This window comes from Adiantum capillus-veneris, chromosome 18 (assembly GCF_014529385.1).
Source record: "Adiantum capillus-veneris isolate H3 chromosome 18, ASM1452938v2, whole genome shotgun sequence".
Taxonomy (NCBI): domain Eukaryota; kingdom Viridiplantae; phylum Streptophyta; class Polypodiopsida; order Polypodiales; family Pteridaceae; genus Adiantum; species Adiantum capillus-veneris.
Genome location: NC_140948.1, coordinates 111,478,068 through 111,550,156, shown reverse-complemented (window position 1 = coordinate 111,550,156; position 72,089 = coordinate 111,478,068). Strand labels below are relative to the sequence as shown.

At 43.1% G+C, this 72,089-nt stretch overlaps 1 protein-coding gene across 1 annotated transcript; it reads right to left on the bottom strand.

Annotated features, from left to right (window-relative positions):
- Nucleotides 1-39,874: 39,874 nt before the first annotated feature.
- LOC147436211 (uncharacterized) lies at nucleotides 39,875-70,445 on the bottom strand. Its single transcript, XM_086489106.1, has 2 exons — nucleotides 69,938-70,445; nucleotides 39,875-40,415 (listed from the first exon to the last, which is right to left on the bottom strand). The coding sequence occupies exons 1-2, from the start codon at nucleotides 70,377-70,379 to the stop codon at nucleotides 40,273-40,275; spliced, it is 585 nt and encodes a 194-aa protein (XP_086345232.1). The 5' UTR covers nucleotides 70,380-70,445; the 3' UTR covers nucleotides 39,875-40,272.
- Nucleotides 70,446-72,089: the final 1,644 nt, after the last annotated feature.

Genomic DNA, 72,089 nt, shown 5'->3' with positions numbered 1-72,089 from the left:
AGATACGCTTTTTTTGTGGATGATACAACCTATAGCCTTTGCTTTGAGCACTATAACCAACAAAAATGCATTTGATAACCTTATCATCCAATGTTCTGCACTGTGTTTGTGGCACTAAAGCATAAGCCAAACAACAAAAAATGTGCATGTGCTCAATAGAAGGCTTTCTACCATGCCATCCTTCATAAGGAGTCATGGACTACAAAGCTTTTGTAGGACACCTGTTAAGTACATAAGTGGCACACATGATGGCCTCAAGCCAAAACAAATGCGGTAAAGCTTGACTTTTGACCATACATAGTGCCATTTTCGTAAGTGACCTATTTTTCTTCTCAAAAAACAGCATTTTGATAAGGCGTATAAGGCATTGTATGTTGGTGTTTTACCCCACGACTAGCCAGAAATGCATTAAATTCATGAGACATATACTCCCCCTCTCGATATGAGCGAAGAGTGCCCATACTGCATATTGAGACATTTTCAACCATAGCCGAAAATTCTTTGAAGCACATAAACACTTCGGACCTTTCTTTAAGCAAACACACCCATGCATGCTTGGAATAATCATCAATTAAAGTCACGAAGTAAAGGTAATTGTCCAAGGATGGGCCCACAAACATCACTATGCACAAGCTACAACCTGTATGTGGTCCTAACGGAACCATCCTTTGGAAAATTTGAACTCTGCATCTTACCCAAAATACAGCCTTCCTAAACATGTTTGATAGGTGCTTCAAAAGGGGGCAAATAAGCAGCATATCGAATTAACACAACAAACTGGAAAAATTCAGATGCCCAAAGCGTGCGTGCCAAAGTTTTTCATCTGAAACAACATTTGAATCTACAAGAGCATTTGCAAAATTCTTCCCACACTTGTCATACAAAGTGAGCTTATACATCCCATGATATAAAATGCTAGATGCAATAATTTCATCACCAAAACTAAGATCACGTACTATACATCTTTCATCCACAAATTCAACTACAAGGGCAAGTCTAGCAAGTGCAGATATAGACAAAAGATTCTTCTTGATCCCAGGTACATACAATGCATCAACAAGTGTGAAAGAACTACCATTTACAGCAGTAAGCACAATCTTTTCAACTCCTTGAACTGGATAAGAGGTGTTGTTGGCACAAGTGACTAAATTCCCATGAGGTACAGACTCCAAAGAGGGAAACAAATCATGATGCGAGGTAATGTGCTTTGTAGGACCATTATCAAAATACCACACATGTGAATCTACAGCAATTGACATGCATGCATCATGGTTAACAGGATCATAAGTACACTCTGCACTAAAAGCCCACTCTGCATCTACATCAGCATTAGAATCTCCTTTTATAGAAGACTCCACAATAGTTGCACTTGTATTGGACCCTATAGTTGATCTAGCCTCTTTTACCTTCAATTTTGGACATTGCGAGTGATCATTAGCTTTACAATAATGGCAACGAATTTTCTTTTTGCCCTTTTCACCAGATTTCCCAGATGAATTGCTACCAACAGAAGCATTAGGAACATGTGATTTTCCACTCGTAGAAGAACCATGTGTTGTCCCCGGAGAGAGCTACGCGCCAATACCCACACTGCGTGTGTATGGCCCGGCTTCGCGAGATTGACCCGCGAGCTATTTCTAGGGATTCAGTAAGCAAACGGTGTCTGTTTTCGCATTTCAGCATATCCACGTGTTCATATTGAGTAGAGCTACACATTAGGCACCTTAGTTTTCACAAATGTCGACCTACAAAAACCTATCAGACATCCTACGTGATTCTGCACTGGGTGTTTATGGGTAGGGTTTTCGGTCACGGAACTTAGGGAGAGTGGCCTATTGGTGTTAATAGGATATCCCTCAAGTTCGTAGAATTTCGAGAATGTCTAATGGGTATTTGTCTCATGGAAGTGTTGTTGGAAATCTCCTCCTATGCACAATAGTAGGCTGTAACGTAGACATTGGGTAGAGACCTCAGTGGGAAGTAGTCAATGGTCAGTCGAGTGTACGTTGACACCCTATGCTTGCTTCCACGCGCCTGCGGGTCGAGATTCATCCTTAGCTGACAATTCTTGTTAGGCGAGTTCTCGCTGTGCTGACGTCCGTCGCGGTGTATCCGCCAACATTGGCGCCACTGTCGGGGACGAAAACCCTAGGTAGGTGACCGAGTCCTTGAGGATAGGGATTCTCTGGCTTGCCAGAGTCTTATTTTACATTTAGATAGGATAAGAGGGTGGTGAACTCTCTAGGTCTTGGGAGGAGTCTAGGGAGCGTGTGTCTGGCCTAGATCCTTCAACTTAGGTAGTATTAGGTAGGAGATAGGTGTGGATTGATGGGGAGTTGGTGAGGCAGAAGAGGTGAAAAGTCAGCTAGAGAGTCCGTGTGAGGCTAGAAAGTGACTTGAGCATCAAAAATTTCACCATCCCATGTGATGAGTAGGAGTAGAGTAAGTAGGACGTACTGATTTTGATTTGAGCATATCATGCATGTCATAATTGCTACTAGGCTCACCAAAGTTGTGGAAGCGTAAAATCAAGAAAAAAAAAACGTAAAATTGCATTTGGATGCTTGCTTGATGTTTGTTTCTTGCTGAGAGTAGTCCAAAGGTGTTTGCAAAGCTTAAGAGAAAGTCCAGAATTGAAAAATCACATTTCTGTCATTAGGTACATCCTACGCGTAGAATGTCTCTAGGAGTGAAACTGTGAAGATTTTGCAACTTCTGAAATCACCAATGTGTTCAGTGGGTATGTTTTACCCCAAGAGCATGTTGAGTTGAGTGTTTTTACATGTTTTTGGTGTCCAAAAGTCAAAAGGCGAAGCTAGAAAGCGAGAAAAATTCATAAAGTGCTTGTTTTGAGTGATTGTTGTGCTTTTGAGTGTCGTTGGTGAATGATATCAAGTGTAGAGACCATAAAGATGCATCAGAAATACTCCAGTCAAGAAAATTATACAGGAGACATCCTACGCATAGGATGTCTCTAGGGCCATTTTGGGGCAACATTTTGCAAAACTAATATCACCAGAGTGTTTTAACGATCTAGGGAATTAAGTGGGACAAAAAATGGATCATTTGGAGCAGATAGACATCTTATGCGTAGGATGTATCAAGGCTAGATTTGGGGCCCCATACCAATTTTTGACCAAACCAAGGTGTTCCTTAGCATAAAAGAATCCTTCACACCAAGTTTGGACAAAATTGAAAATCGTTTGAATGGGCAAACAGCCTGAGGAAACCCTAGAATCTGAAGCAAAATCTTGAGCATTTGACTAGCTCAAAGTTGTGAAAATCACCAAATTTGGACATATTGGGAATCAACACACCAAGGAGAACCTCTGGATTAGATCTTACTTCATTCTGAGCAGAAAAAAATTTGGGCAATAGAATGTCTCTAGGGCCATTTGGGGCAGGAATTTTGAAATTCTAAGGTTACCAGAGTGTTCATTGGATGGGTTTTACCCTATGTACACCTTGAAACTAGGAGTTTTGACCTTATTTAGGCTTCAAAAAGGCAAAAGACGGTGAATATGAGACATCCTACCCATTGGATGTTTGATGAGTGATTGTATACTGAAACCACAAGTTGACGTTGACCTAATATACATGTTTTGCAAGTGCTTTTAAGTGTGTCTACCAAGTTTCATCTCATTTGGACACTTAAATTGGGGTAAAGTGGACTTAAGCGTTTTTGGAAAGGTTTGTGTCAAAAGAGTTGTTTTGTGTGATTTTGACATTCAAATCAACTTTTGATTTTACCAATGTGTTTCCAGACTCAAGGGGAATCTATGTACCAAATTTTAGGTCATTTTGAGCAACTTATACATCCTACCATAGGATCTCTATTAGCCATTTTTAGGGTCCAAAACCATCAAGTACGGGTATATTTGGGTAGAGCACATCAAGGAAAGTCTAATCACCAAGTTTGGGCCGGATCTGAGCAAGTTAGACATCCTACCATAGGATGTCTACTGGCCATTTTTAGAGTCCAATATGGGAATCTAACCTCACAAGAGTATCCATAGTGTCTCTAGGATCTCAAAACTTCTTTCTGAAGTGAAATTGGACTTTGTTTGACCTATTTACGAAGCAAAAACGAGAATTAAGACGTTACCTCTAGACTGACAAACACGTAGGTGGTGTACAGTTCAAGATTAGTAGACCTAATCAAGAACATCAGAAGTATATAGAGTACAGTAGTGGTTGGGATTAACACTCCAGTTATACCAATCATTACTAAGACCACCTCTAGCGGTTAAATTCTTTGATTCGATTGCCGAAATTAAACGCTTGTGTACATGTATATTCAGCAGCAAAGCAAGAAGTTGTGCAGAAACTAATCCCTTGCCAGGTGAGTGGTTGGATTTGTGATAGATTGCATTGCTAAGTTTGATGAATTTAAGATCAGGAAGACACATTTCGAGAGACCAAAAAGTGACATATGATCAGGGTAGCTTAGTATCCACTGAGGAGAGTGTAACTCAGGCAAGGCTAGATCCATTAGCCCCAATCATTGAGGAAGGTAGTGATACTGACACTTCATCAGACAAGTCCTTCTTCATGATGGGTAGTCAACACCCAGGAGGCTTCTCCGGTGAAGTACCAATGCTAGGAGGAAGTACCTCCCAAAACCCTTTGAACAAGGCCAAGTTCACTATAATCTCCTTAGAAGGAACAAACTCTCGAGGAGCCCTAGTTTATTCTGACTATCGGGGACACAAGTGTATTTGTATAGAGGAACGGCCTTCTTAGAGACTGGAGATAATTCAAGTCTATGATGATGGAGATAGATTCCGAGATGAAAAGGGGAACCACTATCTGATAGTTAGGAAACCTGAGGATTACAACAAGTATGGAGATAATGTGGCAAAAGGAAAAATGGTCTCAGAAACTCAAGAGCCGCCTCCTAAAATTGATCGACCTGGAGCTCATTTTATGTATGATAAAAAACAACCAGAGTCTCTACCTATAATGAGAATGTGGGAATTTACAAGCATGAGAGCGAGGGAGTAGTCTCTTATTTTTTATGCAAGGAACCCTACCCAAATGAATTGAGCGATGACAAGGTTCTTTACTTGTTCTCCTATGAAATTGCTATGGGAAAGGATATCATTTTTATTGACAGGTACGGGCGAGAATACAAACGAATTCTGCCAAAGGAGGTAGATAAGGAAACAGTTCCAGAAACATCAACATATGCCCCCGAAGAAGTACCAAGGTCCACCTATACCCCTAGCAAGTCTACAAATCCATTTTCAAAAGAGTACGATGCAACATTACATTCTAACCGGCATCATACTTTCAACTATCAGAACCAGCAGGCAACCCAACCATCATTGCAGGCATGGCTCCAACAAAATGCAACATCCGAATGAGACCTAAACATAGGTGGTTATCCAACCACACGAGGGCTAAGAGATTTACAAGAACCACCACTCCATTCACATTACCAAGGCGAGAATAAGCCAAAAACTCAAGAGTCGGCAGATCCTAGAAGACAACCCATAGAATGAGAACAAAGAGAACGAGTTAGGAGAGATGAACCACCTCTTGCAAGAACCGTCAAAAATTATGGCTTAGGAGCACCGCTGGGAAAGGAATCCTCCCACTACCAAAGGCCAGAAGAAGCATATCAAGGAGGACGGAGAACCAATGATGAGATTTGTAGACCATCGTAGAATTAGACCTTCTCAGGTGCAAAAATGGGTAAACAAGAAATACTCGGGAAATAGAGACCCTAGGGATAAGTAGCAACCTTCGTGCATGTAATTAGAGCTGAAAAAGTTTTGGATTTTTCTACTCAATTTGCAGGGTTTGGACTTACCCTAGAATAGGATGCAGCCACTTGATTTGATTCTGTGGAGCGTAGAGATTTTGAGTCTATGGACGAGGTTTTTGACGAGTTTATTGAGGAATTCTCACGAAGGGGGATAGCTCATAATACAGTCTCACAAATCCATAAATTCAAATAGAAGGAAGGAGAATCTGTGTGAAAGGCATCCCTACGACTAAAGAGATATGTGAAGTTTTGCCCTGTGGAAGAGCTACCAACCCAGTCCAGACTTATGCTTATATTTATTCAAGGACTGAGAAACGCAGATCTCTAGAAGGACTTACATATGAAGAGGAGCACAATGTTAAATGAGTTAACTAAGAAAGCTCTTTACCTTGTAGACAATTGTGCGGTCTACAAGGAGGGTGAATTCAAGGATCTTGATGACAATTCATCCTCACAACAAAGTGGAAGCAAGTCCACTAAGTCAGCACAGAAAGGAGAAGTAGCTGTAAGCCAGGAGCACCTGGTGGAAGAAGTGCTAAAAAAATTTAATATGTATGCCAAGCCTCAGGCTAAGCAGCCGAAGTGGTGTGCAATTGAATAAAAATGGACAAATCATGTGACGGAGGAATTTTATTATAACAAGGCATATGTGAGAGAGTGACCTTATGCTCCCCAAGCTCAAGTAGCATCTCCTCAAATTCCACCGATGCCTAGGTATCCAGCGGGTAACCAACCAGGACCTGTACGAGTTGAAAGACCACAACCACTATTGGGGCAACAACCACCCCTACCAGGAGTAAGACCAGTCGGCATAAGGTATGCACTGACGGTAAACGAACCATAAGAGAAGGCTTTGGTACCCATGCATGCATATTACGAAGATCCCAATGGATATGCAGCAAATCTTGTCTATTATCCACGTGAAGAACCTAAGACGAAGAACCTTGGAGCATGATTGGAAGTACGGGACCACCAACAGCTGCCCAGGCTGCAGGAGCAGGAAGATACATCTTGGATGAACGAACCCTGTTGTTCATAGCCAACGGAGGCATAGGTGGGCAGAGGCATGCTTACCAACAGAGAGGAGCTCAAGGAGCACCTCAATAGCCTAAGGGACCCTGCTACAAGTGTGGCGGAGATCATTGGCTAAGGGGCTGTCCTCATGATGAAATCATTAGAGTCAATGCGTATTGCACCGAGTGTGGAATTACTCACTTGATTCCTGATTGACCTAAGGACCCGAGCAAAGGAGAAAAAAATAATTTAAATATGCTGGAAGCAGTGCTATCCAGTGAGGGGTCAGAAAATGAAACAGTAATACCTATTCAGGTAGTCACACGGGCACAAGCTCAAAGGAGGACAAACGAACCCATAATTGAAGAGCCAAAGACCGACGCCCCTAGTGCAGAAATGAAAAATCAACGAAGCACTTGGAAAGCTAGAAAGGCCCGTATGAAATCCAGGAAGGAACGAGAGCAAACGGCTCTATCCGAGGAGCTAAAACACACAAAGGATAGATTGGAGCGATTAGAGGATCTAACTAGTTTAAGTTCACACACTGCTGCAAGCATAGGGCCCAAGGAAATAGTGGAACCCAAAAGTGCAGGATCGGGAGGATCAGTACTGGTAGAAAAAGTAAATGAGCAGCCACGCACTTTTAAAAGCATACAAAGCCAGACTAAAAAACAATAAAAACCAAGAGCAACAATGGATGACTTATCCATATGCAGAACTAGAAAAACAGAGGATGGAGATGTGTCAGAAGGTGATTGAAACGGCCCAATCCTTGATAGAAAACCCACCTAGTAAACCTGCAAGTTGGCACGAGGTGCTAGCTCCAACCCCTATCACACCAACTCTAGAGAAACAAGCGGACACAATGGAGGGACTCACGACTGCCTCAGAGTCTAAGCGGGAACCTATCATAGTGTCAAATACAACTGATGAGACATTTGATGGTTTCCAACCTAAAACATCGGCGGGGATGGGTAAAGAGTGACAGTCTAGATGACCTGTGGAAGCAAATCCGGGAAGCAAATGAAGCTAACAGGGTGAACCACCAACTAAATCGTGTTGAGAAGGAGAAAAATGATATCTTACCTCCCATTCAATAATTTGAGGCAAGATCACAAATGAACTTTGATATGCATTCACAAGAGGGGGACCAGGGGTCAATTAGCTCGGGGCATAGCCAACCTTACTCGCTAAAAACCCTACCCTCTTACCTAGGGGAGTATGAAGCTAAGTTTGAAGTGAGAGCAATCCCATCTCAAAAACTTTCTCCCAACAGAGTAATGGATTCACAAGGGTTGATTGAATTACTGTCCACCCTTGTGGCATGCACAATCACGTTAGCCGAACTCCTAAGGTTACGACCAAACATTTGGACCACCATAGGCAAATGCTTAGAAAAATTTGGAGTAAAAGACCCTACCTCGAGGATTCAAGAAGGGATCAGAGAACTGGACAAGCCTAACTGAACACTAGGCCTGTACCTTTAAACAAGGTTGGAGAATATTATGAGGGAGAAGATGGAAATACCACACTACCAGTAGAATTCTAGGGAGTAATATCCAAGGCTATTCTTGACAGTGAAGCGGAAGTCGCTATCGCCACAAAAGAAATCTGGAAAAAAATGGGGAAAACCGGCTTTGAGAGCAACCACAATGAAATTACAATTGGCAAATGGGTTCATGGAAAAGCCTCTAGGACTTTTAGAAAAAGTAATTGTCACCTCTTGAGGAATCGAGTATGAGCATACATTTGCAATAGTTGATTTTGGCAAAAAAAACAATTACGAGATCATCTTGGGAAGATCGTTCATGAGACAATTAAAGATGGTACGGGATTGGGGTTATGACCACATATACCTCAGGCGTGGGGAGACTACAACCAAAATATACCTAAAAGACCATAGTTACAAAGATGTGAATAAAACACCAGTGAAAAAGTGTTTGATTCGACTACGTTGGTGGCAGGGTCCGAACTCCCAGCATGGTTAGGGTAGAAAAAAGAGCTATGGATGTGTGGAGCTTCACATTGTGGGAGCTTGAAAAGAATGCATCTTAGAAAGAGCTATTGAAGACAAGGCTTATATTCCGGAACCTTTTCCCGAAGATGCATTAGAACCTATGGAATGGGAACACATACTAGCAACGTTGGACATCTGTGCCATTACAGATAGCTCAACAACAAAATTTTGCGATAAGGATGGCTATGATGTGCTACCCTATTACATGGTAAACCTTGTACTAGTAGGTGATGAGAATGTAGACTCACCAGAACAAGAAGAGTTTTATGACTCCTCTGAGCATCTGGAATTAAGTAACGATGCAGATAACGAGTGTTCAGACAGCTCAAGCGAGAGTAGGAAACAACCACAGATATCAAGTTTTATGATTTTGCAAATCAACACCCTAGACACCAAGAACGCTATAGAAAAAAAAGAGCAGAAAACAAGGTTAGAGAAAACCCGATGCCCAGGATAAAAGACAAAACGCACTATCTAATGCTAGTCAAGACAGAGAATTGTGTAAAAGACAAAATATTAGGGAAATTCTCAAGAGTTCGACGAAAAAGGACACATGAGGACATAAACAAGCACGCAAAACTAAAACGGAAACAAATTCAAGAAGATCTCAACAATCAAAATGTGAAAAGACAAAAGATCCCGAGTGGACCAAAATGGAGCGTTAGAAGAAATACCAAGAACTTAAACGGACGTTACGAGAGGTATGGACTTCTGAGGCAGAAAGTGAAGGTAAGGAGGATTCAGAAAAAGAAAACATGGATGTACCATCCTACTATCAAAAATTCACCATCTAAGACATAAAAATCATAATGACACCACCAATAAGGGAAAGAATAAACCAGGAATCTTACGATGGATCAAAAAATGCAAAACGAATTGCCCTCGCTGCACCAAGCAAAGATTTAGGGCCTGAAGAAGAAGAAATGCTAACACAGCTTCTCAAGAAGTACAAAGATGTGTTTTCATGGTCTTACAAAGACCTCAAGGGAGTTGATCCATCGATATGCCAACATACAATTCCGTTAAAGTCAGATGCCAAACCAAGCAAACAGCGTTCTTACACATATAATGACACATTTGCTAAACAAATCAAAGAAGAGATTGATAAGCTGAAGGATGCCGGATTCATCTATGAAATCGAGCATACACATTGGGTGTCACCCATTGTGGTTGTTCCCAAAAAGAACAAAAAGTTGTGTGTGTGTGTGTGTGTGTGTGTGTGTGAACCTCAAAAAGGTAAACACAGCAACAACAGGGGATAATTATCCCTTGCCAATCACAGAACATGTGCTTGAGAGGGTAGCAGAAAAACAGGCCTATTCATTTTTGGATGGGTTTTCGGGGTACAACCAATTGGCAGTTGCAATAGAGGATCAACACAAAACTGCATTTGCCACACAATGGGGCATATATGCGTATAGAGTTATGCCTTTTGGCCTAACCAATGCCCCAGCCACCTTCCAAAGGTTAATGACTCGTGCATTCAAAGAATACCTAAGAATATTCTTAGAATATATATGGATGATTTTTGTGTCCACTCTCTTATTCGAGAAGAACACATTGACCATTTACAAAAGGTATATGAGAAGTGCAGAACATATCGAATCTGTCTCAACCCAGAAAAGTGCATTTTTATGGTAAGGCAAGGCCGCATCTTATGACATATTGTCTCAAGAAATGGCATAACTACTGACCTAGACAAAGTTACAGTCATAGTAGACTTGCCCAGGCCTACTAATGCCAAACAAGTACAATCTTTCATGGGACATTGCGGATATTATCGAAGATTCATATATATGTATACGGTCATTGCACAACCACTATATCGCTTATTAGTCAGTTTGGACTGGACTGAGGAGTGTGAAACTTCATTCAAAAAGCTTAAGGAAAACCTTGTATCAGCACCTGTACTTAAAGCACCAGATTGGGAAAGATATTCCATGTTCACATTGATGCCTCTGCATACATAATTGGGAGTATTCTGGCTCAATCGGGAGACGAAACAATGGATTTTCCAGTTTGTTATGCGAGCCGACAGCTAAATAGTGCAGAAAAGAACTACACCACCACTGAAAGAGAGGGATTAGGAATGATATATACTGTAAAGAAATTTCGGCATTATCTGCTTGCAAACAAATTTGTGTACTTCATAGATCATCAAGCTCTTCTCTATCTAGTAAATAAACCATGCAATACTGGGAGAATTGTGCGCTGGTTTATTATATTGCTAGAGTTTCACTTCACAGTGGTAGTAAAAAAGGGTAAAACGCATCTATGAGCGGATCATCTTTCAAGGCTACACAACGGAGAAGCTCCTGAAAGAATCGATGATGACATACTTGATGCTTATCTTTTCAATATTGAAATGATACCCAAATGGTCTCAGAAAATTGTTAGCATTCTTTCCTTTGGAGGTAAATTTGATAAAAAGGAGGAAGGATCCACACAACAAGCATTTCGACAAACAAAAAACTTTCAATTGATTGCGGGACGACTATACCATCTAGGCTCGGACAAAGTTCTATGCTTATGTATAAATCCAGAGGAATTTGAGTGTTATCTTGAGGAAGCACACATCCAAGACTGTGCATTTCATTGTTCAACAATGAAAACACACCAAATATTGAAACACTTAGGAGTATATTGGCCAACTATGTATGCTGATACACATGCTTATGTTAACAACTATATTATATGTAGCGCCAAACGATCAGCGGATCATGCGACATTGTTTCAGGTGACCATTGCACCTGCATGGAGTCAATATATCATTGATTTCTTAACAACAAGGACATTTCTTGAAAACACGACAAAAGCACGACAAAGGGCTATAGAGTTGGAGGCTTGAGACTTTAATTTAATTGAAAATCAACTATACAAGCGAAGAAAGGACAATCAACTTAGAACTCGTGCAAGTGAAAGTGAATACCTGCTGATTCTAGAACACGCACATGGAGGAATAAGGGGAGGCCATTTTTTAGGTGATAAGACGGCAAAAATTGTCTTAACCACGGGGATATGGTGGCCTACATTGCACATGGATGCTGAGGAATTTGTAAAGCGTTGTGACGCATGTCAGCGCACTAAAGTTCCGATAAAAAGAGATGACATGCCACTACGGCCAATGATGGGAGCACTGGCATTTGCGAAATGGGGAATTGATTTTGTGGGGCCTATTTCACCCCCTGCGTATCGCACCATACCCAATATATCATCGTGGCCATGGACTATCTCACAAAATGGGTTGAAGCCAAAGCGACACAAAAAGCAGATGCAAGGACCACTGCACAATTTTTGTATGAGAATGTCTTTGTAAGATACGGATTACCAATAGCAATTATCAGTGATCGAGGAACACATTTTCTTAATGAAGTCATTGAATACCTGCAAGAGGAATTCATGGTCATACATAAAAAATCTGCTCCATATCATCCACAAGCAAATGGACAGGCTGAGGCCACAAATAAAACCCTATGCACTGTTTTAACTAAAATTGTATTAGAATCAAGGGCAGACTGGGATCAACAATTACACTCAAACTATGGGTATACAAGGTAACTTATAAAACATCAATTGGAACAATACCGTACAACATGGTGTTTGGTCTAAACTCTATATTGCCCATAGAGTTTTTGATTCCAACTCTACGAGTGGCGAAACGCTTAGAATGGACAGGACATGAACTCTCTTCAAGAATAGATGATCTTGAAAAGCTAGATGAACTTCGATTGAGAGCTGTAGCTTCGATCTATGCTCATAAGAGAAGACAAAAGGAGTTTTTCGACAAGCATGTGCGCACGAAAGAGTTTAAAACAGGTGATTATGTACTTGTTTACACTTTGAAGCAACATGCCAAAAAACTTAAGAAGCGAGGGATGGGACTCTTTGTGATTAGTAACTTACTGCAAAGCGGTGCTGTCAAACTTGCGACATTGGAAGGTGAAGAAATGCCAAATTGGATTAGTGGGTGTCAGTTAAAAAAGTATCATTTACCACTAACACAGGAGATGCTTCAACAAATCCATCACAAAAAACAACGAATAAAGGAGAAATAGAGGGTAAGAGAAGAAGCACAAGCAGAAGCAAAAGACGCATTGCAAAACGAAGGCTTCTACGACAACAACAAAAAGTTGGATCACCGTTGTGAATAAATGCTATTCGATTAACAAATTTTCATGAAGACACAGTGGATCCAATAATTGCAGTCAAAGTCAGTAGCAACCAAGTTGACTCGACGGCATCGCTTGGTTCAGGAGCTCAAGCAAATTTGATTTCGTGCAAATTATATAACAGCTCAAGCTTTAAAAACAACTCCATCCTACTCAACAAGCGCTGGAAAGTAGTACATCACATTCATTAAGTATGTTGGGATGGATAATATTGCATGTACAAATACATCAATATGTTTATCCCCACAAGTTTTATGTAGTTGAGAATGCCAGCACACTATATCCAATGATGTTGGGACAACCATGGCAGAAAGAGTATAATGTGCAGATAGATTGGAGTTCGAATACGGTCAAAATTAAACAAGCACAACAACACCATGTGGTAGCATTTTCTCAGACAACCCAGAAGAACCAGATAATGGTGCCACAATCACTTGATAAAGAGCAAAAAACATGGGTGCCACTTAACCAACAAAAGACACCTACGAAGGATAACCAGGAAACCACCCACCGTATTCAATAAAAAAATGAGACACCACAAGCGACAATAAATAGATCAAGGTCAGCAATACACAAACAACAGGTATGGGTACGGAAGGATGGAAGTGAACGAGCCTACAAACCACAATGCAATAGCAGAAGACCTCCGAAAAACAATGTTAAACAAACACCGAATAGGGTCATAAAACAGATCTGGATATCGAAAAACATGCTCAATCGCAAACTACATGAGACACGCATTTGGATCCCCAAAGCGATGCTACAGGAACTCCCTTCAGTACAAGCAACACCAGCAGCCAGGCAATCACTAAATCCGACATCGGCAAACCGATTTATGTGGGTGCCGATCAAAAGAACCGCTAACAACCAAAAAAGAGGCCATAAACCTACAAACGCCTCCAAATCAAAGCTACAATTGGCAATCAAAAGAGAAAAAGATTATGGCCACGTCGGACACGACACTCCTATCCACGAAGACCATATCGGCCATATCTACAGTAGCGGCAAACCAAGCCACTTTCGCAAAGAAGACGATCAAACAACGAGCGGCAGAATTACAACTTTTAATTGCATAGAAAATCTGCCAACCAAACTAGGAACAAATAGGAAACCTCGACGTCGAATGCCAATAAGCATCTTGCTTATTCCCTCCTCTCGCACCACATTAATTTTACCATGCATTGACTGAGTAAGCATCAGGTAGGGCCACGTTACAAGGCCGCGCATTAGCACGATTTTAACCCATGCACTGCACATACCCCGAGGTGATACCTTGTCGTCCGGGAGGACTTTGATTAGGAGGGGGGGAGGCATTCTCAATGCGAACCCGATGACCGTAAAAAGCAGCAAAAAGGGCATGTTTTGACTATTTTTGAGGGGTTTACGTTTGATTGTGAAATTTTTTGGACTAACCTAAGTACATGTGCCCTTATACAGCATTAATCTTCAAATATATGAAGCCAAACGCCAAATTGAGGCCTACAGGTGTGTGTATATATCTAAAAATAGCCATTTTTTGGGCAAAATATTGGTAAAACGGAGAAATCCGGCCATAAAAATTATATGTGAGTGTACATAGTGTGTTGGGGTGAAGTTTTTGATTTATTTTGATTTTTGGGGTTTTTTTGGGTTGACTTTGCTATTTTCCTTGTAATTTTACTAATTATTGACAGAAAATCTTCAAAAATACAAAAAGCAGGTGAAATTGCGAACGTAATGAAAAACAAAAAATATGGGGATGATCAGTGACTATAAGATGACCCACGGGCAGTGTGGGTGCAATTATGAGAATGAAGCGGGAGGCGTGTTGTGGCCAGATTTTGATTGAATCGTCAAAATTCTCAGAAACTGGGCAAACAGAGTCCAAATGAGGAACTTTTCGAGTCTAAACCGCGTTTCACGAAAAGTTAGGAGCACATGTCAAATTTCATGAAAAATGGTTCGGAGACCCCCATTATAAGATTTTTTCACTCCACTTAGAGCTCATTTCTACTATTTCACTTGTGAGAGAGAGCTCTAGCCACCTAGAGCGCATAGGACTTCCAGCAAACTGATACACCGCGCACAGGCACCCGATGGCCACCAAATATGAGAGGTAGGCTTAACACCTTATGCTCTTCGTGTATTTTTGATGTTTTGTCGCCAAGACTAACATAGAACTCCAATGGGGTTTGCAGGGTAGAGGCCTGTGAGCATAGGTAGCCACCTAACGGCTAACCCAATACCAACAAGACTTCATAGGGGGTTTACCTTAGCCCAGGAGACCAATCTTGGATGCCCAAAGGAGGCAAGAAAGCAACGGAGAAAACCCTAACATCTCAAGCCTTGCAAGAGACCACAAAGAGGAAAATCCGGCAAAAGTGACCCGAATGATACCAAAACTCATGGGTAGGAGCTTCTCGACGAGCTCTACAAGGCTACATAGGCCACATGGCCATAAGGCAACCCAAAGCAGGCCTAAGTTTCAGAAACGGCATCGGAAACGCAAAGCGTCACTTGGCTCTCACAGCCAACGTCACTTGGCTCTCGCAGCCAAGCGAGACGTCCGTTTGCCACCAAACTTTACGAGCGGCTTACCAAGTCCTATGGTGGTAGACCACTACAAATCATCGGGGGCATGCAAACACAATCATGGGTGCTTCCAGAGCGACAAATCGCCAAACGAAGCTCAGGTGAAGCCAAAGCCAACAAGAACCACAGGGCAAGGTCCCCCAAGGGTTTATGAAGCTATGTTGGTCATCATCAAGAAATTTCATCGCGGAAAAGCGCTCCAAGAGTCAGAAATTGCCTCTGAGGCTCTGAAAGCCAAGAAGGGAGTTTCTAACTAACCATTTGATTTCTTAATTGAAATAAGGCACAAAGGGGACTTAGGAAGGTCATATGCACATAGTAGTAGGACTTGCTCCAAAAAAATGCACAGGAGACATCCTACGTGTAGGATGTCTCAAGGCCACTTTTGGGCACCCAACTCATCATTCGACCATACACATAGCCTCTACATGTCATTTACATCTAATCCCTCAAGTTTCACTCCATTTGGACCAAGTTTGACCTCTTATGCATCAAAAAACACAAAGTCAGAGCATAGAGGCAAGAAACGGTCATAGACCTATCAGAAATGATCCAAATCAAGTGAAACTTGAACCACACACTCTTCATAACATGTCAAAGCTAACTGTGAGGTCACATCTTCAAAATCAGGAAAAAGGACATCCTACGCGTAGTATGTCTCCAAGCTTGAAATGACCTCCAGGTGGATTTTTTGATCTTCAAACATCTTTATCACATTCATACAAGCCCACCCACCAAGTTTCAAGCCAAACAGATCACTTTTTGGCCTCATAGCTCCATAGATGGACTTTTCATACTCAAAAGCACAAGAAATGGTCCTCCTACCCTCAAAACTTATCCAAATTCAAATCTAAGACCATGGTGATGGTCCATAGGCTATGCCCTATCACACTGACAAGTTTCATGCAATTCTGAGCAAAAAGACATCATATGCGTAGGATGTCTCCAGGGTCATTTTGACTTACTGAGCAAAGTTTGATATCATGAATGTGATCAACATGCTACAAGGAGCCTACATATTAAGGTTCAAGTCATTTGGATACCATTTGCTCATCATTACAGGACATCCTACTCATTTATATACCAAGAATACTAAAATAGTCCAAAATTGCATTTTTTGGTGTCTAAATCAAAATCCAAGCACATAGCTGTGATGTACAGGTCATAAGCTATCATCATGACAAGTTTCAAGTCATTCTAATGAAAAAGACATACTACACGTAGGATCTCTTTAGGCTTATTTTGCAGCACAAATCCTACTGTTTTCACTTGCAGGGCATCCTTAGTCCCTCTTGAGCTCATGTTTCAATTTTCAAGTCAATTGGATAGTTAAAACTCAGTTTATCAGTTAATCTGTAAAGAACGCTAAGTTTGGGCTACTGAGTACACCAGGATCCATGGCAGCCGCTAAGTCGCCAACAAAGAAGAAAAGAATGACCAACAAGGACTACCTAGATGAGGTGGAGCCATTTATAATACCAGCAGGAACCATAAGGCCCACTACCACTTGGTTCCAAAGCAACTTACTTGAAGCAAACGACCTCAGAATATACCAGGGCATGTTCAAAGACCCAGAGGGTAATGCCATAGAGCTGCCAATGATATCACAAGAACTCAATGAGTTCACGAGAAGACAAGAGATAGTGGCTATCTTGGAAAAATTAGACTTACACAATTATGTTGAGGCTTTGCCAGCAAGAATTGACATTCAGAGAGTCTGGGAATTCGTCACAACAATAAAGGAGAATGGCATAGCCAAGGTGACAGATCTGCAAGGAAAGAACAGAATGATTGTGATCACACCAGAGGTGGTTGCAAGTGCCTTGAACCTCTCTAATGCAGGAGACAGTGTCAACAAGAGGCGAGAAGAGGTGAAGGTATACAAGGAAACCAAGAAGAACTACACCTTCGAGGATATTGTGGATCCAATGGTGGCAACCATGTGCCAACTATACAACCAATATTTCCATATTTGCACCAAGAGGCCTCAAAAGTACACTGCGCCACTTGCAGCAATTGGAACAACATTCACATGGGCAATGAAGACAAGCAGCACAAGAGAGATAGATTATGCAGCATACCTACAGTACCGCATTGTGAGGATGGGAACCAAGAATCCTACATATATTGCAGCAGGGGAGATTCTCACAAAGGTGATATATGAAGCTCTACATGCTAAAGGCCAGTGGCCTCTTCCTCCATCATAGAATGAGTGGTTGAAGCTGACAGAAGACAAGGAAGAGGAGCAACCTACAGCTCCCAGGGTGACCACCAGACTGAAAAGAAGGTTAGAGACCATAGAAGAAGAGCCACCTCAGCCAAAGAAAGGAAAGAAAGCTACCATTCAGATGCCAGCAAAAGAGACAAAATCCCAGAAGGCCGCTCGGCTAGAGAGGCTGATGGAGAGTTTCAGAGCCCAAAGAATGCTTAAAGGAGATCTAAACGAATTATGGAACCCCTCACTTGAGGCCATGTCTGGATCTTCTCGAAGGACTAATAGGGATCGCTTCGAAGATTATATAAAGAATTTTGAGATCCTAGATGCGACGGCCGAGAATATTCCAATCATACCTTTTACCGAAGAAGAGGTTGCTGATGTGAGGCGGCAGCTGTTAGAAGAGCAGGAAAGTGAAGAGCGAGAGAGGAAAACAAAGGCTCATCGAGACTTTAAAAAGAAGACATCAACCCCACCATCAAGCCGTGAGTCCAGTCCTCCACCATCACCACCTCCTCCTAGTCCTCCTCAACCGTGACAAACTGAGGAGTTGAGTAAATCTGAGAAGCAACAAGACTCCAAGAAAGAAGAGGACAAAGAGAAAGAGCAGAAGGAATTATTTGAACCAAAGCCTGAGAAGCAAGATCCGAAAGAAAAAAACTATGGAATATTCCTAGATCTACTAGCTGCTGGATACACTCGAGAAGAGGCAACTTATACATCTTTTCAATTGTCAACCCCTAAACCAGAAGAATACACGTTGAGCCCTTGTTTGGTGGAGCTAAAGGAGATTGCAATAGATACCATGGATTTGCAACCACAAGGAGATTGGGAAGAAGTGATGCAGAAACTGCAAGGATTAAGAGCCAGATCAATGGCCAAAGAGATTGAGTATGAAGGGCTGAGGTTGAGTGACGAAAAGATGAAGGTTGAAGTGGAAACACTTCAGCAGCAAAGTCAAGAGAAAATGCACAGTCAGGCACAGCGACAAGCTGAACTAGAAGCAGCTGTGAAGAAATGTCAAGAGTTATAAATTCAAAACCGAGAAACCAATCAGAAGCTAATGAACTCTGAAGAAGAATACCAAAAGATCATCAATGCTCTGACTGAAGCCGAAAAGGAAAGGGATGGGCTCACCCTACAGCTGGCGGAAGAGTCAAAACAGGTTGAGAGCTTGAAAGAGGCCAAGGACAAAGCTGAAATATCACATGAGGCTAGCCAAGATGAGGTGATTGAACTAAATGACCAAATCAAAGTAAAAGATCAAACGATTCAGAGGTTGAGAGCATCTCCGGGCAAAGCAAGAGCTGCAGCTGCAACTAGCACTAGCCAAGATAGAGATGTGTTTGAAGAACAAATGATAGAACTTCAAAAAGAGCTAACGCTTGAAAAGAGGCAGAGAGTGATGCTGACAGAGGGATCAATGGTGATACAAAGCAGATTGGAAGATGATAACAAATCATTGAAAGCAGAATTGGTTAAGCTTCAGAAAAGACTAGAAGATGCTACAAAGACGCTGCAGACAAAGAATGATGAGGTAAGACAGAAGCTAGAGAAAGCTGATAGTGTCAATGCAGAACTTAATGACCTATTAGTAGATGTGACAGAACAAGCTCAGCTAGCAAAAGACGACTTACAGAAGCAACTGGACGAACTTAAGAGCCAAACAAGTGAAGAACCTCAACAAAGTCATGGGCCGGCTGCAATGGAAGGAATTGATATAGAGAATGTGTCAGATCCGATGGACACAACAATGCAAGAGAACATTCCTGTGGGACCCTTACAAGAGCCCCGTGATCAGACACAAGAAGAAGAAGACAATCTACAGAAAGCAATAGAAGCAGCCATAAAAGACACTGCCAAAGAAGCAATGCTGTGGGAGCATAGGGTATTGAAGTCCATGACCATTCAGAGATTAGATGCAAATGTCGTTCGACATGAATGGCTAAAACCCTCTCTCCCCTATCCTCTTCTAAAATACGAGGCTTTTACAATCAACAAGAGGATTAAAGAGGAGCCTATAGTGCCGTTGTACCATGAAGACATCACCAAAACAGAAGGTGTTAAGCTCATTGTGGACTCTCAACCAAAATGGAGGAAGGCATGGCTCACTAAATACCCACAGTATTTAGTACATTTGGTAGAGGCGCCTAAATGATCAGAGATGACCTTAGCTTTTGCCCTCTACCAAGGATGCGGACATGGAAGGAACATGAACTGCTGAAGAGAAGCCACCCCACGTGGCTCAACTACCCAAAGCTGTCAGGCTTGAAGGCAGGCAAGAGAATGAGTGAGCAATACATGGTGAAAACCCTAACAGGCGCCATTAAATTTTTCACTGGCTTGCCTGACCTCTCTTGCATTATGCTTAGAAAGATATGTAAAACACTTCTAGTAGTCTTTGAGGTCTTCAAACCTGGACAAGCAACATACAGCATATTCTTCTTCCAGGACACTTATAGATGTACTTATGACCTGTTTGCTCAACCTTCCCATGAGGTGATACATGCCCTCTACCAAAGAATAATGTTCTTGCCCTCATACCATCTCCAAGCCTTTGAAGAAGCCTTCTACACTGGCTTCTTCAGCATCGGCACAAATATATTCGGCCCAACATTAGTGGCTCAGCATGCACGGTATGAGTCCGTTTTGAAGATGCGCGACATCCTCCACTGAAGCAGCGGTTCTACTGTCATGTCAGGAATGACATGAGCTAAGAGGGAGGGAGTGTTAGCTGAAGACTGGCGACCACACTCAATTGAAGACTGACAAAATGATAACAGAAAGAAATCCTATGTAGTCATTCCTTGATTAAGAAAACCCGTAATTTCACTTGTAAATACTTGGGGCTTGCAAAAGTTTCCAATTTTCTATATTATTTTTGCCATGAGACTAAGTAGGATTTCACTTTGGAACATGAGTTTTTGTGTTTGGAAGGTATATATACCAAATTCTAACTTTAATAAAAGACCCTTTTGTTCATTCTATGAAGTGTCTGTGAGAAGCGTATTCTGTGTACGAGAGAGAGTGAAAGCTTATCTTGATGCTACGTGCACACTGGTGGTCGGAATTGAGAACGGAGAAGTGCAGCGTGTTGCCCTCGGAGAGAGCTACACGCCAATATCCACATTGTGCGTGTACGGCCCGGCTTTGTGAGATTGATCCGCGAGCTATTTCTAGGGATTTGGTAAGCAAACGATGTCTGTTTTCGCATTTCAACATATCCACGCATTCGTATTGAGTAGAGCTACACATTAGGCACCTTAGTTTTTAGAAACGTCGACCTACAAAAACCTGTCAGACATCCTACGTGATTCTGCACTGGGTGTTTATGGTAGGGTTTTGGGTCATGGACCTAAGGGAGAGTGGCCTATTGGTGTTAATAGGATATCCCTCAAGTTTCATAGTGTTTCGAGAACTTCTAATGGGTATTTGGCTCATGGAAGCATTGTAGGAAATCTCCTCCTATGCACAATAGTAGGCTGTAACTTAGACATTGGGTAGAGACCTCTGTAGGAAGTAGTCAATAGTCGGTCGAGTGTAGGTTGACACCCTATGCTTGCTTCCACCCGCCTGTGGGTCGAGCTTCGTCCTTAGCTGACAATTTTTGTTTAGCTGAGTTCTCGCTATGCTGACGTCCGTCACGGCGTATCAGCCAACAATAGGAGACCCATAGGATAGACAATATTAGGGCAAAGATAATGCTATCTATAGCTTGACTTGGGGAATAATTTGTCATGTTTCACGGAGATACATAGGAAACTATGCAGAAGGTTTACAGATGCCAAACATCAACAATGCTACCCAAAGTGTACCTTCACAATCCCAAAAGGTGAGACTCAACCAGAGCCAAACAATTTTGAGCTCTCACTATGAAGCAGGCTAGTGATCACCCTAGGAAGGGGGGAGCTGCAAATTCATCAGACTCAGCTCTAGTACCAGAAAATACTACACCAGTTAGAAGCCCAAGAACTTCTAGCCAGCAAACCCCTTCAAAGAAAAAACCATTGGAAGACCATATGGTTGTTGGAAGTTTTCCGTTGGCCCAGAAACCATCAAAATCTGCAGAAAAAATCTTCTATGAAGATCATCGGGGACAAAAGTTTCAGTTGATCTCCACAAGTCAAAGTCAAAAGCTGAGAAATCCCATAGTGTTCAAACAGTTGCACGAGACCAAGCTCGCATATGCATATCAAGATGCACATGGTAACCAATATCAGCAAGATCCTGACCTTGTACAAACCCATGTGGATGGTACGACTGAAGTCAAATACTATCTGAAGATGATGTAAACCCTCAAGTTGCCAGAATAGGTGACAGAAAATCAAGATCAACGAAAGCTAAAGTCCAGAAAGATACACAAAGGTCACCACCAAAATCTCCTCCGAAGAGATAGATTTTGCCAGAAAGTACAGTGGATCTTCTAAGATCAAAAGTTACTCAAATGCAAGCACACAATGCTCAACAATTGCAAGAAAAAGGTGCGGTATTACAACAAAACTAGCCAACATCAATTGAAGCAGGTGATCAAAGAAAAGAAGATGCAGATAGAGCTCAACCAAAGGACATTGCCACAACAAAAGCAGTCAATAAAGAAAGAAATCCTGAGACAATCAAGTGCAACATTGTTGGTGAGAATGAAGAAAAACTGTCAAAAGAAGTAAAGCTAGATTTTCAACTAGATAAAAACCTCATGTCCTTTCGCACTTGGAAAAGATGTGGTCAACCACAATTGGAAGATGCTCCTAAATTTGTGAGCATATCAGGAAACAAACGAGCAGAATGATGGGGAATCATCTCCACTACCATTGAAGTAGGTTCACAGATCATCATAGCTCAATTCTATGTGATCATAGCAAAAGATATGCCAGACGACATCTTAATGGGAATGCCAATGGCCCAAAAGATGTTAGAGATACAGGATGTAAATAGGATGCAGTCTTCAGAGACAACAAAGAATGAAGACCAAGATTGGTCACCCATTGACGACAGTACAAAGTCCTCAAGCACAGTTAAAATGGAGACTGATGCCAAATCAAAGCTTATTGAAGATGATCCATCTCCATAATTTAGAACTTCAAAAGAGCTTAAAGCAAATCAGGCAATAGCAAGTGTAAATCAAACAAAACAAAAATCAACCACGATAGCTATTGAGCAAAGAATGCCACCAGAGCCAGAAGTTAAGAAGAATGAGGTTACAAACAACTAGGAAGAAATAGGAAGTCCAAAGATCAATCAGACAGTGCCAGTCGAATCAGCTGATGCAAGCCAGATTGGAACACAAAGTCTCAAGCTACTCCCCATAGAGACACAATCAGATCAAGATGAGACCATGGAAAAAGCAAAACAAATACAAAGATCTTCAATAGAACCAATAATGAGAATAGCTATAGTTCTCAACAGTACAAAATGAGCAAGTGTCAGATGCAATGCTCTACTGGATAAAGAAGCAAAATACAATATGGTTGCAGAGAACATCCAAAGGATCCTCCAGATCACTCCATGTAAACATGATAGAAAAACAATGCGAGGTTTGCATACAAGTAAAAAAGAAATGGTTGCTACCCTTAGCATCCAAAATCATGAAGAGCGGGTGAAGTTTCAGGTGAAGCCTTCAAAGGAAATGCTTGTAGATGTCATCCTTGGACATCAGTGGTTAGAACAACACAAGGCCTACGAAGAAGACAAAATGCTAATACTCTCTTCTCCAAGAGGTAGCCATCAACAACTACAAGTACCAATAATGCTAGATTCAGAGTTGCAGGAGTCACTAGAATCAAAGACAAATCCTGCAAACAAAGGTAAAGCTAAAGTGGAACTTCCACCGATTAGCAAAGAAGGTGTGAAAGCATATGCCTCTACATCAAAGAACCCTCATGGATCAACTTCTTCAAGCAAGTTAGGCTTTCAAAACTTCAAGTCAATTGCTGACCCAACTGAAACCTCAATGGAGACACCCGGAAAAGCAAAGGTATATCAGCCAAAGTACTCAAGAAAGCAAAGAAAAGTTAAGCAAGTGTTTGTTCTGAGCAGTTTAGTCAAAGTCAATAATCGATTTGGGTTAAAGACAGGAAATCAACACAAAAAGACAAACACATGGGATGGATAGCATCACACTGGAGCTTAAAAAAACAGGAGTACTATGGAGATAACATACAGATATGGGTGCCAAAATCGTAGGTTAGGGCATATGAAGTAACTTCAAGTCCTCCCAAGAAAGAAGGCCCACAAGGTATCAACCTCGACAATATCCTAGAATACCTAAGAAGCAGGTATACAACAGAACAACATCGAAAGAGACTAAAGTCTACCACAACTAAGAGGATACAGATAAAAGACGCATCTCAAAGAGTCTTCCCCTTGGACAAGGATTTTACACAAGTTATACAAAGATTTGGCTACCAGTCAACCACAAGCCAACTGCAACTACACTAGACCTACATGAAGATCTCTAGAAATCAACAAGACCTAGAGCGAGGCAAATTCAACAAAGGAGATACAAAGGTCATCAAGAGATTTGGATTCTAAGTCTTCCAATGCTCCAAGTCAAAAGCCAGATGCCGACAGCCAATAGAGGCCTATAACAACATCAAATACTCCTATCAACAAGCCTACTTGGAGAATTAAACTGATAATGGAGTCTTCACAGTCAAAGAAGGGCAACCCAACCAACGTGAATGCATATTCAAAGATAATAAAACAAGTATGGCAAAAGAAACCTTCAATTCCAACTTGATCCTTCACTAATCCTCTTTTTGAGGATTCAAGCTTATTTTTACCTAAAGAAATGTTTGTAGTAAGCACAAGAATGTGAAAATTCAAGTCGTCGGGCACAACACTCTTTGGCATAGTCAGAGTCGAGTTGTTGAGCCATGAAATGAGCAAAGCATTAGTCCCAAAGCTTCAATTCATATCAAACTCTGTGCTAAGAGTCGTAGTTATTAGGCTTACGCTCAAGCTGGAAGAGTTGAGCATATCTAAAGTCATGTTGCTCATGCTGGATGAGATGAGCATAAGAATCGAAGTCTATTAACTTACAATTGGTGGAGTGTCGTAGAGTCCAACACTCATGCACAGTGCACTGTAAGATGAGAGCACATATCCTCGTCAATAAAAACCATTCTTAAAGGGGTGCCAGCTTGCAAAGCTATGTCATATGGTTTTATAGCTACACTATCTTTTTGAACACCCCTCAAAATCCTTCTGGCAGAGCATATTGTTTTCCATGCATTTCTATGTATGCATAAATAGGATGTTCCACCATTGGACATATGCATTAGACACTCTTTTTTGCTTCCACTAGGGGTAGCATGATGGAACATTTGTTGCCTGTTGTAGTCCACTCAAAGGTGCACCTTTGTTGCCTGTCCCACCATGTATGCATAAAAAGGTGCACCTTGAGTGGACTACAACAGGCAACAAATGTTCCATCATGCTACCCTTTCATATTTGCTGTCTCTTTATTTCCATATCTATCAGCAAATAGTCCTTTGAGTACTTAATTAATATTTCCTATGCTAATAAGTACTTCAATAATGCGCGTATCCCAAAGGCACTTTTTTTCCAATGGGTTTTTTCCCTTTGGTCATCAAAGTATTAGACCCTAATTTAGAACCTGATCATTCTATTTCCCTTGTACATACTTTTCGTAAATAAATAGAAGCCTCCTCATTATGCTATTACAACGGACAAATGCAACATCATCTCTCACATTATACATATTCGGACCAATGAAGATGCTGTAGCAAATTGAACCTCATCAACAAATTGAAAGACAAATGCAGACGATCAGCCCATCAACAACCAATCAAAACCTTCCACAGCCTCCACGGACACTTTTCAACAGTGCTCGAGGATGGGCACTAAAATCGGAAGGAGGGAATGTTAACTGAGCCGACGTCAGTTAACAGGAGCTGCTAAAGATCAAAGCTTTATGAATGCACATCGAAGATGAATATGAAGAAGCAGTGAAGATTGGAGTTACACACTTTTCACATTTTTCCAAAATGGCCATGTATTGTAATTTCCCGATTATTTAGCCATTGTGATAATTGTAACATGTTACGGGCCCGGGGGATTCACTCTATATACAAAATGGAACGCCACCTGCAAGCAGACAACTTTGATAAAACCCCTATATACGACTCATATTAGGGAATATGACTCCCCTTTCTACGCTTATATGACAATCAATGAAGAAAATTATCATACCCCTATCTTACAAATAAAATCTAGGTCTCACATAATCTAACTAAGTAAAACTAATCAAAGAGTATGTAGCATAGTGACTGGCAACGTACTAAGGAACCACTTTTGTTGATAACTAGATGTACCCTCAATGTGTCTCAGGTTTGACTTTCAAACTGCGTGCTCAATCAACATGCACTCTGGCTACTTGTCCAATTCAAACCCATCTAAATTACTCAAAAAACATGGTTATAAAGTTGTGTTAGGTTCTTTGTGTAAATTTGCATCTATTCAAACTCTTTATAGCTTTCATCCCTCAACAAATGAACTATAATCACAAAACAAGCAATTGATACAAAGCAATGTTAGTTCTTGCATGTATCTTTGTAGCTATTGACTCACAAGTTTGAGGGCAGACTCTTTTGGGAAGCCATGATTTTGAAACACAAAAACTTTCTCTCATTTTTTTCTTTTTTCACTTCTTCCCCCTCCCCTCCCCCCCATCCCAAATAAACATGATATCCCCTCCCTTACTTTTAAGCTTGGAAGATAAATTATTGAGGGCTTGCCCCTAACTTATACACTTATGTAACTTGTTTAAAAAACCCCTCTCCTGCACTTACGTGGTGTGGTAAGTTTTCCATGGTGAATCCCTCGGGGTTACGGGCTCAATAAGAGTTCCAAGATGTAGAGCATAGGTCACGTAGTGTACCTGGGTTGCAGATACAATAAGTGTGGAGCCTCAAAGGTCTTGGGCGTCGGACATTACACATTTTAGACCTTGGCTAAAGTATAAAAGCCAACTTTGTAAAGTTTTAATTAAGTTTTGGATAATGAAATACACAGCGTGAGCTAACGGCGTTCACTCCTCTCCTTCACGCGCTTCCTACTCCCTCTCGATTGTTACATTGCAGTCGTGTTTGTTGCATTGCAACTGTAGGTAAAAGCTCTACGCATTGACGTAAACACATCATAGTAATTCGTAGTTTTTGGCGTCGTTGACACTAATTTCATTATAACTAGAAATTTACACTTTCAAATAAAAAACTAAGCATAGGTGGGATATTGGGGCATCATTGCTAAGCATTTAGATGCATTCTGGATCGAAAACGACTAGGTCAAAAATCCACTGCTGTTAATAATCGCAATTTTGGAACTTGACCTAAAGTGGAGTTTGAAACCATAAGCATGTGTGCTTAGATCTTATAAACATGTCCTAGAAGTTTCCTTATGTTTGGATGTCATTTGATGTTGTAACGGATGTGATTTGTTTACCGATGAGCGATTGGCTTTTGGTGATTTCAGTCACTTGAGTGTAGCTTGAGTTAGATGCTAGTTGTTAGTTGTTTTTTGAAAGATTGACAACCTCTTGTAGCCTCTATGCACTAGTAAAGTCAGTTTCATCCCATGGATTGACAATTTCATGTGGTTCTCGCTAATAATGCAATAAGATAGGATGGTGAGGTTAGACATGCACCCCACAACAAAGGAACTATCAGAAATGACTTCACTTGCAAAAGTAAGTTTCTCATTGATATCCTTAATTCTAGCAAGGAAAGTGTCCATCTCATCTTCCTCATGCATAATCTATGATTCCAGCTCTTTATGCAGCAATGCAATTTTAGCCTCATTGTGACTTGCATAAAGACCAACCAAAATATCTCAAGCCTGTTTTGTAGATTTTGTTGTGAACGAATATGAGGATTAATAGTACACTTCACAAAAAAACACAATCAAAGCATGAGCATGTGCATCTACTACATCCCAACGATCTTGCTCAGTCGTAGGCAAAACAGCTCTGGCAACAACAATCCTGCCACCAAAACCTGCAACATTCTCAACATCGCCTACATCCTCAGAACCATGATGTACATCAATGCCCTGCACAATATTCCAAACTCCCTTTGACACAAGAACATGTTGCATCATATAAGCCCACAAAGGGTAATTGTCCCCATCCGATCTATTTTGAGCAGCAAACATCTTGAACACATATGTGTCATTGTCAGCCATGGAAAATGCTGCACATGAAGTGAAAACTACCCAAAAAGAGGAGAAATAAAGCGGGAACATTATGTGTTATATAGCACATACCATAGAAGACTGTAAGGAACGTGGTTCTGCCAAAAATGGCACTGACAAAAATTCTACACAAAATGATGAAATTGCATGTGCATCACTGCTTGTAGTGGAAATGAGCCCGAATCGACCTACTGATGCTCACCAAAGCTCACAAAAATTGGAGAAAGTGAGCAGGCATGTGCTGGAGCTACTGGCGACTAAGCTTGTGAGGACACAACCTACTCTAATACCAATTGCTGGAATTAGGGTTGCAGGAAAAGACACATAGCTTGGAGTGGATGAAGGAAGCTCAAGGTACACAACAGAGAGTATATTGATTAGTGTGCAATGGAAAGATAAGATAGCCCTAGAGTGATGGGAGTATATACAATGCACGAGGGAAAAAACCTCCTAGTGAGGGAAAAAATGCCTCGACGATCCTATGTGTGTTCACACACATCACTACCACATGTATATGGTAACAATCTTGTTGATGGTCTTGCACATTTCTTCTTTGCATTTTTGAATGGCCTGCTCCAGAGGATCGTCCTTTTTAATTTGCATCTTCTTGTTTGAAAACTCCAATAGGAGAGGGAGTGCGAGAGGTAGAGGTAGAGGGAGGAAGAGAGAAAGTTCTTGAGCGATAGAGAAAACCACATGATATAAATAGGGGTTTCCACATTATGCATACATGCAAGTTATTCCACATTTGTCTATAATCTCTACAATTATGAACCATATGATGCATATAGGTGTTCCCGCATCACGCATACACACTTACACCTATCTACAATCTCTCCAATTTTGAGAATTCTAAAACTTCTGCAAAATCTCTGAGTTTTATTTATTTTTTTATTTCTTGCCTCTGCTGTGAGAAGAATGTGAGCTCTGTTGTGGTAGATACTCCTCTGGCTGCCCAATGTCCACTCTCTAAAGAAGTCTATGATCCTTCTCTGAGATAGGCTAGCCTCGTCTCTCATCAAGCTCTCTCTATGTCAATGCAGCTCGAGCAAAAATAAAGCCAGACAGCTCTGGTCCTCGTACCCCATGACTCTAGAGAGTGGTCCAAATCCCTCTTTGAACAGGCAGTGAAAGCAGCCTCGTATCCCATAGTAAACTGGGCAGTGGCATGTGTAGTGCAACTCTATCTCAGGCTCCATGTGATATAGGGGACATGTCGTGGCCTTTGCTGGTACTCAATTGTATCTACCAGTCTCGATCCGAAGCTGGTGTGAAGATGTGCGTATCTGGCCAATAGCACATCGTACCCCATGAGATAAGTGGGTGTCCATGTATCTAGGTCTCGTCACAAAATCATCCTCAGTAAGCTGGAGAAGATGCTCTCTATAGAAAGCCATCTTCATGCTCAACTCCTGTGCCGGTTGTACCCAAGTCCTCCTGTTACCATATACATGTGGTAGTGATGTGTGTGAACACACTAGGACCGCCGGGGCATTTTTTCCCTCTTTAGGAGGTTTTTTCCCCCGTGCATTGTACATACGCCCATCACTCTAGGGCTATCTATTTTTCCATTGCACACTAAGTAACACACTCTCTATTGTGTGCCTTGAGCTTCCTTCATCTTCTCCAAGCTATGTGCGTTTCTCTGCAACCCTAATTCCAACAATTGGTATCAGAGTAGGTTACATCCTCCCGCGCTTAGTCGCTAGCTGCTCCAGCGCACGCCTGCTCACTTTCTTCGATTACTGTGCGGTTTGGTGAGCGTTCGCCGGTCGATAAATATTTCGGGAAAACACATGGAGCTTAGTCTGCTCAGATTTTTGATTGGGGCTCCTTTCGGCCTCCGTTTCCACTATAGGCAGGTCTGCACAGGTAATTTTGTCATTTTGTGCATAATTTATGTCTGTGTCGATTTTTGCATGACATGTGCCTTACAGTCTTCTACGGTTTGTACTATATAGCACATGTTGTTCCCGCTCCGTTTCTCCTATTTTCGGGTAGTTTTTACATCAGGTGCAGCATTTACCATGGCTGACAACAACACAGATCTCTTCAAGATGTTTGCTGCTGAGAACAGGTTGGGATGGGGACAATTACCCTATGTGGGTTCATATGATGCAGCACGTTCTTGTGTCAAGGGCGTTTGGAATATTGTGCAAGGAATTGATGTACGTCCTGGTTCTGAGGATGTAGGCGATGTTGAGGATGTTGCAGGTCTTGCTGCAAGGATTGTTGCTATTAGAGTTGTTTTGCCTACGGCGGCAGAACATGCTCGTTGGGATGTAAAGGATGCGCAGGCTCATGCATTGATTGCATTGTCTGTGAAGCGCACCATTGTTCCTCACATCCGTTCAGCAAAATCTGCACAATATGCTTGGGATATATTGGTTGATCTTTATGCAAGTCACAATGAGGCTAAAATTGCTTTGCTGCGTAAAGAGCTAGAGTCGAAGATTATGCATGAGAAAGATGATATGGACACTTTCCTTGCTAGTGTCAAGGATATCAATGAGCAACTTATTCCTGCAGGTGAAGTCATTTCAAACAGTTCCCTTGTGCAGATTCTTCTTGATGCCTTACCAGATTCCGATCAGACTTTTGCTAGTACTTGGAGACTTATGACCCAAGGAAAACTAGAAGTTGTCAAGTTTGATGCATTATGCACATTGCTGTTGCCAGAGTCACTTTCCAGAAAAAACAAGACTAGACAACGTGCAGTTGAACAGGCTTTTATTGCTTCTCAAAGAAAGGGTGGTAACAACAATGCAGCCACTTCTTATGGTTCTGCTGCGAGTGGCAAAACTTTTGTTCCCAATGCTTATGCTGGCAGTACTTCGTCTGGAAATTCTGGTGATAAGGGCAAAAAGAAGATGCGTTGCCATTATTGTAAAACTAATGATCACTTGATCAAGAAGTGTCCTAAGTTGAAGGCAAAAGAGGCTAAGAAGAAAGAGGGTGGTTCCACTACAAATGCTGGTTCCACTACAAATGCAGCCATTGTTGAGTCTTCTGTGAAAGGAGATTGTGTTGCTGATGTTGATGCAGAATGGGCTTTTAGTGCAGAGTGCACTTACAATCCTGTTGTCCATGATGCATGCTTGTCAGTTGCTGCAGATTCACATGTGCGGTATTTCGACAGTGGTGCTACAAAGCACATTACCTCACATCATGAATTGTTCACCTCTCTTGAGTCTGTCCCTCATGGGAATTCAGTCACTTGTGCCATGCCTCTTATCCGGTTCGGGGAGTTGGAAAGATTGTGCTTACTGCTGCAAATGGCTATTCCTTCACACTTGCTGATGCACTTTATGTACCTGGGATCAAGAAGAATCTCTTGTCTGTATCCGCACTTACTAGAGTTGGACTTGTAGTCAAATTTGTGGATGACAGATGTACATTTCATGATCTTAGTTTTGGTAATGAAATTGTCGCATCTGGCCTTTTGTGCCGTGGGCTGTATAAGCTCACTTTGTATGACAAGTGTGGACAAAATTTTGCAAATGTTGTTGCAGATTCAAGGGCTATTTCAGATGCAAAACTTTGGCATGCACGTTTTGGTCATCTGAATTTTACCAGTTTGCTGCGTTTACAGAAATCTGATATGGTTGCTTCTTTGCCGCCTCTTGAAGCACCTGTCAAACATGTTCGTGAAGGCTGTATTTTGGGTAAGATGCAGCGTTCTAAATTTTCAAAGGATGGTTCAGTTCGGGCCACATGCAGGTTGCAGCTTGTGCATAGTGATGTTTGTGGGCCGATGCAAACTCCGTCCTTGGGCAATTACCTTTACTTTGTGACTTTTATTGATGATTACTCCAGGCATGCATGGGTATTTCCGCTTAAAGCGAAGTCCGAAGTTTTTATGTGCTTCAAACAATTTCTGGCTACGGTTGAAAATGTCTCGAAATGTACTATGGGCACCCTCCGTTCCGATCGAGGGGGGGAGTATATGTCTCATGAATTCAATGCATTTCTGGCTAATCGTGGGATAAAACACCAATGTACAATGTCTTATACACCTCAGCAAAATGGTGTTGCTGAGATGACAAACAGGTCACTTACGGAAATGGCACGATGTATGGTCAAAAGTCAAGCTTTGCCACATTCTTTTTTGCTTGAGGCCATCATGTGTGCCACTTATGTACTAAATAGGTGTCCTACGAAAGCTTTGCAGTCTATTGCTCCATATGAAGCATGGCATGATAGAAAGCCTTCTATTGAGCACATGCGTGTTTTTGGTTGTTTGGCATATGCTTTGGTGCCACAAACACGGCGCAAAAAATTGGATGATAAGGCTGTCAAATGTATTTTTGTTGGTTATAGTGCTGAAAGCAAAGGTTACAAATTGTATCATCCACAAACAAGACGTATTCTGGTTTCACGGGATGTAGTGTTTGTGGAAGATTATGTTCAGCCCTTGCTGTCATGTACTAGAGACAGTAATGTAAGCTCACATGACATTTATGACACTTTGTTGCCTCTTTTCAGTGGTGGAAATACGAATGTAAGTTCCAATGAGGCAAATGTACAGCCTATGGGGGTTTCTAAAAATATTACAGATCAGCCTATTATTGATGCAGATGTACATGATGTACTTGATGAGGGAAAGGGTTGAAAATGAGTAGGCTAGAGATATGCCAAAATGGCCGGTGCACACTTTGCGTGACAGTAAATTGGATGCACCTTTGTCTAGTCGTACTCGTTCAGGCTCGCACCATGCATCTTATGCATCATATTGTTATGCTTTGGCTGTGTCTAGTTTACATGATGTTGAGGAGCCTCTGTCTTTTGATGAAGCACAGAATTCAGAAAATTGGATGGCTGCCATGCAATCAGAATATGATGCACTTATAGAAAATGACACATGGACTTTATGTGATATGCCTCCTGGCAAAAAGTCCATTGGTACGAAGTGGGTTTACAAGTTGAAACGCAAGCCGGATGGTGAGATCGATTGCCATAAGGCTCGACTTGTTGCAAAGGGTTATGCACAGCAAAAAGGCATTGATTATAAAGAGACTTTTGCTCCCACTTGTCATATGACTACTGTGCGTTTTCTATGTGCATTGGTAGCTCATTTTGGTTGGGATGTACATCAATCAGACATTGTTATTGCTTTTTTGAATGGTGATATACTTGAGGAAGTTTATGTAACGCAGCCTTGCGGTTTTGTCATAAAAGGACAAGAGGACAAAGTGTGCAGATGTAAGAAGGCTTTGTATGGGTTGAAGCAATCTCCTCATGCTTGGTATGAGAAAGCTGACACTCATTTAGTCAAACGAGGCTTTCGTAACAGTCCAACAAAAAGCACATTGTATGTAAAGCGTGAGGGTGATGTACTTCTTATTGTGGTTCTTTATGTCGATGAATTGTTGATCACTGGACCAAATGAGAGACATATTGCTGAATTTAAGGCTGATTTGAATGCTACTTTCAAGATGAAAGATTTGGGGCTATCGCATCATTAATTGGATATACAGTTTAAGGAGTGTAATGGTGGTATTGCCTTGTATCAGAAAAGTTACATAGAGACATTGCTATGTAAGTTTGGACTTGAGGATTGCAAACCTATTGCCACTCCCATGGAAACAGGTTCGAAGTTGAGTCTACATGATGCTGGCGATCCTGCTGATGTCACTCTTCACCAAACTGTTGTTGGCTGCCTCATTTATGTATGCAACACGAGGCCGGATATTCAGTTTGCAGTCTCACAAGTCAGCAGATTTATGCATAGCCCAGGGTCTAAGCATTGGCAGGCTGTCAAGAGGATTTTCCGCTACCTTAGTGGCACTTTACATCTTGGCTTGTTTTATCCCAAGGGGGGATCATTGCCGCCAGAATTACATGCTTTTTCGGACTCAGATTGGGCTGGTTGTTTTGACACGCGAGTGTCCACAAGTGGTTTTTGTTTCATGCTTGGCAGTTCATGTATATCATGGTTGAGCAAGAATCAACCTACTGTGGCCACTTCGAGTTGTGAGGCTGAGTACAGGGCAGTCTTCACAGCTACGGTTGAGTGTGTAAGGCTCAGACGCCTTATGGCTGATTTAGGTGTTGGACAGGACACTGCTAACATTATCTACACTGACAGTCAGAGCGCATTGGCAGTTGCAAGGAACCCACTTTTTCATGCTCGCACAAAGCACATTGAGGTGCATTACCACTATGTCAGGGAGAGGCTCTCAGCAGGAGAGATCAACTTGGCTTATGTGCCAACACAGGACAACCTTGCTGATCTTTTCACAAAGACATTGTCTGGTGAGAAGCTTGAAGCTTTCCGCAAAGCTTTGGGCTTACACCCCTTTGTGGACTGATCATGTCCTCAGGGCATGGCACTTCTCTTTACTCATGTGCCAGCTCTCGTTCACCACATCACTCCAAGGGGGATTTGTTACCATATACATGTGTTAGTGATGTGTGTGAACACACTAGGACCGTCGGGGCATTTTTTCCCTCTTTAGGAGGTTTTTTTCCTCGTGCATTGTATATACGCCCATCACTCTAGGGCTATCTATTTTTCCATTGCACACTAAGTAACACACTCTCTATTGTGTGCCTTGAGCTTCCTTCGTCTTCTCCAAGCTCTGTGCGTTAATCTGAAACCCTAATTCCAACACCTCCTAGTATCTAGTTGAGTCAGGCCTTGGCGGATGAGCCTGGTGATCTCGGACTGTGTAAGAGTGAGAGATGGTGCATCCAGTACTAGAAGGGGGGAAATATGTCCATGCTGAACCCATGTACCTGAAACCATGATGTCATTTCCTAATACCAGCATGTTTTGTCTCCCTGCAAAGCTAACTGTCAAGAGGACTCAAGTGTGAGACGGACATATCTCTTTCTAGGGAGGTCCCACAAGAGGTGTAAAAAGGAGATTTATCTGGTAAGCGCCTCAACCACTAGTGGGGGGCATCTAGCTTTGCTCGAATAATTTCATGGGGTACTGAAGCCTTGGCTCTAATAATTTCATGGGGTACTGAAGCCTTCTCCATGCCTCCCATCCATTAGTGCGACCCAGCCTCCCATGATGGTCCAATGAAGGCCCCCATATCTGAACTCCATAGAGCAATGCGAAAGCCAACAGAGTATCGAAAGGCCAGAGCTTCGTCCCGAGGCTCCTCAAATTGAATTTGTGAACATATCCTCTCCAATCCACCCAATGTTGCATGTGCTCTAGTCAGTCTAGTGTCTGCTGCTCTCCTCGATGAAAAATATTGGTCCACTAAAGACCACCCCAAGGTAGGCGTAAGCATTTGTATACACTGTGTCATGGCCGTATGTGAATGTGGGTGCTGATCTCCTGGCCCACTGTGGGGTGGTGTTAAACATCATAACCTTGGTTTTACCAAGGTTGACAGTGAGACCACTGAAGTAGCATCCCCTCCGGAGAGTCAAAGATCAACACAATATCATCAAGATATAACAATAGTGGAATCCATGTCCCTATCAACTATGCACCTCTATCACCCTCACTCTCAATATAGTCAGAAACCTCATCCACATACATACCAAATAGAATAGGAGAGAGCGGGCATCCCTGCTTCACCCCGATAGTGGAGTGAACTAATGTAGATAACCCCTCTGGAGTGCGTACATGCCCCACTACTGACCTGTATAATGCCATAATCCCCCAAATCACCTATGTGGGTGCTCCCATCTCCTATAGTATGCGCATCAATCTAGCTCCAAGCAGTGTCAAACGCTTTGCGAAAGTCCAAAAAGCTACAATAGATCCGTCTCCCATGTGATCTGCCCTCCTCAATAATGACTCTGAGTGTCAGAATGTGGTCAAGAGTAGAAAAACCTCTCTTGAACCTTGTCTACCCGATTGTGCATATACCCTCCCTCTCTGCCCATCTACTTAGCTGCTGCTACTCAAGAATGGATGTGTAAAATCGTGCCAATGTGTGCCTCATGATAGTGCGATGATTTCCAAGCTCCATAGGGTCTCCTGACTTGAAGATAGGTACAATAGTAGATAAACTCCAAGTATTAGGCAAACCCTCACACATGGCACGGTTGAACATAACTGCTACAAGCTCTGCGAGCATATCCCTCACATTTATAAAATGCTCAACCACTAATCCATCATGATCATATGCTCTCCCAGTCCTCATCCTATCAATGGCCTTCTTCACCATCTCAGCCGGTGAAAAGAGCACATGTATGTGGGCATAGCTCGAGGGGGTCGAGAAGAGGCAGCTATCCAAGAACTGTGTACAGAGATGACGCATACTTGCCCTAGGCCTATGTAGAAGTAATGGAAGGAGGGGAGGAGTGCTCATGAAAGAGTTTCCATGCCTCACCTATGTCCTGATCAAGGATACTTGGTATATATCTTGCTCTAGTCGAGCCAAAAATGCCCTTTTCTTCCGCGGCACTAGGCGTCAGAAGGCAATCTGTGACTGTCTATGAGTGATGTGCCCCAAAAGCACCTCCCTTTGAAGCCTAGCTCTCGTCTCGCGGCACTCCTCATCATACCAGTCATTTTGGGACATGCTCCCAGAAGGTCGTCTTAGCTGAGTGTGCAGGTTTGCCTCTGTTACTGCATCATGCAAGGTTTGTGTCAGTATAGTAGTAAGCTCCTCCAAAGGTCACCCTGGCTCTTAGTGCATAAACGTCTGTAGATCCCATCTATGTAGACAAAGTCCGTCTCCCGTGTAAAGGTGTAGCGAGTAGGGGATGCTATCGTGGTATGTGTGCTACACTAAACTGGAGAGAGATGGTCATCGACACAAGGGCATGATCTACTGCCACACCAACAGGTCTAGGTCCAACTATGAGGTCCTAGATACTAGAGATAAAGCTCGGTTGTGCCATGACATAATCCATTGTGCTGGCTCCATGTCTATGTGGAAAGCATGTAAAACCTCCCACACCACGAAATCTTTGTAGGCCATTCAAAATGGCCAGTCCATGTGCAATCCCCATGTCTATCTAGTGTCGTCCATACTAAGTATGCTCCACATCTTGTGATATTCTAGATAGGCCCATCTCTGCAACATCCAGCTCCCTCAGCATCTCCTATGAAGTATCATAAAATACTATCTAGTGATGGGCAGTCCTAGCATTGAAATCCCCTAGGATGATCCTAGAGAACTCCAATATGTCATGATCCAAAATAGAAAAGGGGGATTGTTCTCTAGGTGGTGCATATATTGACGTACTTGGAGGAAAGTAGCAAATGGCAATGTAGAGGTATCTGCATTTCTCTGCTGTCAGTCTCACCCATATTACCTAGCACGCTCATCCCTGTAGGCTATATGTATCAATGGCTGCAACTCCTCCCTAAATAAGACTCCCACTCCCCCTGAGTCTCATCCTCTATGCTCTGATCGGAGTTTTCTTGTCTCCAAGTTGTCTCCCATTTGTAACCGCTGACATGTGGCATAGACTGCCCAGGGGCCTGATGTATCTCAGAATAGAAGATGATGTCCCTTCCAATGAAACTATCCTCAAAGGCACTCACATCAAGGCATAGAGATCCATTACAATTCCAAGTAGCAACTTTGAGTGTGGTCACATAAGTCTCTCGCCATCATGCGGAGCGCCTCTCAATAATAACCACTCGTCCGTCTCTATGGAAGGCCAATTTCCCTTTCTTTCGGGTTGTCCATATCTACGACATAACTACTTGCATATCTTGGGTTGTCCATATCTCATGCATAACTACTTGCATATCTTGGGTTGTCCATATCTCATGCATAACTACTTGCATATGAGCAAGCTGTGAGAGTCTAAGGTCGTCCCCAAGGAATATCCATGTCTTCTTTAGTGCGCTTCTTCAAAAATCATTCTTTGCTTCCATGGAGGAGAAGCGAAAGATCAAGGCTCTCTCCTTGGAAGTCTCCCCATTTCCTTCTCTCTTCTTCCCCACTCCATGCCTTTGTGTGAGTGGCCTCACTACCCATCATAATTAGAAGTTCTTTGACTTCACCCTCGACATCATCACGATCTATTAGACCGGTCACTTGTACATGTAAAGCTCTAGCCTTCCTCATTTTCTCTTCCTCTAGGGTCATGTTGATGATTATGGGAGTGGGGATGGTTGTTGGTTCTTTCCCTTTCGCTTTCTTGGGGACTTCTATTCATTTCTTAGCACCATCTACCTTCTTTTGTGTTTTTGAGATTACATCTACCCACGATGACATCTTTGCCTCATGTTGCTTCTCTTCTTCTTTGATCTTCCGCACTTGTTCTTTGATGACTTTGAGTTCCTCTATCAAGGAGGGTTGGATTTCTCCTTCTTCAAGTCCACTCCCCGCTCTAGTTTCCGCAAGCTCTCACTTGAGGGCTCAGTCTTCTTCCCGGAGCGCTTGGACTTCTACCTGAAAATCTTCTTTCTCCTTTTTCCATTGCTGGCTCTCGTTGAAAACCATTTGGATGAGGTCAGGGCCTTTTCTTTTCACCATCCTTCCATCTCTGTTTTCCACACTTTCATCTCTTTTTCCACGTGCTATTCTCTTGTTCGTGACCATGAATGTTGCCTTCGTTACCGTCGAGAAAGACTTGCACACGGCTAAGTTGCTCTTGGTCTCCATTGAGAGAGAGAGAGAGAGAGAGAGAGAGAGAGAGAGACTCTAAAACAACCAAAAAAATACAAGAAACCCTAAAAAGCCGCAAGAAACGATTGTTAAACCCTAAAAACAAAGAAAATCAGTTTTGAAATCTTAAAAAACAGCAACACATTTGAAACCCTAAAAAACAACAAAAACCCTTTTGAAATCCTAAAAAATAGCAAGAAACAGTGACAAAACCCTAAAAACAACAAAAAAATAGTGACAAAACCCTAAAAACAACAAAAAAATAGTAACAAAACCTTAACAACCAAAAACAATTTCGAAACCATAAAAACATCCAAAAAAATGGTGACGAAACTCTAAAAACAGTGGTGAGAGAGAGAGACCCAACAATCAAAACCTACAATTTTTTTATGGCAAGACTTGGTTCGGCTCAGATGCTCAAGAAAAGACCTTATTTTTGCAATAAGATACTTCTTGGGGCAACCCTTCCTTCTGAAATAAAGGTGTTCCACCACTATGTTCGACAAGAGTTGCGCTCAAGTGGCCAATTGTGAATGAAGGAATGGAGTAGCTACATCCTAAGCATCAATAGGATCATGCTTTCAACTATCAATTCCCCTTTTGTTTAAGGCTACCCAATGTGAATGGGATAGGGCGGAAAGTAGCATTGGGATTAGAACGGCTTCTGCACAGCTTGAATACAACCTAAGCTACTCCCTACTTGCTTACGACACAAGTGTCATTTACATACAAAAGTAGTACTCAAAATAAAGTAACCTACTAGTTGGAGCTACACAAGCGAATGTACATGGACTTGTAAGGAGAGCTTTAGCAACGCGCACTCTTCCGCCACTACATGGCATGTCCGTATGTACATGTTCAAAATGAGGCTCATCAACTATGCAAAATTTTTACTTCCCTCTGTAATCAATTGCCAAAACAAGTTAGAATCATCAAGAAGTTGTGTCTAAACTTCAGCTTTCTTCAATATAAACCCAAGCAAGCTCTCTTTCTAAACTAGCCCAACATCGGCCAATATCAAAAGGAACAGAGCAAAACAAAACAAGAAAGTGCGTGCAAAATGTAAGACACTGGTGTAAACTATATATGGACAATAGGGCACAGAAAGACCACTTCAAAAAGTGAAAAATCGTTTGCAGAGAAACATGTTGACCACGGACTCGATATGCTGAAAGCCTCCAAGACAAATTGCAAAAACTTTTAAAAGTGAGGCCACAAGACGACAACTCGAAGGTGAAGATTTGTCTACAAAAATCGACAAAAAGAAAGCATGTCAATCATTGATTCACTATGCAGAAACCTCCAAAACCACAGAGGCCAATGTCCCCCAAACATTACTTGCTACTCTGCAAAAACCACCAACAAATGCTCTTCCATCAAGACAAGCCTAACAAAATTTTGGGACAAACATCAAAATACAAAATCAGCTAATTACAGTAAACATAAAACTATCTCCTTCCTTGAAAGAGGTTGTACATGGTGTCTTCCAATTTTCTTTACAAGTGAAAAAGATGCAAAAGCCGGCGACTTTCTGGCAGAAGTAGGCGATAAAGAGGAATGTCGCAGTATTGCTTGCATCAAGCCAAATTGACATGCTGTATGATTCAACATGTGCGCTCCCAAGTTGCTCAATTTGAAAGACCAGGCATAGCACAGAGCTACCAAGGTTGCTTCTTACTCATAACTTCGCATGGGTGCAATTCTTGTGCCAGCACATTTTGCCCAGCATATCAATAACCAGTAGCAGACAACTTATTTTGCCCTGCGATCTACCAATATCCAAGTTCTTCATCTTCGAAATCCTCTCCCTCATCAGTATCTTCATAATCATCATCGTCATAATCATCCATTTCTTCTGTAGAATTCCTCTCTTTGTCTCGGCCACTCACATCCACTACAAGTATCTTTGATCCTGTGCAAATGAAGTACCAGCGAAAGACACGATGTTGAATACGCAAACCTTCTCACTTTTGGTAACATATATACAATAACAACTGCCTATTTAAAGTAGCTCAGTGTTGACTTGTGTATGTATACGACGCAAGAAAAGGTAAAAGAACTACACAGATGGACACTTGCTCTCATCTTTAGGGTCAATCTCATTATGGTTGTGTTCCGGAATCTACAAAAAGGTAAACAGAAGGCAAACCTGTGAAAGATGCCAGAAATCTTTTCATATTTGGCTTCCCATAACTTACCAACAACATGATAACTTTTTAATTTCTGTTAGCTTGAATGCAAGTCTGCTACAACCATGCACAGAAAGAGAAGGCACTGGATTACAGAAAGGGAAAAAATTCGATTCAAAGAGGAATAGAGCGGCATGAGAAAGTCTCGGCTAGGAAAGAGATTTGTGGCGTAGCACCACTGTGCGTGTGCGCGTGCGTGGACGCGAGAGAGAGATCAGACCAGGTTGTGTATTTTAGGTGCATGGTTACGCATGCAGGCCAAGCCGTGTATATACAGGCGATGCAAAACAGGACACATCCCATGCACCATAGGTGTATACGCGGCACATGCCTGAGTCCAAAAAGGAATTCCCTCGGAGTTGTCCTCGGGCACATTGGGTATGAAGAGCTACTTGGCTTTTGTGTCCAAAACCCATGCAGGAGCCATAACTTGGGATGAAGTAACTTGTTATTACATGCCTTGGGTTCCTGCCTGTTCATGCTACCGTCTGGCAGTTGTTCAAGAGGTACATCAGACACACTAGGTCTTTTTCCATTGACCTCAGCATTCTTGCTCCTAGAGCTCCCTCCAATGCATATAAGCTGGCGACACTCTGCTCACAGATCGTTCTTAGTCTTTGCAGTTTTATGATGCATCTAGTAGATTCTCCTGCTTGCCAAGCAGCGGCACTTTGGCTTAATAGAGCTTGGGGGGGGAATGAATATACCTAGATCAATCCAGGATAAGCCCAGATTCACCCTTAAAGGAAAGTGCAAGGTACAGACCCATGGTAGTCACCCACAAGACAATATAACCATTAGCTCCATCATGCATAGTATTGACTAAATACCACATCCCCACTAACGTCGTCAATGCCCAATATTGGGTGTAGACATAGATAGTAACATCTGCTCCCAAACACCCCACACACCACACGAACGCCACACAAGCATGTAGCTATAACAAATGAGGCGTGACTTCATTCAAACAAAAAGGCTATTGCGTATGTAAAAAATGGTTGTTGCAGATGAATTTTGGTAGACCTTAAGGATCTTGACACTGCCTATGCTGTGTGGGAAAAGCTCAAGGCCACTTATGAAAACAGGACGCCAATGAACCAAGTGCACTTGATGCGTAAATTGATGCGTATGCAATTGGATACTGCAAAGTCTGTAGCTGAGCTTTTACAGGTGTTCTTTCCTAGTTGCAGAACTCTCGTTTTCCCACTTTTGATGATAATATACCTAGATGAATCCAGGATAAGCCCAAATTCACCCTTGAAGGAAAGTGCAAGGTATAGACCCATGGTAGTCACCCACAAGACAATATAACCATCAGCTCCATCATACATAATATTGACTAAATACCACGACATCCCCACTAAGGCCATGTTTTTTCTTATGACCTTGCTTGATTCTTGGGAGGCCTTGGTGGTCTCATTGTCTAATAACCCAAACCTTACCTTTGATGGAGTAAGCGGAAAGAGGAAATTCAACGAAAGACGGGTGGTGATGCTAATGCTTCGGCTCACGTGGTTAGAGGCAGGTCAGATGCAAGGAATGCTAATGTTGGTCAAAGGAACATGAGCAAGAGCAAAGGAAAGCAATCTAATGTCACTTGTTAGAACTGTGGTCGGAAAGGCCATAAGAAGCCAGATTGCAGATACTTCAAGAAAGAGCAAGAAAGGAAGAAGAATGCGGATGAAAAGAAGAAAAAGGATGACAAGGCAGATGTATCTAATAGTTCCAAGAACAAGGAGAAGGTCAATGTAACCTCCAATGTGGTGATTGAGGAATTGTCTGACATAGATAATATTTTGTGTGCCACTATGTCTTCGATGGGTGCCCAGGTTTATCATGCACAGGACATGCAGATCACCAAGGGTGATGTCATTGAGGCTTTGTTGTCTGATGGCTTGCCCCAGTCCTCGATAGTAATCCCCGGTGCCTCTTTTCATGTGACTCCATCTCAGGAGTGTTTTGCCACTTTTGATGCAGGTAGTTATGGTAAAGTTTATCTTGGAAATAGTCATGCTTGCACCATTGATGGAATAGGCACTATTTATTTGGCCCTTGATAATGACCAAGAACTTGTTTTGCATGATGTTAGACATGTTCCTGGCATCAAGAAGAGTTTGCTCTTTGTTGGACAACTTGATATGCATGGTTATAACACCATTTTCAATGGTGGTATTTGGAAGCTCACAAAAGGTGCTATGCAAATTGTTAAGGACACAAAGAAGGGGACACTTTACTTCTTGCATTGCAAAGCCTTGCCAAGCAAATTTGTTGCTATAGCAGAGATTGCCTCTCACTTGGAGCTGTGGCACAAAAGATTAGGCCATATGAGCCAGAAAGGGCTTGATATTCTTTCCTCGTGTTGATACTAAGGGCTTAAAGCTTGATTTTTGTAGTGAATGCCAATATAAAAAGCCCCTGTAAAGAGTATGTGTGGTGTTACGTATTTTGTTTCCTTTGTTGATCTCTCTAGGAAAATTTGGGTTTATTTGTTCAAGAATAAAAGTAACACGTTTGCTTTTTTGAAAATTTTTCATGCATTTGTGACTACCCAAGCAAAAGGAGAAGCTAACTCATTGATCAAAAGAGCTGAAAAGAGAAGCTAACTCCTTCATCAAAGAGCCGAAAGGAGAAGCTAACTCCTTAACAAAAAGAGCAAACTGATTGTCCCTCCGAACGTCCCTCGGAATGACCCTCGGAAATTTTTGAGCTAACTTGAGTTGTTTTGCAGATATGTTGTGATCGCGGACGATTACTCTCTTTCAAGAAGGGGAGTTGTCACAAACTGATGACGTGTCAAAGCCTAAAGAATGGACATTGGAGCCAACTTACAGATGTCGGCCGAGGGGCCTAAACCCTAAGAAGAGCAAGTAACAAAAGAAGTCCTACCAACTTATGGAGACCCCGTCCGATGGGGCCCAAAGTGACATAAAGATTAAAAAAAAGCAAGACCCGCAGCTGATGATCTGGCAGTTTCCGAAAATTGCGTTGACATGATGACGTGGCAAGTTGTACGGATTTCCGCATTTTGCGTTGGATGGTGACGTGGCAGCTGTACGGATTTCTGTAAATTATGCTGGCAGCTTTTGGCATTGCTTTTTGGACCAAAAGCTTTTGAGTTTGAAGGCTTTTAATGTAAACTGCATTTTAGGCCAAGGGCCTTTAATTATGAGGTTAGGGCTCATTCTCTGGCATGCTTCTTGGAGAAGGTGTAGAATCTGGAGTACCGGCTTGTACTGTGTTGATGCAATATAAAGAAATACTGAAAGGGGCGCCAAGGTTTGGGGCCAATACTCTCTGGGGTGGAATTCCGCCACTCCGTGTCGTGTATCGCCTCTCTCTCTCAGTTCAATTGTTAATGAAGTGCTAAAAGTCTGTTCAGTCTGTTCTTTTCTATTGGCACGTGGTGCACCTCTTGTGACAGCACTTCCCTTCCCTGATGTAGCGAGCTCGCTCCTTGGGTCCTGCATCTTTCTTTTCTGGATTACTCTTCCCCTTTCTTGTGAGGATTCTAGGTACTAATCCTTTATTAAGTACTTAAACTCATGATTAAGACTTAAGAAACTTGAACTGTACTCGAAACAAGACTTAAAAGACACTCTGTTTGATTGATTGAATGTGTGATACAAGGGCTCCTTATATAGGAGACGAAGAGACATAAATGAAAAGACACGTCTCTTGGTGAAGAGACATGACTTTAGACGTAAAGACACATTCTTTCGACGAAGATCTGCAACCATTGGGCAAAGAGTCGCACCCGTAGAGCGAAGGGGTGTGACCAGTCGTCGAAGGAGTGTGGCTTTTGGCGAAGAGACACGTCCTTTGGGCGAAGGGGTGTGACCATCCAAGCGCAAGGGTCCTCCTTGGCATGGCACTTCGCGTATCTGCAACTAGGAGTAGATGTATTGTTGTTAACATGGTCACAATCGTGACATTCCATCCCATTTAAAATGAGAGCCCGTGTCAAAGAAATGACTTCTGACGTTGATAGAACTCTGGAAAAACATTGAATCTTCGAAAATCTTCAATCTTTGAGTTATCTAAAAACTTTGTCTTGAACCTTTGCTTCTTGCGAAACCTTTTTGCTTTGACTGCTAAATCCCATGTCATTGCATTATTCAAAGGCTTTTTAGAGGAATCTAGCATAATCAGGTTGACTGCAACAAGAGGTTGATCTTCAAAATCCTTCGTGTGATGTAAGATTTCTGGTTCAAAATCTTCCAGTAACTGCGAAATATTTGGAGAAGAGGAAATCTTCTCAAGTTACTCTTCAGATGGAGTAACTTCAACTTTAGTAATCACTGGAGAGGATTTTGGCTTGAGACTGTAATCATCTTCCAATAATGAATCCCAAAATTCTTCAGAATCATCTTCAAGAACTGGAACTTCATGACTTGTAATTGGCATATCATCATCCAGTAAAGAATCAAAGAAAGCATAGTCGTCTTCAGATTCGGAATCTGCAACTATATCTTTACGTTTGTCTTCATCAATTGATTTAGGAGAAGTTAATGAATTCAAAAATTCATCAATAATAATATCTGCATCTGCATCGGAAATCATATTCTCTTCATAATCCACTGTATCATGTCGCTTGACTAGTACACGTGAGACTTGAATCACTCTTTCCGCATGAGAAAGCCCCTGTAAAGTCAATTCACGTCCATCTTTGAACAAATTGATAGTATGTCCTCGAAAGCTAATTGCTGGATCATATTGAAAAAACCAATGCTGACCAAGAATCATGTCGTAATAAGATAAAGGCATGACTTCAAAATCTAGTTGATCTGCATAATTTTGAATCTCGAACTGCAATTGTCGAACTGTCTGATCACAAGTCAAAATTGATCCATCTGCTAATTCCACATCATATAAGTGAGATGTCTTCTGAGTTGGTAAGCCAAGCTGTTGAACTATCTAAGTGCTGACGAAATTATTCGAGCATCCGCTGTCCACCAAAATATTGATGGAGCGACCATTGAGGGTTCCAAGAAGGCTCAAAACTTGCTTTGAGAGAGGCTCCAAAATTGAAGAATTGCATTGAGCATGCGTCATAAGAATACTCGTATCCTCTGAGACACGAATCGTATTGACCACAGATTTTCCTTTATCCTTAGCGAATTCTGATTGTTTAAAGTCGATGATGTTTCCGCGTTGGAATTTCTTTTCAAATTAGACGGATTTAGTCTCTTTGGACATTGATACCATCTATGGTCACCACTGCAAATTGTACATAATCCTTCCTTCTTTGAAGTCGAAGATCCATTTGACGAAGAGCCTTGCTGAGGATTGGAATGCCGATCTTGAGAAAAATCATGTTCTTTACCACGATCAAGTGGAGGAACATGTGAAGAAGATCTGTTTCAGATTGTCGATCTTGAAGATAGAACCTTGAAGTTGAATAAGGTTGCGTTGCTTGCTGTGTGAATTGAGACTGATGTTGCTGACTTTGGCTATAGTTGTCTTTGCGATCGCGCTGTGAAAAGTGAGCGCTATTTGAAGATCTGTTATCAGGGAGAAAATTCCATGTAGGGCGTCGATTATCGCCAAGACGCTCCACATAGGCAATTGCAGCATCCAAGGTGGTAGGGTTGTATTTGTGCACATCGTGCTTCAGGTTGGGTTCGAGTCTGTCGATAAAGCTGTGAAGTTTATCAGAGGGACTAAGAGCCTCTATCTCCAGACTTAGCCTTTGGAACTCTATGATGTACGCGGCCAAGGAACCTGTCTAGCTCAGGCGACGAAGAGAGGACCGGGCATGAAAATCCGCATTAGCAGGTTCGAACGCCTTGCGAATAGCACGCCGGAATTTATCCCAAGGTGTGTGTTTACCATCAGCAACCCGTCGTTGCCACCAAAGAAATGCTACGTCTTTGAGCAGAGAACTAGCAAGTGCAACTTTTTTACTCTCGACCAAATCTGTGTTTGATAAGTAAACCTCCATTTTGAATAGCCATTGGTCCAGCACGCGCTTGTCGCGGCGACCAGTGTATGGTTCCGGCAGTTTAACATCAAGCTTCTTCTGTGCAGCATTAAAAAATTTATAAAGTAATTGAAGTTCGCGATCGTCTACCTCTTCAGTTGGATTTGGTTCGTTTGGTTCGTCCACTGAAGCTTCGGAAGAATGTGTTGAAGATGCTGCATTAGTAGTCCGAGAAACGGCAGGTCGACTTCGAGAAGTGTTTTCCGTGTGCATCTCATCCAAGCGAGTGTGAAGTGATGCGAGGCTTATGAAAAGTGTGGCCATCTGCTCCTTGATAAGAGTAAGGGCGTCGTCAGGTTGACCACCTCCATCCTGAGAATTTGGCAGGGTTACGCCTCAAAAGGAACTCGAACAAGTGCAAGTTCTGGGTTGAGAACAGATTCTGGGACAGGTACTTCGTGAGCGAAAAATGCCTCTAGAATAAGTTCGCTCCCTGGAGTCGGGAAATCAAGTCACTTCCGGCTCTGAGTAGAGAAATTCACTCGCAAAATTTCATCGAGGAATTTCGTGTATTGGTTCGCGTTGGCCATGTGTGCGAAATGTCTTGCGTAGAGAAGATGCGCACAGAGCAGAGCAAGGGAGAGGCAGCGTAAGGTTTTTTTGTACTTTTTTTAATGTATAAGGGTGTTCACATGGGGTTTATTATATGAGGCTGACCGGGCAATTTTAAAAAAACCCTTTGGCTGATTTTTTTAAAAAGTTTCCACACCATGGACAATTGGGCCGGCCAAAGTGTTTTTGGAACTTATGATAAGTTAAGTGCTAATGTAAGTGGCTGCCAGCGAAATATCATCAGCGTAAGAAAGGAACCAGCCAACGCGTAGAAAAAAAAACCCAGATCGCTGGTCTTTTTACTCACGCAAGAGGTGCGCCAGCGTGAAAGGGTGCGAGTGTGAAGGGCTGTCCATGAAGGGGTGAGCATGTGAAGAGTTGGCTCCAAGGGGTACACTGCTGCATATGCCGAAGGGTGCAGTGTTTCACTTCTAAGAGGTGCAAAGCTCTGTGATGAAAAGGTGCAGCCACCAACAAAAGCTTGGCTGCTGAATTTCATCAGTGGTGTGGAAGGGTGCTTGCCAGCGAAAGGTTTCCAGTAGCGTAATAATCAGCCAAGTCAGTGTTTCAGCGTACCGCTTGGAGAGGTGCCCTACTACTCGGGAAAAGGTGCGGTGAAAATGCACAATGTACCGGCTGTACACACGAGCCTTTGGGTATACACCGTGCACAATTCTCCGAGTACACGACACACATACTCTGGGAACGCCACACACTCACACACACTGCTGTCCCGTTCTGTTTATGCTGCTTTTATATGCGTAGAATTAAATCAGTTACCTCAGACCATCGGCGAAGAAGTTGAATTCCATCTTTCTTCTGCTTCCATACAACTCCGGGAAAAAGGGGAGGGGGAGAGGGTAGCGGCAAGGGTGAGGGGCTCACAACCTTCGGATCCCGGGAAAAAAATTTGCTATGCTCCCACTGTGAGGATTCTAGGTGCTAATCCTTTATTAAGTACTTAAACTCATGATTAAGACTTACGAAACTTGAACCGTACTCGAAACAAGACTTAGAAGACTCTGTGTTTGATTGATTGAATGTGTGATACAAGGGCTCCTTATATAGGAGACGAAGAGACATAAATGAAAAGACACGTCTCTTGGTGAAGAGACATGACTTTAGGCATAAAGACACATCCTTTCGGCGAAGAGCTGCAACCATTGGGAGAAGAGTCGCACCCGTAGAGCGAAGGGGTGTGACCAGTCGTCGAAGGAGTGTGGCTTTTGGCAAAGAGACATGTCCTTTGGGCGAAGGGGTGTGACCATCCAAGCGCAGGGATCCTCCTTGGCATGGCACTTCGCGTATCTGCAACTAGGAGTAGATGTATTGATGTTAACATAGTCACAATCGTGACATTTCTACTTTCATTTGTCGAAGTCTGTTCGGCTCTTTGTGTCATGATCTCATCGGTGAGGTAGGTCAAACTGCCAGAATGAATGGCAAAACCCCGTTTCGCATGACTCATCAACTCCTAAACAGAAGATGACTTTTGTTCCAAGCATTGATCTCGGATCTCTGTAGGTAGACCCAAGGTAAACCGCTCAATCTGTTCCTTGAACGAGATCTTCTTAAATGAAGAGGCGGGTAGAAAAGAGCTCCAAAATCTCTCCCAATAAGCGTCCACTGTATCCTTCTTGGTCATCCGAAGATGGTTCCAAGCAGTTCGTATATCCCGTTCATCCTCTTGAGTCAGCCAAGAAGAAATCAAAAGCCTCTTGAATTTCAACCATTTAACTCGTGCAATTTTGTTTAATAGAAGCGTGGACCACCAAGTTCGAGCATTCCCCTTAAAGTAAGAGGCGACTCTTGAATCTTAAGAGTGCTCTGAGTAACGCCCTCCTGCGAAAGCAATGTCAAACTGCTGAACAAAAGACAAAGCCTTCGAAGCATCTCTATATCCAGAAAACGTGTCAAATTTAATTGATTGTCCACTTTCCTTAAACTCTCGGACTTTCTTGCTTTTGTCTTCCAGAAAGTCATACTGGTTGGCTTTATAAAAATTATTCTTCTTTGCATAAAAGTTGTTGTCGTCAGAGTCCGAACTGTCTGTAGACGAATCCTCTGTAGAACTGTCAATCACGGGGCGAGATTTAGACTTCTTTGCCTTTTTCCTGCCCTTTCCGAAGCGTTGCTTTTTGCTTCGCTTTTTGTCTTTTCGGTCTTCTTCACTCGAGTCAAATGAGCTAGAAGAACTGTCAGAAGAAGAAGAAGAACTGGATACTCCTTCAAATCGAACACGCTTCCTCTGCTTTCTTGCTTTTTCAAAAGTAGACTGACAACCCAAATAACCCGGGAAGTCAGTGCCTTTCTTCTGCTTTTTGTCGTGCTTTTTAGTTTTGTTTTGCACATCAAAAAGCTGAGCAATTCGTGCATCAATCACCTCTTCTAATTCCTTCTCTGTATACTTCTTGGGAGTAGGAGGTTTCTTGAGAGCGGGTTTTGAGGGTGGTGGTGTGGTTTTCTGCCACTACACGTGCACCTCCTCCAAAGAGGTCTTGCTCATATATTTTGCCATTTTCAGGTCCTTGGCAAAATTAAGCATCATCTTTGTTGCGTCGCCGATAAATCGTTGACGCTCCATCTCTCGACGCTCCTCCTGAGTAGGCCGAGGCAGGCCATACTCCTTGCCGGAATCTTTGTTGTGATCCCTTCCCGCATCTCCGAATGCAGAGGGAGTCGACTGATCTTTGCCTGAAGCCATAGGTGCCACGGAAAAAAAAAAATTTGGGGTCAGATTTCCCGTTAGAAGAGAAATCGGCCGTGCTCTGATACCACTGTAACGGACTTGGACACTCCAAGTCGAGAATCTACCGTGACAGCACAAATAACCACTTCAAAACAGTTCACAGTTCACAATTGATTCGACACTGGCCTGGCGGAGTTCCGTGCCTAGAGTTATTGGCCCCAAAGACTGGCGCCCCTTTCGGTATTTCTTTTTGTATTAATTTGAGTTCAAAGTACAAGAGTGCGGGCAGGCGCTCACACTCAGACTCTGCGTCCAAATGCTCTGAGTTACGAGGCCCTGCCTGCTTATTTAAAGAGTACAAGGGATGCCCAAAAAGCAGAGCCCTAAAAGCTTTAAAAATCAAAAGCTATAAATTTCGTAAAGCTTTCTCTCACAAGCTCTCTTGAGCCCCCAAAATAAAGCAAAAAAGAGTTCTTTCTTTTTCTTAGGCTTTTAATAAAATAAAGCAATCCCAAAAACTGCCAGAATAAGTTTACGTAGCCAAAAAAACAGCCAGCGCTAGCGTTTAAAAAAAATCTATGCCGTACAACCTGTCCGTACGCTGCCTTTTTTTCATACGCTTTCTGCCGCTTCAGCCTGGCGCGTTTTCAGCCGCCACGTTAGCCCTGGGATTTCTGCCAGCCGGAGGGTGTGTGTACTGGGCAGCCAAGGGCAGCCACGTCACCAGTTTGTGACATGTCCTCTAACAGTGGGGCACTGTTCCCCATGGTTTTGGCATCAGTATGGCTGAAAAGAGGCCAAATTCAACGCATAACCAGCGCTGAAAACGCACCTGTCTGGTGAGGTTATCACCCTCACCGGTACCTGCTTTTGGAGTAGCAGTTAGCTACTCCTGTTTCTCCTTAGAGAGGCTCTTGCCTCAGCAAAAACGCATATGACCACACAACTGTACATGAGTCAAATGAAGAGCCCTCTTGAGGGGCATCACATTACTGCACGTAGGGAAGAGAGAGCAGTGTAAGGTGTGAAGGACATGACTTCTTGCACTACATTGTACATGAGAGGGAAAGCTTGCAATTATTAGCTCTTAACCTGTGACAAAAACTTGCAAATGAGCTCTCCCAGCTAGAAATTCAGCGCTACCTCCTGCATGAGGAAAGTTCATGAAAATGTGCCACTTGACACGTTTACAAGCAATTTCCCATTCGGGGTTGCCGCTTAAAAATCTCCCGACTAGTAGCCCAGTTGACTTTGTAGTAGAGTTCTAAAATGTTCCCCTTGTCATTCCGGAGGTAATGACGCCAACAAATTTCATGGTCCAAAATAGCAGCTCCCTAAATTTTAGGGGATGCTTCCGTTGGACTCCCACTGGTCATCTGACCATCTATCCCCACTGAAACCGCATCCAAAAATGCAATGTAGCCCAGCTGTCGGGTACTTTCCTTTGGTGACCTCACCTTGGCACTATGCCTTTATTGAGTTCACTTCCTAGTATCCACCAACTTGCTAAGTGCAACGGGGGGACCTACATGATCTTGAATTCAGCCTGGACATCCTTTTACTATACGAGTTCCAGTGCCAACCAACTTCCCGTCTGCGAGTGAAAGTACGGTTCACATTGGCCATACAATGTCCGACCATTTGTAACTTCAAAAAGAGGGTCCCCAAAAATTTTACAAAACTACGTCCTCGTGACATAGTTAACAGTTGCCACGTCTGCGTGACATACCACCCTCTTGAAATCGCAAACGTCCTCGATTGCATACCATAAATACATGCCATTGATGATCTTGTGTTGTTAGCACTCTTTTATCATCGCATGTATCTGCAAGAAAGGTCATAACACATAGATAGAAATGACGTAATGCTTTTCTCGTTTTCATCTATTACACTGAATTCGTATGTACATTTGATGTGCTAGCTCTATCATTACCCCTCCTTTGAACACGTTGGGTTGGGACATCAATAGGATGTACCCCAAAGGCTTCAAGGTAAAGCTGCAATACATTTGGTGACTTTGACCGTTCATACTCTTCTATCCACTTTGCATCCATAGGTAGATAGTTCTTGAACTTCACCAAGTAGCGTCTTGCAACCTGTCCTTATGTGGCAAAACTTGCTTAGGTACCAGGATCTCATCAAGTTCCTCAACTTCTGGCTGATCCTCATCTGGCATATCTTCTAGCACATCACCCACGAAGGGTCTTAGAAGACCCACGTGAAACGCATTATGAATCTTCCACGCATCAGGCAATTTCAGCCTGTAAGCCACATCGCTGATCTTATCAAGCACTTAAAAAGGCCCATAGTAACGCATGCTAAGCTTAGGAAACAGTCGTTCCTTGCCCTTCATCTTCTTTAACCTTGCCTTCTCAAACCTTAACAGAACCCAATCAACAGGTGATAACAGCAATTCACGACGATGACGATCAACAGCCTTTTTCTACTTTGCCAAGGCAACTTTAATTTTCTTGTACATTTCATCCATGTTCTCAACATATCGATCTACCTCAAAGATCTTGTCCTTTGTATGCAAAATGGGAGGAACCTTTTTGCCGCCTTCAACAATCTCAAAAGGTGCCTTGCCAGTCGACGAATGCACCGTATTGTTGAACGCATACTCAAGCATAGGCAAATAATGTTTCCACTTGCCCTTATTATCTCACACACAGCATTTCAATAGATCCAAGACATTAGAATTAGCCTCTTCTGAATGTCCATCAGTTTGTGGATGAAACGAAGACGAGAAATTGAGCGTAGTACCCATGTTCTCAAACAATCCTCTCCAAAACAAACTTGCCATGCGAGGATCACCAATCGATTTTGGCATACCATGGTACTTGAACACATTATACATGAATAAACGCGCCATCAGATCATATTTTATCTTCTTCCTAACAGGGATAAAATGGGCCTGCTTGCTGAACCTGCAAATAATGGTCCATATACCATCATTCCCTGTTGGCGTTCTTGGAAGATCAAAGATAAAGTCCATAGCAATGCTTTCCCATGGCTTATCGGGAATCGGCAGTGGTTGTAGAAACCCTGGTGCCTTTTGCCTGTCAAACTTGACCTTTTGGCAAATCAGGCATGCTCGCACAAAGGCATCCACATCTCTCCTCAAGGTAGGCCAATAGAAGAATGCCTCTACCGCTTTAACTGTCGCATCAATACCACGATGCCCTGCATACAATGGGACATGACTTTCTACCATGACCTTATGTCGCAATGGCCTAGTGACACAAAGTCTGCCATGTATCATCATAAAATCATCTTTGAGGAGGTAGTCCTCATGATGTTGCCCTTCTTGCAACTGTTCAAAAATCATTGCGAAGTCTTCATTTGTACCATATCGTTGCTTCATGTTATCAAGCTCATGATAATAAGTAATTAACACAGCTCAAATTTGTGGCTTTCTTTATAAGGCATCAGCCACAGCATTCTTCTTGACTTCCACGTGCATAATTTGGAAGTGAAACATAAAAAGAATGTTTGCCCATTGCATATGCTTTTCGGATAGCTTTGACTGTGTCAAGAAGTGTAGCAAGGTTTGATGGTCTGTTTGGATAACAAAATCAGCACCAAAGAGGTAGTGCTTCCAACTAGAAAGCGCATGAATCACGCCAAGAGCTCTTTCTTATAGACTTGCAAAGTCTTCTCTGGCCCTTGCAAAATTCGACTTTCATAAGCTACTACCCGTCCATCTTGCATTAGCATTGCTCCGATGCTACTACCACACGCGTCACACTGGACCACAAATGACTTCATGCGATCTGGCAAAACAATTACTGGATCTGAAATCAATTTTTCTTTTAAGAGACTAAAAGTTGAAATCTCTTTTTGGGTCCATTTGAAAGTGACTTCTTTCTTTTGCAAAGCGTGAAGAGGTGATGCTAGCTTGCAAAATTCCTGATAAACCTTCTATAGTAGGAACACAGTCCCAAGAAGCTTCTGACATCGTGCACAGTCTTCAAGTCTGGCCACGTCTTAATAGCTTCGACCTTTGCGGGATTCATTCTGACACCATCCTTTGACACTATGTGGTCAAGAAAGTGGATCTCTTCTAGGAAGAATTTACTTTTCTTAGGATCGACAAGTAACCTGCGACTGCGCAGCTCTTCAAACACAATGGTCAAGTGACGCCTATGCTCCTCTTCATTCTTTAAATAGATTTATCATGTCATCGAAGAATGTCCCAACAAACTGTTAATGCGAGCAGAAAATCCGGTCCATCATCCTGTTGAACATGGCAGGAGCATTTGTTAGACCAAACGGCATCACTAGAAACTCATAAAGACCAAATGTCATTCTAAACACAGTCTTGATCCTCTGGCCTTAATACAACTCTGATGGTAACCACTATTACGGCCCATAATCTCTTTTTGTTGCGCAACGCTAACCCTGTAGGGAGGTCTATTTGGTGGGCTCCACCCTGGCACCAAATCTATCCGATGGTCCTCAGGTCTCTCTGGCGGTAGTTGCGACGATAATGAATCAAAAAAACTATCACTAAACTCCTGCAAAAATGCTGACCTTTCTTTATCTAACACAGATAAATTTGACTGACAATTATCTCAGACATCACATGCAAGAATCAAGTACACAAAAAAACGATTCTTTATTACAGAAGTGATAGCCGAAGCAGATACAATAGGGACAGACTCCCCTTTGAGCTTTATATCCAAAACATGAGTTTTGCCCCTATGCTGAAGGGTGATCGTCTTGCCGAAAGCATCCAACACGCCATGTACTCTAAACATCCACGGAATTCCAAGTAGCGCATCGCACCCTTCCAATGGCATGATATAAAATTCTTCTGTGTCTACATATGACTGAATATGCAGACGCAGCTTTCCCATAATGGGAGTAACACACTTTGAGTGGCCACGACATGTCAACCTTGCCTCTGCCATGTACCCCATCTCTTCAGCTCTGATGCCCAGCTTCATAGCTAACTCTGGTGAGATAAAGTTTGCTTTGGCACCTAGATCAAAGAAGATGAGTGACGTCCGATCTCTAACTTTACCCCATGCTCTACATAACTCGCAGGCATTTGTATTGGGCCTGTTACCCACCATATATGGCACCAAACCTGTCGTGGGTTTAGGCTTCTTGCCTTTCTGGTCCTCTTATCATCAGTGTCAATTGGTCTTTTCCTTTGTGGACAATAATTGGTAGCAAAGTGACTAGGCTGCTTGCACATAAAGCATTTGTTTTCAACCATTAAGACATTCATTTCCTCGAGCGACTTACGCACATAAGGCTTCCTTTTCTGTTTCTTTGCCTGCGCTCTAGAAGTCCCGACTGAGTCCTTATCCTTGTTGGCCTTTTCTGACCCCTAGACGCTTCAAGAGTCGTTTTCACAAAGGGCTTCTTGGATGACTTTTTCTTCTACTCCCTCCTTTTTCATTGCTCGGAAACCCACCGTCCTTTCCTTTCAACAAGGCAAGACCAATGTTAGCAACTTCCATGAGCTGGGTGAGGGTAGCCACTCTGTTTCTTAGTACAGTAGTCCCGAAGCCCTTTAGGCAGCCCACAACAGTACTTCTCTATCTGCTCTATCAATGGCACAAATCTGTAGGAGGTTACTAAGAGTAACGCTTTACAAAACCTCCAATTGTACTCCAGCAAGCTCTTGCAAGTAGCCAAAGTAAGCTGGTGACAATTTGTCATGACGTCGGCTTCAAATTCATTTGACAGCCAAGCAAATGCAAACATTTGCTTGAAGTAGACCCATGTGGCGGGTGCATGTCCTTGCATTAACAATGTCGTCCACCATGTAAGCGCATTCTCTTTCAAGAAAGTGGCAGCTTTCCTGACCTTAGAGGCCTTTGTAAAATTCCCCCCTGCATAAGCTGTATCAAACTGTTGGAGGAAAGTAAGAGCCTTTGCCTTATCCTTGAAGCCGCTGAAAGTGCTAAACTTTACAACTGCACCACCTTCTTTGTAAGCTTTCGGCTTTTCCAATGTCCCCAAATTGTCATAAGGAATTGTCAACAACATGGGCACTGTAGTAGGGATCATCGGCGCATCTTGGCCATTGACATTTTGCGTCATAGATGCCATATCTGGCTGCTGTCCAAAAAAACCAGCCATGCCAAAATTACCCTGTGGCACCCCAAACTGGCCCTAGTTGCTCCGAAAACCTTGCTGCATGCCGATGCTACCATACATGGGGTTTGGCATCATGCCTTGCATACATAGTTACCAAGAACGGGGGACGCGGAACGGCAACTACCACAAAATGCCATTCCTGTTATGGGTACTCATGTTTGAAACACGGAACGGGGATTCGGAATGGGAACTTAGAATGGGAACGGGGAACGGAGACCTAAAAAACGGCCATTCCTTGTTACTATGCTTGCATGCCCCCAAACATTGTTCTTGGCATGTACAGCTGGCTTCCATGCGTATAACCAGCCATACTCTAGAACACAGATCCACCCCCGAAATACCCAGGATGTATAGTGGATGGTGGAAAAACTAGATGCATTGCCTGGTAACCAATTCCCTGTCCGTTCAAGATAGCATGCTGGCTTTGAAAGGTGCGGACTGAACTGGCAAAAGCCTATAGAATAGGCGTCCTAACCACCTGTTTGAGGACGGGAGGAACCTGTTTTGGAGCCCCTGACTCCGCAACATGCGAGTGCTCCCTATACTACTAGGACGCATGAAGTACTTGGGCTTGAGCCTCAACAGGCTCTGTTCGCGGTGTAGGTTGCCTTACTTGTTGTGGCACTGGTGGCGCTTGCAAGAACTCCATAAACGTTGGGTTCTGCACCAGGTGCGAAAACACATTCACCGCGGCAACTAACTGAGTCTTGAACGCATCATCCTCAAGTTGCCCAATCATAAAGCCATGCACTGAACGAGCATTAATATCGGGAAAAGGTACAGACAAGGGTGGCCGTGAACTCTCGCCAACCTCAAAACACCATAGGAATTTCCTGCCCGTCCTGCAGAGAGGAACACTCTTCCATAATGCCCTTCCCTTTGTCAGCTATAGTATAATCCTGCATTCCTGTACTCTGTGTCTTTACCCAAAACAACCAAGGCTCAATTCTTAAGGAAAAAGTGATTATGTCCCCGCAACGGAACCATGAAACCAACCCGTAGGGCAGTAGACTTTGGCTTTTACCCGAAATTCTTTACTTTCCTTTAGATTTTCACACACAAAGAAAGGTCACCTGCAACAGGAATTAACACTTAAAGCGCACACACGACTCGGAAGCTAGAATGCTCCGAGCAGACGCCGACAACCTATAGGCCCCAAAATTGGCGCCCCTTTCGGTATTTCTTTAATCTTTAAGAGGGTAAATTACAAAGATGAGTCCTAGGAATTCTTTACCTGTATCTAGCTAGATACCACCTGTTCAAGCAAAATTTCGACAACATAACAATCCCAAAACTTGCCCGAAACCAATTTTCCTGCTGGAACTCACTTCCACTGACATAAACCCTCCGTTTTCTGCCCAAAAATAGTAAATTCAGCACACTGTATTTACTGGTTTTTGCCCTGTTTTCAGCCCTAAACAATCCCTGAACTGTCCTCTGGCAGTGTGGGCACTGTTCCCCATGGTTCTGGCATCCGTATGGCTAAAAAACAGTCCAAATTCAGTGCATAACCAGCGCTGAAAACGTACATGTATGGTGAGGTTATCACCCTCACCGGTACCTGCTTTTGGAACAGCAATTAACTACTCCTGTTCCTGCTCAGAGAGGCTCTTGCCTCAACAAAAACGCATATAACCACACAGTTGTACATGAGTCAAATGAAGAGCCCTCGAGGGGCATCACATTCCTACACGTAGGGAAGAGAGAGTGCAGTGTAAGGTGTGCAGGACATGACTCTTGCACTACATTGTACATGTAAGGGAAAGCTTGCAATTAATAGCTCCTAACCTCTGACAAAAACTAACAAATGAGCTCTCCCACCTAGAAACTCAACGCTACCTCTTGCTACATGAGGAAAGTTCATGAAAATGTGCCACTTGACACGTTTACAAGCAATTTCCCGTGTCACGTGACACATCCAACCCTATGTGTCCGTGGACAACCTACAGCATGATCAGGGTTCAGTCAGTCCAGTCAGTCTAGATTAGAAGTGTTCTGGCACTTTTGTGAGTCTGTTCGCAGACCGTGCATGACCAAGCACTTAGTTTAGATGCATATCCTCTGGTTGCACATAGCATGATCATAAGCATTCCCATCAGAATCCATCAGAATCCTTCAGGGGAATTTTCCAGTGCATTTAGCCTATTTTCCCTATTTTTGACATTTTTCACTCACTATTTTTAAGTGACTTTTGTTGAAAAGTAGGTAGGGCAAATTGAGTAAGTTTGTATATAAGCAAACCTAGGCTAGCACTAATTGGCAGAAGAGGCAGCAGGAGCACCATTGCTCAACAGGCAACTTCTCAGCAAGATCCCCTTGGTGACGTTTTCCCTCCAAGCAGAAACCTCACAACCCCTAGCGTTTTTCATCAGCATCGCCATAGCCTCCCATTGGCTGGCGTTTTCAACAAGTCACCATCGCCATACAATCCCAAGCATTGGCGTTTTCCATCTAAACTTCCTCACCAAGTCTTCTCAGCCTAGCGTTTTTCCTACAAGCACCTATCGCCACAGATCTCAGCCTTTGGCGTTTTCAACAGGCCATTGCCGCCCCTTTTGCATGGTGTTTTCAGCAGATAAAGCACCAACAGTTTTCAGCCTTCGACCACCTAAAGAACAGCAGATTTCAGCCGCAAGGATCAGCCAACAGTAGCGTTATTGGTTCCAGACATTTTCAGCCATTAACGTTTTTGGGACAGCAGCAGTTTTGCATCAGATTTCAGCCAGTAGCGTTTTCCGACAGCAGTATGATTGCATCAGTTTTCAGCCCTTAGATCGGTCTCGTCATCCCCGTCGTCGTCATCGATCTAGCCTAGACTTGCATCACTCACATGCATCCACTTTGTATCAGTTTGTGCAATCAATAGTAGACCACTCTCGCCAACGAGAGTGGGGCCTTCGGAGGAGGGTTTTACGTTTCTGTTGTTGTATTTCTCTTCTCTCTCTATCTCTCAGTCTCATGCACTTTCACGCAAAGTGTCCATTCACTTTGTTTGTGTACATTGCACTCTCTCATTAAGAACGGAAGGCTCTCTCTTCCATAACAACAAAAGGAACCTTGAGCACAGTTCGGAGCACTCATCTTGAGCAAAGTTCATTCATTCATTCCGTTGCACCATACATTGGTCTCAGAGCTTTGGCAGTGTTCTGTATCACTCAAGGAAAGAACCACAAGGACCACATAATTTTTTTTACTTGTTGCGGTCGCACGAACCCCTGTTCGCTTGGGCGTGTCTATTCCTAATCGTGCTTTTGAAGAGTGACAGGAATCCCAAGAAAAAAGGGCTTGTCCAGCCTCCCCTTGTGCCTCTTTTCACTCATTGAGAGCGGACCATGCACTTAACGGCTGGCCAATCGACGTTAGGTGGGAAAGAGCAACCTTGGTGTGAGCGCAAGGCCGCCAAGGGGTACGCCCGCAGAAAAGAACAGAACTCGGGTGAAGACAAAATCCTTCTCGAACATAGATTGCAAGCAAAAGAAGACCCTCAAGAGCCTCAAGACCTCAAGAACCCAAGAACCCAAGACCCTCAAGAACCCAAGTTCCTCGAGAACTTAAGAACCAAAGATCATGGTGCACGGTCATCACCCGAAGCGGAATGGATACTTCGCATACAAGTAATGAGCATGAGAGAGGCGACGAAGAATTTTTCCCACCAGGAGGTTTTTCCGACCCTCCCCCTTCTCCATCTACGCCACGAATTGTACCAAATCCTATGGAGGCGATGGTCAAGTCAATGTTGAACATGAAGCACAACAACAAGAAGCGAATCGAGAAGCGACTCGCATTGCGCTGGCACAACAAGAAGCGACTCGCATTGTCTTGGAACGCGAGCGCGATGAACGAAACGAAAGAAAAGCACAAAGAAAGGAGGAAGCTGAAGCAAGACGAGCGGCCTTGGAGGCCAATCGTGAGGCTCAAAGAGACCTCCGCACTCGAGAATTGGTTCGATAAGTTCTTGCTTCAAAGTCTGAACCAGCCAAAGATGTTGGTAGTTCCTCAAGTGGCGCAAGCCGAGATGCGGACTCCAACAACCCAGTCACAGAGAAGTTGACTTTCAGTAAGTATGATGAGATGCTACGGTTATTCATTCTTGGTTGCATCAATTTAATGCTTATTTTGCGAGAACTAAGAAGACAGGAAATAGCAAGGTTTTGACGGCAGCTAGGTACCTTGCCGGTGATGCCATCAATTGGTACCACACATGGCAAGAGGCACAGTTAGCCGCGCACCTAGAGGAAGCCGACGAATTCACACCTCTTTCCTTCAATTGGGCTGAGTACCAAGACAAGCTCAAGGCCCGCTTTATGCCACCTCAGTACCTCGCACGATTGAAGGATGATTGGCACGCTCTCAAGCAAAATGATATGCCGGTTATGTCTTTTTCTAATCGTGTTTTGCAGCTAGGTACCCAATTACGCAAGTCGGATGATGAGCGCAAGGAGGCATTCCTTTTTGGGTTAGACGAATATATCAAGTTTGATGTAGAAGTCTTCGATCCAATCAATCTCAACAAAGCGGTAGCGATTGCTCTCGCACAGGAGATAAAGCACAACAAGGGAAAGCCTAAGGAGAACAAGACTTCCACAAGTACCTCGCAGACTTCTCAGAACCCTCTCAACGGTAAGAACGTTAAGAATGGTAAGAACGGTAACTCTTCTAACCAATCTTCCAACAGTCTCTCAGAAAAGAACTCTTCCAATGAACCTAAGGATAAGGCTAACACAATTGCTAAACCTAAGCTCACTCCAGATGAAAAGGTAGCACAAGGAATCTTAGGAGGATACATCACGTTGGAAGAGCAAAGCACTTATTCTAAGGAAGGTCGTTGTTTTCATTGTCACATTAAGGGTCACATAAAAAGAACATGTCCTAAGCTTGACTCTAATCAATCTAAAGAATCCACAGAACCCACTTCCTTTGTCAATGCAATTAATGATAACACGAGTGTGCCCCAAGTTTCTCCTAACCCTCCCATTGATGAGTCTCTCATTAAATGTTATGGTCATATGACAGGGCAGCGTTTTGTCATATTGATTGACCTAGGCAGTATGCATGATGTGATCAGTCCCTCTCTTGTTGAGAAAGCCCGCCTAGAGGTTAGTCAGAAATCTCCTCTCGAGGTCTCTGGCTTTGCTCCCGGTATGGACTCTCTCATCACGAAAGAGTGCCTTGATGTGTTGTTTACAGTTCAACAAGCTGCTTTCCATAGAAAATTTTTTGTCTCTCCTCTCTCAGGATGTGATATGATTTTGGGCATTCCATGGTTTCGTGAGCATAACCCTCTCATTGATTGGGCGGAAAATAAGTTCACTTTCAATGCCAAAAGTGACTCTCCCATTGTCATTCGTGGAGAGCAAGTTGTTCCTTCTCCCTCTCTCATTGCTAATGTGAAGGCGAAGATTGAACGGATTCAAGAGAAGGAGACTCTCTCAGTCTCTTCTTCTCCAAAGCATAACCCACATGATTTGAATGATGTTTTGAATGATAATGATAAGCATGATGATTTGGATGACACTGACAAGCATGATGATTTGCATGATCAAGATGTGACTTCTCACAAGCATGATGATTTGCATGAAGATGATGTGATTGTTCACAAGGATGATGTGTTAGTTGATGCTTTTTCTAGCGAAGCTAACCTTGTTGCAGATTCGATCAATCACGAAGGATCGATCTTGGCTCTCGAGCCTAAGTCCAAAGAACCCTCACAGGAAGTATTATGTGTTCACATGATTAGTACGGACGTATTGTTCGAGTGTTCCATTCGTGATCGTTTCCTGTCTTTTCGTCAGCGTCTTTATGTGATCCCTTTTCCTAGACATGACATATGTACGTTGAGCACGTTTCACTCATGAATGAGCACAAATGTACGAGGATTTTTCATGAAAAGCTGAAAAGTATGCATTCAAGGAAGTCACATTTCATGTCCCTTCCTTGGCATGACACATTTGTAGAAAGAGCACATAAAAGTATGAGCACCAAGCATGGGCATTTCCATTGTGAATTGCCATAGTTGATTGCTTTAGATCATAAGAGAAAGATTTGATCTCATTGTTTGCGTGTGTGTGGTGAACGGTTTGGCATTCCGTCTCTATGTTCATTTGCATTGCATTGTTAGGTGCAACGGAATTATTGTTTGCGCTTTGCTCAAGATGAGTGCTCCGAACTGTGCTCAAGGTTCCTTTTGTTCTTATGGAAGATAGAGCCTTCCGTTCTTAATGAGAGAATGCTATGATCACAAACAAAGTGAATGGACACTGTGTGTGCAAGTGTATGAGACTGAGATAGAGAGAGAAGAGAGATAAGACACCAGAGACGTTGTAGAACCCTCCTCCGAAGGCCCCACTCTCATCGGCGAGAGTGGTCTACTTTTTGATTGCACAAAATGGTACAATGCAGATGCAATGGACTCATGCAACTTGGGACTATGCCGGTGACGACGACGGTGATGATGACGACGACCTTAGGGCTGAAATCTATGGTCTTCTATCTGCTGAATTTCGGGACTGTTTCGGTGGCTGAAAATGACTGTTTTGGCTGCGTTTTCGAGGGCTGAAAATGGGGGTGTATCTGCAACCAATGGGGCTGAATCTGCTACCTCCTATGCATGCTGAAAACGCTGAGTCTTCTGCTGCAAATTGGGCTGAAAACCAAAAATGTTGCTGCTTTCCCTAGCGTTAGTAAAAATGCTGAAAACCTGGTACTGTTGGCGATGGTATGGAAAAACGCTAGGGCTGAGAGCTGATAAGCAAATCTGCAAGGCTTGATGGCAATCCAGAAACACTAGAGGATAGGGATCTGCTGCGGTCAAGGACTGTTGAAAACGCCAGGCAGAGGTGGAGTCTGGAGATGGCAAACCCAAAACGCTGGGGGTACTGCTGGGGTTCTGCTGAGAAGGTGCCTGTTGAGCATGTGCTCCTGCTGCCTCTTCTGCCATTTAGTGCTAACTTGGGTTTGCTTATATATTAACTTAGCAAAATTGCCCTACCTACTTTTGTTGGGAAGTCACTTAAAAATAATAAGTGAAAAATACCAAAAATAGGGAAAATAGGCTAAATGCACTGGAAAATTCCCCTGACTGAATCTGATGGATTCTAAAGGGAATACTGATGACAATGCTGTGTGCAACCAGAGGATATGCATCTACACTAAGTGACTGGGCATGCACGGTCTACGAATAGACTCACAAAAGTGCCAGATCACTTCTAATCTAGACTGACTGGACTGACTGAACCCTAATCATGTTGTAGCTCGTCCACGGACACATAGGATTGGATATGTCACGTGACATCCCCTCCTTTTCAAAGTGAGGTACTGGTACCGAACTGTATGGCGTCGAGGGAGATCGCCAATAGCATCCGGAATCCTGGAAGGGACTCTTCGTCGGCCCACTCTGATGTGTGGGTTGTGCGATACTTGAACTTCATAAAGATCTGCAACGCTTGCTTCTTTGGGCCGCGCTGAAAGCGACTCAAAGTCCTCTGTGGCTCCTTCGATGCTTCAACTTCGTCTAGAGTCGTGTTTCTTTCTTCTTCAAGAATCTCCACAGCTGAAAATTCCTGGAACCACTTCCAACACAAGAACATGAACATGAACATACCCATTCCATGTAAAGTGAGTGGAAAAAATCTTGTCTTCTCTAAAGACTGTGTATGCAATGTAGATGAACATAGAGGCGGAGTGACAACCCATTCATCAAACACATGCAAACAATGAGATCGAATCTCTCTCTTATGATCTAGAGCAATCAACTGTGGCAAAACACAATGGAAATGCCCACGCTTGGTGCTCACACTTTCATGTGCTCTTTCGGGTACTGTGTCATGCCAAGGAAGAGACATGGAATGTGACTTCTTTACATACATACTATTCAGCTTTTCATGAACAATCCGCATACATCCGTGCTCATTAATGAGTGAAACGTGCTCAACGTATAATATGTCATGCCTAGGAAAAGGGATCACATAAAGATGCTGACTAAAATACAGGAAACGGTCACGAATGAAACACTCAAACAATGCGTGCGTATCAATCATGCGAACACAGAATACTTCCTGTGAGGGTTCTTTGGACCTAAGCTCGAGAGCCAAGATCGATCCTTCGTGATTGATCGAATCTGCAACGAGGTTAGCTTGGCTAGAAAAAGCATCCACTAACTCATCATCCTTGTGAACAATCACATCATCTTCATGCAACTCATCATGCTTGTGAGAAATCACATCTTGATCATGCAAATCATCATGCTTGTCATTGTCATCCAAATCATCATGCTTAGCAATATCATTCAAATCATCATGCTTATCTTTGTCATCCAAATCATCATGCTTATCATCATGCAAATCATTGTGCTTATCATTGTCAATCAAATCATCATCATGCTTCACACAATCATGCAAATCCTGTGTGTCATGCTTTGGAGAAGAAGAGACTGAAAGAGTCTCCTTTTCCCGATCCTGTTGAATCTATGTCTGCATTTGAGAACAGAGTCGCAACATCTCTTGCATTCGTGCTTTGGTCTCGCGGTCATATTCTGCTTGTCTTGCTTTGGCTTCCAAGCGGGCTTGCTCGCTCGCACGCGCTATGGCTGTCATTCTTTCTTGGTACTGGCGCTCTATGGCTGCCATCTTTTCTTCGTGGTCACGCTCTATTTCTGCTTTTCGTTCTGCATCTCTTGCTTTGTCTTCTAACTTCTTGTCCATCATCCTCTTGTCGAAAGCCTCCATAGGAGTTAGTGCAATCCTTGTTGTAGATGAAAAAGGGGGAGGGTCGAAAAAACCTCCTGGTGGGGAAAATTCTTCTTCGCCTCTCTCATGCTCATCACCTCCAAGCGAAGTATCCATTCCGCTTCGAGTGATGACCATTCTGAAGTCGTGGGTTCTTGTGGTCTTGGGTTCTTAAGTTCAGGAGGAACTTGGGTTCTTGGGGATCTTAGTTCTTGAGGTTCTTGAGGTTTTCTTTCGCTTGCAAACCGCGTTTGAGAAGGATCTTCTCTTCACCAGAGTTCTACTCCTTTCTGCGGGCGCACCCCTTGGCGGCCTTGCGCTCACACCAAGGTTGCTTTTTCCCACCTCACGTCAATTGGCCGGCCGCTAAGTGCACGGTCCGCTCTCAATGAGTCAAAGGAGACACAAGGGGAAGCTGGACAAGCCCTTCTTTCCTGGGATTCCTGTCACTCTTCAAAAACACGATTAGGAATCGACACGCCCAAGCGAACTTGGGTTCGTGCGACCGCAGCAAGCAAAAAAATTATTGTGATTCTTGTGGTTCTTTCCTTGAGTGATAGAGAACACTGCCAAATCTCTGATACCAATGTTAGGTGCAACGGGATGATTGTTTGCGCTTAGCTCAAGATGATTCCTGTCACTCTTCAAAAACACGATTAGGAATCGACCAAAAACGATGCTGCTTTCCCTAGAGTTAGTAAAAATGTTGCAAACCTGGTACTGTTGGCGATGGTCTGGAAAAACGCTAGGGCTGAGTGCTGATAAGCAAATCTGCAAGGCTTGATGGCGATCCAGAAACGCTAGAGGATAGGGATCTGCTGCGGTCAAGGACTGCTGAAAACGCCAGGCAGAGGTGGAGTCTGGCGATGGCAAACCCAATACGCTGGGGGTACTGCTGGGGTTCTACTGAGAAGGTGCCTGTTGAGCATGTGCTCTTGCTACCTCTTCTGCCATTTAGTGCTAACTTGGATTTGCTTATATATTAACTTAGCAAAGTTGCCCTACCTACTTTTGTTGGAAGTCACTTAAAAATAATAAGTGAAAAATACCAAAAATAGGGAAAATAAGCTAAATGCACTGGGAAATTCCCCTGACTAAATCTGATGAATTCTGAAGGGAATACTGATGATCATGCTGTGTGCAACCAGAGGATATGCATCTACACTAAGTGACTGGGCATGCACGGTCTACGAATAGACTCACAATAGTGCCAGATCACTTCTAATCTACACTGACTGGACTGACTGAACCATGATCATTCACAGTTTTTTCGATAGAATAATCTTTTTCTAGTCACTTTACATGGAATGGGTATGTTCATGTTTTTGTGTTGGAAATGGTTTCAGGAATTTTCAGCTTCGGAGATTCTTGAAGAAGAAAGAAGCATGACTCTAGACGAAGTTGTAGCATCGAAGGAGCCACAGAAGACTCTGTCACTTTCGACGCGGCCCATAGAAGCAAGCATTGCAGACCTTTATGAAGTTCAAGTATCACACGACCCACACCTCAAAGTGGGCCGGCGAAGAGTCGATGTCACGTGACACATCCAACCCTATGTGTCCGTGGACAAGCTACAGCATGATCAGGGTTCAGTCAGTCTAGTTAGTCTAGATTAGAAGTGTTCTGGCACTTTTGTGAGTCTCCCGTGCATGCCCAAGCACTTAGTGTAGATGCATATCCTCTGGTTGCACACAGCATGATCATACGCATTCCCATCCGAATCCATCAGAATCCTTCAGGGGAATTTTCCAGTGCATTTAGCTTATTTTCCCTAGTTTTGACATTTTTCACTTACTATTTTTAAGTGACTTTTGTTGGAAAGTAGGTAGGGCAAATTGAGTAAGTTTGTATATAAAGCAAACCTAGGCTAGCACTAATTGGCAAAAGAGGCAACAGGAGCACCATTGCTCAACATGCAACTTCTCAGCAAGATCCCTTGGTGACGTTTTCCCTCCAAGCAGAAACCTCACAACCCCTAGCGTTTTTCATCAGCATCGCCATAGCCTCCCATTGGCTGGCGTTTTCAGCAAGTCACCATCGCCATATAATCCCAAGCATTGGCGTTTTCCATCTAGACTTCCTCGCCAAGTCTTCTCAGCCTAGTGTTTTTTCTACAAGCACCTATCGCCACAGATCTCAGCCTTTGGCGTTTTCAGCAGGCCATTGCCGCCCCTTTTGCATGGCGTTTTCAGCAGATAAAGCACCAACAGTTTTCAGCCTTCGACCACCTAAAGACCAGCAGATTTCAACCGCAAGGATCAGCCCACAATAGCGTTATTGGTTCCAGGCATTTTCAGCCATTAGTGTTTTTGGGACAGCAACAGTTTTGCATCAGATTTCAGCCAGTAGCGTTTTCGGACAGCAGTATGATTGCATCAGTTTTTAGCCCTTAGATCGGTCTCGTCATCCCCGTCGTCGTCATCGATCTAGCCTAGACATACATCAGTCACATGCATACACTTTGTACCAGTTTGTGCAATCAATAGTAGACCACTCTCGCCAACGAGAGTGGGGCCTTCGGAGGAGGGTTTTACAACGTCTCTGGTGTCGTATTTCTCTTCTCTCTCTATCTCTCAGTCTCATGCACTTTCACGCAAAGTGTCCATTCACTTTGTTTGTGTACATTGCACTCTCTCATTAAGAACGGAAGGCTCTCCCTTCCATAAGAACAAAAGGAACCTTGAGCACAGTTCGGAGCACTCATCTTGAGCAAAGTTCAAACATTCATTCCGTTGCACCTTACATCCCGTTTCGGGGTTGCCGCTTAAAAATCTCCCGACTGGTTACCCAGTTGACTTTGCAGTAGAATTCTAAAATGTTCCCCTTGTCATTCCGGAGGTAATGACACGAACAAATTTCATGGTCCAAAATAGCAATTCCCTAAATTTTAGGATGCTTCCGTTGGACTCTACTGGTCATCTGACCATCTATCCCCACTGGACCACATCCAAAAATGCAATGTAGCTCAGCTGTCGGGTACTTTCCTTCGGTGACCCCACCTTGGCACTGTGCCTTTATTGAGTTCACTTCCTAGTATCCACCAACTTGCTAAGTGCGACAAGGAACCTACATAATCTTGAATTGAGCCTGGACATCTTTTACTATACGAGTTCCAATGCCGACCAACTTCCCGTCTGTGGATGAAACTATTATTCACATTGGCCGTACAATGTTCGACCATTTGTAACTTCAAAAAGAGGGTCTCAAAAATTTCTAAAAAAATCATTGGAAAGAAACCAACAACTAAGGTTAGCAATTGCCACGTCCTCGTGACAGCTACTAACGTGGCTGTACGAAATTATGCGAGTAGCGCTAATAGCTGATGTATCCCTTGTAAGTTTAAACTTACAAGGTTCCCTTGGGGCCTCACTTCTCAGAGCATCTAGACGCAGAGTCTAAGAGCAGAGGACCCTTCGTGAGTTGTACTTTGCTCAAAAATTAATATAAAAGAAATATCGAAAGGGGCACCCATCTCTGGGGCCAATCTCTCTAGGCATGGAACTATGTCAGGCCATGTCGACTCAAATTTTAAACTTGTGAAGTATTTTTAGTGATTCTATCGTGTCGTGTCGAATTCTCGACTTGGGGCACGTGCCCCCACAACTGAAATCAGCCTCAAATGAGTGAAAAACACAAAAAAACAGCAAATCATCTTGCCCTCACAACCGAAATCAGCCTCAAATGAGTGAAAAACACAAAAAAACAGCAAATCATCTCTTTTCGTCGCAGAAATTCAACACCAAAAAACTTGCATAAATCACTGAACCGATTCGAGAGCACGCCACACCGTGAGCAAACCTTCTCTTTGGACTTAGTAGCCAATGGATCTGGGATCTATCGCGATAGATCTCCTCGTACTCAAGCTCCTAGCGCGAACCGCCCACCGTACGAGCACGGAAACAAACTACAAGCAGTGACACATTGAAGAGAGCATGTGCATTGTGCACAGCAAGGGAAGGGAGTGCTAGCAAGAGGGAGAGGGATTGCAAGGCAAAAACGCTGCAGAGATAGAGATCGATGGTGAGAGAAAACGCAAGAGAGAGGATGTAGCCGCACAGCAAAAACACTAGCAAGAGAAAACGCTAGAGAGAGAGTGTCCGAACACTCGGAACTCTACAATGATCACAACATGGCAAAAGTACAAGGGGAGGGGTTGCATATATAGGCAAATTGCAGATTTGTCCTACCTACTGCAAAACCCCACGATCCTGATAAATGGCCCTAAAAATGCTAATAAATATGTAAACTCGCTATAAGTGACCTTACACACAAATCTAGCAGCAGAACTGCAGAACACTCGAACTCGAGACTCTGACCCGAGAAACCCTAGGAACAAGGATCCCGCCTCATGCCAACCTCATGCCAACCTACTGGGTGAGCAACACCATGAAGTGTTTCGCCGAAAAGAGGTACGTCTACCTCATATACGGTCGGGCAATGCCACAAAACAGCCCTTACTCCCTAACCTGCTCCTGGGAGATACTGGAGTCACCACCGGACAGGAATCTGAACTCTAACAGAAGGGAGGTCACCTCTTTGAAGCCGTTGGAACGTCTTCAGGGACGAGCAGAACCACGACGAGCAAGTACGACTTTGACGACGGGATACCCTAGGAGCAGGGGTCCCGCCTCATGCCAACCTACCGGGTGAGCAACACCATGAAGTGTATCGCCGAGAAAAGGTACGTCTACCTCATATACGGTCGGGCACTGCCACAAAACAGCCCTCACTCTCTAAACTGCTTTTGGGAGATACGGGAGCCACCACTGGGACTTCTACAAGTTTGATGTAGAAGGGACAAGAAAAACAAGAAACAAGAACATGTCATAGAATATCCAAGAGAACAAGGTGAATGGGCTATGTAGCAAAGAGGTAGAGCAGTGATTGAAGTCCGATAGACAAGAAAGGAAACATGAACAACGTGTAAGTGCATCAACTTGTAATATGTATGTCATCCTTATGGAGAGGACTTTCAAATAAAGCTGCTTGTAATTTTCTTTTTTATACCATTTCTGACACCAGAAGTGGAATGTTCTCACAAAGATGTTCATAATCTGTCCTTCAGGATTTGGCTTCAAAAGATCCTCTCTCTCTCTCTCTCTCTCTCTCTCTCTCTCTCTCTCTCTCTCTCTCTCTCTTTTTGATCCTCTCTCTCTCTCTCTCTCTCATATTATGACAAGAGAGTACCGTCTTCAAGGGGGATGTCTCGAAGCTTATCGACAAGCTGGTCTACGACTTGAATGGTAGAAAAAGCTTTGGAGGAGGAGATACCATCATCAATAAGATCGGGGGAAGCAGTGAAGGGGGGGGCAGGATCTTTTTCGGGGGAGGCAGATGGAAGGCGTTCAAAAGCTTCTGCAAGCTCTTCAAGCGCGTTAAGAGTGACCTCATAAGAAGGGATCCAAAAGGAGGAGTTGGGATGGAAGGGTAGCCACGAGGGCACCGCCTTAGAAACCCTGAATTCTGTGTACGCATCCTCAAGGGCTTTGATATGAGACGACGCGATTTTTTTCCCAAGAATCTGCTCCCACATGCTGTGACGGTGGCTATGGCGCGATCCCTGCAGCAGACACAACGGCGAGGCGAGGCGTCCCCTGCGCATTGCCATGGACCTCACCATGGCCGCCATTACTTCGATATGTCTTTAAAATGTCTTCAGAAAATGCGCGTTCTGCGTATCATGACAATTTTTATTGAGAAGGTGAAAGTTTACCTTCTTGTTTTGGCCTCCTTAAGGCCTTGGAATCGATATGGGTCAAGGTGGTTCAAATTTGTTAGCTTGACATGTGTCCCTTGGAAAGCATTTCATTTTACATGCTATTTCCCAATGAAAGCAGCATGTGTCCCTTTAAGATTTGAAAAGAAAGAAAGAAGTTCTTTTCAATTTCAAATGCTATTTCCCAATGTTGCTTTCATTTTTTTGGCCTCCTGCTCGTGGGGTGGGTGGATCTTTTGGTGCAAAACATGGACCATAGATGCAAGGTAAAGGGATGCAAGACACGAGGAGTTTTGCCTTGAAAAGGAAGGGTTTCATTAAGTTGTGTCTTTTCTTGTTGTGGCGTGCAGCAGGCGAGCTGTAGCTTGGATGTGGTAGGGCATGCGGCGCATTGAACGCGATGCTGTGGCGTGAGGCTTGGATGTGGAGATGCCATGCGGCGCAGTGAATGTGATGGAGTCGGTGCAGAGCACGCTGAGGAGGGCATCACTTCGAGTGTTGAGGAAGGCGTCACTTCTCGTGCACAGGAAGCTCAGAAGCGTGTCATGCTGTGGCGTGAGGCTTGGATGTGGAGTGCCATGCGGCGCAGTGAATGTGTGATGCAATCCGTGCAGAGCACGCTGAGGAGGGCATCACTTCGAGTGATGAGGAGTGCGTCACTTCGCGTGTACAGAAAGGTCAGAAGCATGTCAGTTCGTTTTGACAACATGCTTGAAACACTTCATCCCAAGGGGCGCCCGCGCCCACTCTCTCTATGTGCACTGTGTACAACTCGCCTTGCTGGTCTGAAGCCTTCTCTTTCAAGTGTAGTGGTTACTATAGTTTATGGTCTTGGTGCATGTCCAGCCAGATGTGGGGCAGAGCAGGATGCTCTTGGAATTTGTGAAGTTCTACACTTCGATTTGAGAACTACAAGGCTCGGAATTTGTAATGCATTGAATGCAGTAGCATATTGGTGAAACAGTTTATTGCAAGGGGTGCATGCGCCCACTCTCTCTATGTGTACTGTATACAACTCGCCTTGCTGGTTTGAAGCCTTTCCTTTCAAGTGTAGTGGTTACTGTAGTTTATGGTCTTGTTGCATGTCCAGCCACATGTGGGGAAGAGCAGGATGGTTTTGGAATTTGTGAAGTTGTACTCTCCGATTTGAGAACTACAAGGCACAAAATTTGTAATGCACTAAATGCAGTAGCATATTGGTGATGATGTGTAGGCTTTTTTGGATTATTTTGAATGTGTTGTACTAGTGACGACATTGGGAATTTGCAGAATGCTATGAATAGCCAATTTTTATTGTATTGTGCGACTTTATGATTATGTAGAACTCCTCTATATAAGTGTTGAAACTGATTGCTTTTTTTGTGTAAACTTGATATGCAAACTTGAGAGTTTTTTTTTTTGTAAACTTTGTGGTGATGGCTTCTAAACGGCGTGCTGCGAGTCCTGTTGACGTTGGTGCTAAGATGTTGTACGTTAGTAGTGATGAATCTGCGAAGGCTGAAAGCATGGACTTCGAGCAAGGTGAGGTATTGTAAAGGGCTGAAGGTTTTCATTGGATGTTATTCTCTTCCTTCTTTATGATATTGTTATGCTCATTACTCGATTTGAATGATCGTTTATAAT

Coding starts and splice junctions, on each gene's coding strand:
- LOC147436211 (XM_086489106.1), bottom strand. CDS start 70,379: ATGGCGGCCATGGTGAGGTCCATGGCAATGCGCAGGGGACGCCTCGCC. Junction 40,416..69,937: donor AGACATCCCCCTTGAAGACG/GTACTCTCTTGT, acceptor TCATTTGCACAG/GATCAAAGATACTTGTAGTG.